Below are 66,430 nucleotides of genomic sequence, written 5' to 3'. Positions count from 1 at the left end.
AGTACCACAATTATATAATCACTCCAAGGTGGTTCACATTTAACATACATCCATATATCATTGGTATTTGGCATGAAAATCTTGGCATAAAGGATACCAAAGAAGTGAATGGCATCAACATAAAAAGGTAATGAGCATAAATCGAAACCACACCTCCCACATCTCAAAGGTATTTTGGGGTCAAAATGAAGTAGTAAGCAAGGGTCTAGGTCGAGGTTAGCCATTCCTTTTACTAGAAAATCATGCTCACAATTACTCAAAACAATCACCCTTAAGAGAAATCAAGAGTAAAGGGTTATGGTCTAAAAATCCCCTCCTAGGAACAAGCACACCTTTATTCACAAGTTTGCCAAACACATAATCATCATGAACAAGTCTAGTGGCACGGTTTTCATCACATAAGCTCAAGGAATCAAGTTCCATGTCATGATCAATATTATAAAAATGAGCACCAACTTGAGGATTTTTAATCACATCATTCACGTAGCCAAGAAGTGAACTATACGTAGAAGCACATTGATCATGGTACAAATTAAGAGAGATATTAAGAGAAGAAACATGCATCCGTGTATCACACAAACCCGAGACCAGCACACTAGAGGGTACATCACAATATTTCAAGCGCAAAGAAGGGTATGGAGTAGCCTTAAGAGTAAGTTGATCATTGTTCACAAATAATGAGCTGCTAAGGAAGGGAACATGTACTTCTACTTCAACCAAACTTGTGACCATTTCACAATAAATCATATAACAACAATTTAAGTTCAAGGTAATGTATGGGGTAGCAATGATACCTAGGTTTGGGCTAGGGCAGTCCACTCTTTTGGAGTTATCAGTCAAGGGTGCCTTTAGGTCATTTTTGTGCAAAACTCCTTGTTGATTCTTCATTAATAACTTAGGAACTTGAACCTGCAAATAAGAAGAATCAATGCTAAGCAAAGTGCTAGCATTTAAGTTAGTTAGTAACAATGGACATTTGCGGGCAAGTCCTACAAATAAAGTTTCCTTTCCCTTTGTTTTCTCACAATCCGAGGCCTCCCTTTCCCCTTCCCTCTTTTGTTTACATTTTTCTTGTACTTCTCCACCTATTTTCTCTCCATCTTGAGGCTTGGTCTCATTATCCTTGGACTTTAGCTCTCCCTCGTCTTCTACATGAATGGAGGGGTCTTGGTTTAGTGTAGTTTGAAGAGGAGGTATCATTGGTTAAGGATGGATTTGGGTTGGTGGCTTTATATTTGGGGAAATGTTGAATCTTTGGTTTTAAGGGATTTGAACTTGTGGAGGTTTTGGTGGACATAGTCTATCAACCCCCTCTTTTAGTTTAATCACGTCACTCCTCATTGATCCCATATAACTCTTCATATCTCCTATATGTCCCTTTATTTCTCCCAAATTCGAACCCATTCTTGCCATTTTTTGGTTCATGGCCTCAAGTTGAGCCATGATGAGCCCACCAATATCATTACCAATGGGTTGTACTTGAACCCATGGGTTCCATGCTCCTTGTACCTAACAAACAATCAAAAACAACAAAGAAAAATAATACCTACAAAACGAACAAACATGTTAGTTCAATGAAAACCTCACCACACTCTCACTCGGATCTCACCTCATACTTGGTCTCACAAGTGTTGAATACTTGGCAAGTGAATTGAGTGGTGAATATGCTTTGGTCCGGAATCGATTTTTGTTTGATATGACTCAAATAAAATGATGCACGGACTTGAACCAACAAACTACTACGAATTAAAAATGAGAAAAGGCACACAAAAACCAAAGACACGAAATAAACAAACTCTAGACTAATTACCAACCTAGTAGGTACTTACTAGTTTGCTAATTAGTGATAGAATTTAACACATAAGAAACTAGAATAAAAAAATTAAAAACTAGAAAATCTACTTAGGAACTCAATTTGGCCGATTCCACTTGATGATGTGGCAATCTTTGATTGGGCATGGTTTTCAAAATTTTCAATCCCAAATTTTCTTCAAGTCTCAGCCTACACCTTAAGGAAGAATAGAAAAATGCTTTGGGAGGGAAAAACAACAAGTTTGGAGCTCTTTTGAAGCTCCAATTTGAATTCAAAAGATTGGTCCCCCCCTTTGTACTTGGATTGTACTTGATTTGTACTTGGTTGTCTCCTTCGTTTTCTTCCTTCTTTTGGATGACAATGAATATACCAAGGAATATTCTTCCACAAACACCGAGTACACTCTCTTTCCTCTCCTTTTTTTGGATCAAACACCTTCCTTGAATATTCTTCTTCAACAAGATTGGATGAACATAGAAAAACAAGATGAATATTCAAGGGTTGACCAACGTTTGACCTTCACTAAAATGAACCCTAACCTTCAATTTTTTTTTATAGATCTAGGTTCCTTAGGCCAATATGAACTCAAATATAACAAAATCAGCAACAACCAATGTCCAAAACTACAACACTACCCGGATCTATCACCTTTAGAGCTTCAAGACGCCATATCCATGGTGGATCTAGCTCAAAATCGTCCAAATCTTGTTCCAAGAGTAGATCTAGACTTCTTAGGTGCTAGGGAGCAAGGATCTAGCACTTTAAATCAACAAATCATAATGAAATTTAGTAGATCTAACTTTCAACGCACAGATCTACTACCAACAACAAGACAAATAATTTTTTTGAGTTTTTCAGATTTTTGACTCTTTTTTGTTGAGATTTTCTTAATAAGGACACTAAAACCAAGGATTAGATTTGTGGGAACAACCCTAAGCAAGGCTCTGATACCAAATGATATAAAAATAAACCACTAAAATGAAATTAAGGCCTAAAGAAACAAAAACCAGCAACTAAAGAGAAAGAAAACAACACATAGAAGAAAGGAGATGAAGAAGAGAATGCATAAAATGAAATGGATAGTAATGTGACATACACCAACACCAAAGAATAGCACGAAAGTGTGTTTCAAACACCTAGACACACAACTCCAATGGTGGATAACACCACACTCTTAGGAGGACGCAAAGGGATTCACAATCTCAAGCACCCACCTTTCTTGCCAATTTGTCAACACAAGTGAAATCCATCAATTGTGCTAACCCTAATTTCGGTTTATCTCTCTTAAAGAGAAGAATAAGACTACAATTTAAAAGTCACTCAAATCATTCTCTCAAAAACTAAGGAAAATGCAAGCTAAAGGGTCTATTCAAACTTATTACAACCAAATAACAAAAATGCCCTTAATGAGGGCTTAGGAAAAGGGCGCCTATAGAGTGTTATTTTGGAGTGTAAAAAGTACATCTTGCCCTTTAATTGAGGTGACTCTTTGAGTGTAAGGACCCTCCTCCTTTCTTCACTTGGACAAGGCTTTGAAAGGCTCCAAAAAGATTTTCAATCACTTGTAAGATCCGAAACTTGAACCTTCCACAATACCTTATACTTTTTGTTCTCTTCATGCTTGTATCAAGGAAATAAAGATCCACCATTTCTTATCTCATGTAGATGATTGAATTATTTTAAGGTTTCATCCTTTCATAACATAAGCAAGGATGGCTTGTTCATTTTATGCCTTAGATACTTCCCAGTCATAGAAGGAGAACAATAAACCGTAGTTAGTTCTTATTTGGCTAAAATTCACTTTATGTAAAAGGACCAAACATGATCCTGCTTGGACACATGAGCATACTCTAATTTAGTCAAATCTACAACCTAGACAACCAACAACATTTCAAAGTAGGTACTAACTTTTTTCAGAATATATGAAGATTAGCATATTAAAGGACTGTGATTTTTTAATTGGATCAGTTGCTCCATGAATGAGTTTTCAAATTCAATGCAGATAATTCTCCAGAACAACAGCTCGATGGAGCAAATTACAACTATAGAGATGCACATGACCAGCATAAGTAAAAAAAAATACAAAAAAGCAATATACTTTACTTGTCAAAAAAAAAAAAAGCTAAAAGTCAAACCTGCAGGTAGGTCAACCCTATAACTGGGAATTAACATCTACTAACGATGTAAAACAAATTATATCACCAGTCACCTCCCAACAATAACAGGTACGTGACTCTATTCACTAAAGCTAAAACAAATAGAAAGAAATCAAATTGTATTTTTTCTTTTGCTAGAATTTGAAACTTGAGTTTAATTTTGACGAAGAGGTAGTCTCTTAGCTTAACATCAAATAACCCATCTGCAATCTATTCCCAATTTCTTTTAACATCCATCTGTTTAACTCATAGCCAATTCTATACCATATGATTAAAAAGAAAGTCCCGCCTTTTTTTTTGGTTGAAAAAAATTACTTTCTTCCATTAAAGTGTATAATTTTAAATGAGCAGATTGAAAGTTCATACCTAGACAAACAGAATAGCAAAAAAATTCTCAGTTTACTAAGAATATCTCCAAATATTACTTTCATTGACAGAATTTTGAAGTTAGGCACTTTATAAAAATTGCTAAACTATTGCAGCATTTTTTGTTTACAAAATTAATTACAAATTTAGTGAAGAAGAAAAGAAAAATAAGAGAGAAATCTGAGACCTCATAGTGCTCAACCCACGTCATTGAATCAGTAGGCCACACCCTTGAGTGCATTTTTGATAGTTAGTGGTGAATTATCTCTTTATTATATATGTGACCGTTATTATGCTTTAATGAATATCTAAGAATGTTACAAACATGAAAGGAATTTGGATGCTAAGATACTTAAAGTAGCTCAACACCTACAAAAAAAGATACTACTCTAAGCGTATACTTGTTATGCATCAAATGCTGCATGTTTGAGGCCACATATATTTTTCGAGAAGCAACTCAGTTGGTTCAGTTTAGATAAAAAGAGTTGTGACTTGTTACAGTTAAGAGAAAAATGAGCACACCTCTCTTTCTTTAAGCCATCATTAATTTCAATAGCCTAAATTCCATCTTCACTTTTGCTTCAAAAATGTCGATTTCAAAGAGTTCAAAAGTGCTTCAATACATCAATTTTCTTATGCGTGTTATCATCCAAGATGCTCGTTGTTGACACCTAATTTTTGCCTCCCACGACTAAATTTAACCGAGTTTCTTCAATTTTTAATAAAGTTGAGATACTTATTTCATCCGGATAAATGCACTCTAAAATATTTGTTTGGGTTAATTTTGTCATTTAATTGACGATTATATGTTTTCGTATTTATATATGCGAAATTGTATACATTTTATTACTTAAATGAACATTTTATCAAAATTGAACTTTTACTGATTAAGCTTAAAATTCATCTAAACAGATAAAATCTTGATTTAAATAAAATTTGTTCTCAAAATTAATTTATTTGGAGAAATATTTATTTGATTTTATTAAATCAAGAAGCTCAAGATTAAAGAAAATATTAATTCGTATTGAATTTTAATTTAATTTAGCCAATCTATTATATTTGGCCATAATTGAAATCAAGTTGGCTATAATTGCAATGCAATCGGCCAATTGATTTTCAATTTGGTAAAAATTACATAAAATTTGACTAAATTTTAAATTCCAATTGGGTTTATATTTTAAATAACCCTAAATTTCCAAAAACTCTCATAATTTTCATCCAATTCCCACCAAATCAAATTCAAATCCAAAAATTCAAATTTTGAAATTCAAAAATTGTACTACATTATACAATTCCTCCTCAACCTTGTCCTCTTTTTAAATTCAAATTTTGAAATTCAAAACTTGTACTACATTGTACAGTTCCCCCCAAACCTTGTCTTTTTTTTCAAATTTAAATTTTGAAATTCAAAAATTGTACTACATTGTACAATATCCCCTCAAACTTTTTCTTTTATCAATTTTGAAATTCAAAATTTTTACTACATTGTACCATTTTTACCACCTTATCTTCTACCTCACCTTATCTTCAATTTTTAAAATTTTAAAAGCATCCTTAAATACTTTCTCCCAAATTGGTGGATTAACAGAATTGAATTCCCGTCCTTTTCTATAAATACTACCACTATTTTGGTAGAAAAAACAAGTTTCAAAGAGGAGTAAAAAAGTCTCAAAGGGTGGGAAAATCTTTGAGCAAATAGTTAAATTTATTTTCTTTAGTAAAAAATTTCATGCAATAGTCTAATCAGGGTTCTCGAAAGATTGCTATGCGGTGGCGGTCAAGACTCCGAAGAAAGCTTGAAGTCTTGTTTTGCTGCCCCAAAAAAGGTAAACACACCTTTTTCTTTTTAATTTGATTAACGTTTTCTTCTTCATCTCCTTCTTCTTCGTAATTGCATTTGTTGGGATTGTTTGCTATAGACGGTCTTGAAGGCTATAGGACGTTGTGGTATCAATATTATGGTTATTTTTACGTTCATGGTATAAAAATGAGCTAGCAATCGTTGAACGTGTTTCTTTGGCTTTATTCTTTGATTATTATGGATAAAGTTTCAATGTTTGCTTAAAAAATGTGTTCATGCTTTATTTAAACTTATTGTTGGTGGATATGTTTGTTTTTAACATGTAAAGTTATTTCTTTTATGTTGAAAAGAATAATTAATATTGATTGTTTTTCATTTTGAATTTATTCTTTGATTATTATGTATAAAGTTTTGATCTTTGCTCAAAAAACGTACTCGTACCATGTTTAAATTAATTGTTGGCAGATATGTTTGTTTTAGCATGTGAAGTTGTTTCTTTTATGTTGGAAAAATAGTTACTATTGTTTGTTTCACCTTAATAAAAATAGTAATTGGTTAAGTCAAGAATTTTTCATTTACTTGCTAATTGTTTTAATGAATTTCAAAATCCTCATATAAGAGATGAAGTGCTAGTTTTATTTTCCATCCAAGATGTTTATTCCTCTTTTGTTCACATGTTGTCTTGTTAAAATGATGAGAAAGTTTGGACATTTGTGGCCAAAATAGAATTATTTAGATATTTTTGAGTCATGCATAGTATAATTTTTGAATAATATTTCACTTTTAGAGATGCTTTTATTCTAATTTTCTTACTTCGAATTATTATATGTGCTATTTGTGTGTGTAAAGACTTGATTCATGTCTCTCTTTGATTCATAATATCAAAAGAGAATTTACAATGTCTTAGAAATATAAACCATAGGTCGTTACATGTTTTTCCCTAAAATGTTGGTTGTAATTTAGATGTATGAATCTTCGTTAATGTCACCTTAATTGAAATTTAAAGATTTCCTTTCTTGAAAAGTTAGCCTTTATTTTCTTTTGTTAAATGGATTAGTGTCTATGTTTGTTCAATTTTAGAAGTCATGAGTATTTTTCTTATTGTCTCGTACCTTTACTTTCACAAGCTTACATTGTTTGTTCTCGCATTAATTCATTGATATGACCTTCTTCCTTTTACCTTTGTTCATTCTTAATATGAACATAAATCATGAGGCATGTAAGTGGGGGTCTTTGCTTTGCATTTTTATCTGTTGACTCTCATTCTTATTATACATGTACAAGTGTACTTATCATTGTCATTAAAAGATTGGTTCTTGATATTTTCTTTTGCTTTAAAATATATCACTTTTATGCCTTGAACGTATATTTATTTTCTTATCTTTTCTTTGCATGCAAAAAATTTCTCGAATCCAAATGGACTCCTCTCCTCTTGCATTTCGTAATGGGCTAATGAAGTCCACCTCTTCGAAGATTAATTCCAAAAGTAGATTATACAGCGGTGCGAGTGCAAGAAGATGGAAGAAGAAGGAAAATGGGTCAAAAACCCATTGTTAAAGTATCCAAGAGACTCGAAAAGTCTCATTTATTTATTATCGTTTTACTTGTCTTTATTTACTTCTTAATTCATTCATTTGGGGTCTTGAAGCCATAGTTGGAAACTAATACAGTTGAAGCAGATTTTGGGTCAAAAAGTCTCGAAAATATAGTTTTGGATAGGTTACGAGCCCAATGCTCAATATTTAGATTATGACAGGTGATGATGGGCCGAAAACCCAAAGTAGCTTAGGACAAATTTATTGATTTGGGCCTAATGGCCTAAGCCTTCTAGTTTCCTCCTTCCCCTTTTACGTGCTAGTTTTTATTAATTTGCTTAGACTTAGTTAAATTCTCTAGTTGCCAAAATTTATTTTATACATGTCTTTTTCCTAAAATCACTTTCTTTTCAAAAATCAACTTCTCTTTTTCAAAGTTAGTCAAAGGTGGTTTTCAAATAGTTTGGATAACCGTAAGTTAGCGGACATTTTAGGTGCCTTAAAAACCTTTCTAAGATATTAATAAGAACCTCTTACCCGATATTTTCTTAAAATCCTAAGTCTTTTTCCGTTTTAAGACTTAGGATTTTCCTTAAAAGTTTTCGGATTTTCCTTAAAAGTTTTCTTAATTTCTTTTCAAATAAATTAAGTGGCAACTCTGTTTTTTTCAAAATTTTCTATAAAGTTTCGAAATAATTTTAAAAGTCGACATCAATGTTTTCCAACCATTTGAGTTAAAAAGGGATAAAACAAAAAATGCCTACTCTGCTAGGCAATCTATCTTGGGTCTAACCAAATGTTTGAATTAGTCTATTTTGACCAACTATTATATTGTTTAAACTGTTTATGTGTTTAAATTATGCAAAATGTAACTGTTGCATTTCATGGCATAATCCTACATGATGATTATTAAACTATTTTGGGATTTCGTGGATGTCTCGACCCCTGTTGATCAACTCCAAATCAAGTGTTGGGAATACGACGGTTTACCGGCATGTTAGGCGGTCAGAGGCTGTTCGTATTTCCAAACCCAAGTTGTCCGCTTAGGAACCTGTGTCCAAACCCACTCTAAACAACTAGGATAAAGCTAAACTACAACCCTCTTTTTAGGCATAAGCCTAGGACGACCCAATACCCGAGAGGGTATTGAGCCCATTAGAATACCTGGCCTGCGTCTATTGGCCACGAGTCAATTAAAGACAAATCATATTTATTTGTTGAAGAAATATATGTTATTTAATCCAATCCATTATCCTTTGAGGGTAGAGGGAAGGCTTACTTGTTTTCTTCGTGTAAGGATGCCTCAATCATCCACCAATTAAGGAAAAAATTAAAGCGAAGCAAGCAAGAGGTTGATGATTGATCGATTTGGACGATTATATGATTTTCCAGACTAATATCCTATGAGTATAGAGCACAGTTATACTGGAATCAATTGATCATCAACAGATGTCGCATATGAAAAGAAGTGGACAAAGCAAAGAGGGCGAAGTCCGATGAAGGAAAATCTTGGAGCTACTATCCCCTGCGCGGGACATTGTTCTTTTTTCTCTTGTTATTTTTCCTTTTCCTAAATATTGTATCCCTTTTCTGCAACTTTTGTAAACATTTATTCCATTTATGTATACCTACAGAGGTTTTTGGGGATAATGGATTGGTTTTAAAAAACATATACTTCTTTCAAATACGTTAGGCCAACCCTTGGCTCAAAAGGGTCGCCCAATTAGGATGCACATTTATTACAATATGCTTCTGTGATATAATTGCTTTATGTGCTTATACGTGTTATGTTGATTCGAATCAAAGACGAATTCATCCAATCCCTTTTTTCAAAGAGCACCTCTAAGAAGTAATATTCCCACTATACCAACGTCCGACTAAACATACTATAGGTCTCCCAAGTCTCTCAGAAAGGTTTGCAATCATTCTTAAACTTCCTAAATACTCGCTACCATTTTAGGAAGGTTGACTATGGACTCGGAATAAACCATTATATGTTCGAACTACGCAGGGCTTGATTTCTCCTCCGTGAGATACGTAGGCAGCCTTTTGGCCCGGTCCCTATATTCAAAAACTCTGTTGTCGTCCACTTTCTTGAAAGAAGAAATAAGGTTAGAAAGAAAAAAATGAACCTTCCTGATAAATTTCACTTACCGTATCAATAGGCATAATCTTATTCATTTAAACTCTCGAGTCATCATTACTCCGTGGATTAATTAATATGAGATGAGAAACAACTTTATGTGTTTACTTCCTGCCTTATCATCTTCCTACGCTTATTTCTAACAGAATCTAACACATTAGCCTTTGAGTTATTTTTTATCTGCAGGTAATAGAAACTACTCTGTGTTGATGTTAAATGTCACGACCTAAAAATGAGAGTCATAATGACACTTATCGCGGCGTACCTTGACAAGTAAACCTATCACCCGCACTGATACAAAAAGAGGAAAAGACAAAAATATCCCAAGGTAAGGCTTCTAGAACGAAGTCGAACCATATAAGTAATCGTAATAATGCAGAAAGAACTATCCAAAATACCAATCATACCCAAAACCAGGTGTCAATAGTGTAAGAACTACTAATACAATCCACGAGTCAAATACATTAGAAAAATAACCACAAGGGAATAATATATTTCTCCAAATACTAATAAAGACATAACTACTATAGAAAGTTAGAGGTGAACTCAGGACACATAAATGTCCAACCGCTATCTTGGAAGCTCCAATAATTGCCCGAGTCAAACAAGATGAGGCGCAGTAGGCTCAGAGTACGGTCCACTTGTACTCAGTAGGTATCATAGGCCGATCAAGCAAAGTAGTAAATAAAGCATACAAAATATACACTAAGGGCACGTCACCTGCAATCAGAAAATGTCCCACAACAGTTCTAATATATCACACGCACACCAAGATAGAACACGGGTATGCATTATATCACATATAAGTAGAACAAAGGGAAACATGCATACACAAGATCATCAAATACAAGTAAAAGAAGATATGACAATTACACAGATGACAAGTCAATACAACAATACAATATAAACACAATAAAGTGCAATGTATATGATGATGATGATCATAATTATGATGATGTACGAGGTCGTCGCACAACCTCTGGGATTGTCGCACAATCCCTGTATACACCTACGAAGTTAAAGCTTCTCGAAGTAGGACCCATAGGGGGTTCGTTAACCCGTATACAATCCACATATATCATATCTTATTTCTGACACATCCCTCGAAAAGGGTTTTATAAGGTATTACAATATCTCCTCTTCGACACATTCCTAACGGAGGGTTTTTAAAAAGGTGTTGCCATGTTACTCAGGTGTTGCCATGGTGGTACTAATGTTTCATGAATGAGTATGCTATGAGGATGTAATGCTCACAACCAATCACAATGAGTATTTTCACTACCAGCCACATGATAGATATCCACAACCAACCACAATGATACATTTTCACAACCATGTGAACCAATATTCACTCATTATTTTCGTTCATCCATGAATTTCCACATGTCTCACATGCAAATAAAGTATAAATATAATCACAATACACCAATGGTACCACATTAAGCATTTTAACAATACAATACAATTATTCACATGTATTCAAAGCTATCAATATCACATAGAACCTCACACGGTCACACATATCACATAATATCTCAATTTCGACGATTACATCACATATAGTCCCCCACACGAGCCCAAAAAATAGATAGTCATTTTTCATGATTAGTTCTCACCCTTAACGTGTATTTTGTATCATCATTTACTACCCAGCCCAGTCTGAAAGAGTTCAGCCATAACCTACCTCAAAAGCCGAAATCGGTCCTCTACACTTTACACCCACGACCTTACTTTTCACGAAAAATCTCAAACTCCACTAAAACATCAAATATAAAATCTACGCGTCAAAACAAAATGAATGACACCCATATTGACTACTTTTGGTTCGGGGTCAGAACAGACCCCCGAAATGAATTTTCGAAAAAGAAGGAAAAAATCAAAACTTTACTTCAAAAATATGTTCCCCATATTTTTAGAAATCTACAGCTAAAAACTCATGTTAAATCGCGTCAAAAATGAGGTTCAAATCAAAGAAAAAATATTTTTGAGCTTTACCGAGTAAAATCTTTGAAATCTGAGTTAAAATCAAGAATCGAAGTTGTTTTTATGGTTAAATTGATGAAAAATTAGTAATTATAAGATACAAATATTATTCAAGTGAAAAAGAGTGGAATTGAAATTTAAAGTCAAGCCCTAAGATTTTTGGAGTTTTGAGAAATTAATCAAGAAATTACTAAGGAAAAGGTGAATTTTTACCTTAAATCGTAATGGAATCAAGAAATAGATGTTAATCTAGCTATTCAATCTCCTACAAGCTTCACTTTTAAGCTCCCGCACTATTTTAGGGTTTAACTCTCAAGAGGCAAGATGAAAATGTGGAAAAAAAGGCCCAAAACAGATTTAATGATGCAGAAAATCTGCACCACCAACAACAAAAAAAAGCTGCAGTTTTTTGTAAAAGTCCAAGTCGGACTTCGACGGGGTGCTTGGTATTTGTTCGGAGTCTGATATAAACAAACGAACTATCTAAACACACTAAATTTGACGTTCCAGATGCATTGGAGAAGTCAAATTTTAAAAAAAATATCATTTTCAAAAAGTTGACCTCCGAAATCACAATTTTCCAAATCGAGGGTCATAATAAGATTTAAAAGCCGTAAAATCACACTAACTATGCTAACACCCTAAAATTGACATTTTGGATCTGTTGGAGAAGTTAGATCTTCCCTCCGAGATCGTTTCGACTAAATATGGGTCCCACACCCATATTTCCAATTTTTCAATTTTCCAACCAATAGGTCGAAATGAGCTCAAGTGCACCGGGAACCGAACCAAAGGTCTACCTTGACTAAAATTGATATTTCAGATCTGTTACCGCAGTCCGTTTGCCATCCGTTGCACGAATCAAAAGATATCATAATAAGTCCAAAATAAGGCTCTCGAAGCCATCAAAAACCACAATATCGCATAAATGGTACCAAAATACATCGAAAACTGTGTCAATTACCCCCACACCCCATAAATATCATAATACAACTATGAGGAGGGGTAAAATGGTCAAATAACACAATAACACATATTCACATATTTTATCAAAAAGCTGATCGTTACATCACCCACCACTAAAAATCTTGTTCGTCCTCGAAATAAAGGCAAAAGAAATATCTGAAACAACAGAGAGCTGAGGATAAGAACTACACATATCAGACTCAACCTCTCAAGTAGCCTCATCTACAGGTCTATGTCGCCACTGAACCTTAACCATTAGGATAACTCTAGAGTACGACCGCCGCCTAACATCCCTAGCCAAAAAAATGAAGACTGACTCCTCAACAAAAGACAACTGCTCATCCAACTGAACTGACTCCCAATGCATGACATGAGACTCATCTAGAATATAGCGACGAAGCATAGAAACATGAAAAACTAGATGAACAACTGATAAATTAGGGGGCAAAGCCAACTCATAAGCCACATCACCAATAGTCCAAATAATCTCAAATGGACCAATAAACATGGGGCTAAGCTTGCCTCTCTTCCCAAACCTCATCACACCCTTCATGGGTAAAACTCAAAGGAAAACACGATCACTAACACCAAAACTCAAGGCACGAAGTCTACGAATAGCATAGTATTTCTGTCTACTCTGAGTCGCTGTAAGTCTATCCTGAATGACCCGAACTTTATCCCAAGACTCACGAAGCAAGTCCAAACCTCGAGGTCTCACCTCTAAAATATCAAACCAACCTACTGGGGAGCGACAATGCCTACCATGCATTTCCTCAAAACGAGCCATATCAATACTGAAATGGTAGCTATTATCATATGTAAACTCTGCTAAAGTCAAATGTTGCTGCCACTGGCCACCAAAATCCATCACGTATGCGTGGAGCATATCCTCCAAAACCTGGATAGTCCGCTCTGACTGGTCATTAGTATGGGGTAAAATATTGTTCTAAGATCAACCCGATTACCCAACTCATCCTGAAAAGTCTTCCAAAAGTGAGATCTGAATACAGAACCCCAATCTAAAATAATAGAACCAACACACCATACAGACGAACAATCTCACAAATATCGACACGAGCCAACCTCTCAGCACTGAACGAGACCTAAACCGAAATAAAATGAGCTGACTTGGTTGATCAATCCATGATAACTAAAAAACTTTTAGAACCATGAAATGTACGAGGCAAACCAGTCACAAAGTCCATGGTGATCCGTTCCTACTTCCACTTGGGAATGGGTAACCTTTGAAGAAACCACCAGGCCTCATATGTTCGGCCTTCACCTGCTGACAACATAGGCAACGAGCCACAAGATCCACCACATCTTACCTTGTACCACCCCACCAATAATGCTGCCTCAAATTATGATACATCTTAGTCACACTTGGATGGATAGAATATCTAGAATAGAGGGCTTGTTCTAAGATCAACCTAATCCAGTCACCCATGATGATAGGCGAAATTACGCGCCTATATCAATATATTTTGCCCATATTTTAGCCTAGTTTCGAGAACTAATTATCTATTTCGTACACTTTTAGTCCTTTTTCCTGTAAATGAGCTAACAAATGTGATTAGGAAAGTTTCAGGTATAAATGATGCAAAATACAGCAATTTATGGCTTACTTGACGCAAAAGAAAGCTCACAAACGAGATGGAAAGGAGCTGGACGCATAAAGGACTAAATCTGCTGCATGGAAAATCTGTCCCGGGCTAAAACAGCATTTCTGAAGACTTTGGGACTTACAGACACAAAGCTGGATTTTTGCCATAATACATTAACCTAGTGCAATTAGGTTATGTGTTTCATCATTCTATTTGGATTATAATTTTGTAACCTTACCCTAGTACAATTGGGTCAAGGATTTCATTAGTATATTAGGATTTGGTTATTTATTTTATTAGTTTAGTAGGAGTAGGATAGGAGTATTATAAATACCCTATCATGTTAGAGATTTTCAAGAAGGGAGACATTCTGACAATTCATTCATCTCCTTACAATTAAGACATCTTCCTACAACCCATTCTCAATTCTTCATTCTTCTACTCTTAAATTCCACAACAAGAGAATCGTTACTTGCTACGGAATCACTAAAACCACACGCCAAACACCTACTATTCACGCCATCCACCATGCAAAACGTGATATCCTTCGCATTCATGGGTAACTAAATCTCTTAGTTGGGGTTATGGAAGCCGAATGAGTTACTATCTATAGCTATGAGTTTGTGAGTTCAAGACAAGTATATTGCTTATATCATTATTCTCTTCATCTTAAATCTACATTCTTTGCGGTTCAAACACAAGAACACGCCATTCTAACATCTAACCTGTTCGAGAGAAAGGTTATTTGTCTAGAAAAGAAGACGCATAGACCAACGCCAGTCTAACATCTGACTTGTTCGAGAGAAAAGTTATTTGTCTGGAAAAGAGATAATGTCAAGGTAGTAGGACACCCTTTCCTATTAAAAAGCTAGTGCCGTACCTGGACTAACTTCTTGGAGAATTCGTACCGTTAGTCACGCTTTAAGCTCGAGAGAGTTAAAGTGAAATAGTCCTTGTTTAGGTCGAGAGACGCTTGGATTTACCATCGACTACAATTCTCTATAAGCAATTACATGTCAAGACTCTACACACTCATAGCCAATAGAGACGTATACCTCAGAAGGTGGACATAACCCCAACGCCTCAATTCTCATTGTTTACAACACACGTGACAATCTCTCTTTATTTTGCTATTTTCAGTTCTTACATTCTTGTTTTGGTTACATACTACAATCCCCCCTTTCCTACGAGACTTGCACTAAAAGTCTAGTAATTTCTCTTGCTTGTTGGCCAAGCTATTCTCTGTGGGATCGATACCCAACCCAGGTTGGGTTCTATATTTGCTAACGACCGCTTTACACTCCCACGAGAGCTGTAGATTGAGCGTTATCAACCCACTCTCGGCACACAAACTCGACCTCCAATCCGCAAAACTCCATCTGAATCAAGTGAGGCTTCCTTATCCTCCCCATTCAATACCTTGTCTTGAATCGACCTCAATCCAACATCATCAAACTGATGAGCTCAGATCTGCTCCATTATAGAAGATCTAGCCTTCATAAATGCCAAAACACGCCCAGGTGTTAAAATATCAAGTCTAACCATCTGGTTAGCTAAAGACTGAACCTCTAAGGCCACAAGCCTCTCCTGGGTCAAAAGATGTGCCAAGCTACCCATGCTAGTCGACTTTTAGCACAAGGCATCCGCAACCATATTAGCCTTGGCCAAATGATAGAGAATAGTCAAGTCATATCCTTAAGCAACTCAAGCCAACCGCGTTGCCTCATATTATGATCTCACTGGGTGAAGTACTGAAGGCTATGGTGATTTGAGAAGATCTCACAATGGACACCATACAAGTAGTGCCTCCACAACTTTAAGGCAAACACAACTGTGCACAACTCCAAATCATAGGTAGGTAATTCCTCTTATGAGGCTTTAATTGACAAGATGCATAAGCAATCACCTTGCCCTCCTACATCAACATATCACCTAACCCAACACCTGAAGCATCACAAAAGATGGTAAAACCCACGCCCTCCTTGGGCAAAGTCAAGATAGGAGCTGAAGTCAACAAATCCTCAAGCTTTTGAAAGCGCACCTCATAAGCGTCGAACCACTGAAAAAAAATCTTCTTCTGGGTCAACTTGGTCAATGGAGCTGCAATGGATGAAAAACCCTCCACAAAACGCCGATAATAACTTGCCAAGCCAACAAAAATCCAAATCTCGTTAGGCGAAGTAGGTCTAGCCCAATCACAAACCGCTGCAACCTTGGCTAGATCAACCATAATACCTTCCTTATTCACCACAGACCCAAGAAAGAAATATACTCCAACTAAAACTCACACTTAGAGAACTTAGCATACAACTTCTCATTTCTCAATCTCTGAAGCACAATCCACAAATGCTCTTCATGCTCAATCTCCCTTTCAGAATACACCAAGATATCATCTATAAATATAATAACAAAGAAGTTGAGATACGGTCAAAACACCTGGTTCATCAACTTCATGAATGCGGCAGGGGCATTGGTCGAAAGACATGACCGAGAACTCATAATGACCATATTGAGTTCGAAAAGCTATATTCGGAATATTCGAAGCTCTAATCCTCAACTGATGATAATTGAACATCAATTCAATTTTTAAAAATATCGCAATACCTTGAGCTGATCAAATAAATCATCAATTCAACGAAGATGATACTTATTCTTAATCGTCACCTTATTCAACTACTGATAATCAATACACATCTGCATAGACCCATTTTTTTTCTTCACAAACAAAACAGGTGCACCTCAAGGTGAAATACTAGGTTAGATAAATCCTTTATCCAATAACTCTTGCAACTGATCCTTTAATTCTTGTAACTCTATTGGGGCCATCCTATAAGGAGGAATAGAAATAGGCTTAGTGCCCGGCTCAGCATCAATAGCGAAATCAATATCTCAATTAGGAGGCATACCGGGCAAGTCCGTAGGGAACACATCTATAAACTCACGGATAATACAGACAGAATCTAAGAAAATAAGCAAAACAACACTGGAGTCATGAATATGATCCAAGTAAGATAAGAATCCCATCTCAAGCAATTTACGAGCCTAAACATAAGATATAATCCTCTTAGGATCCGAATGAAGTGCACCCTTCCAAGCTATCCTTGGCATACCCGGCGAAGCTAAAGTCACGGCCTTGGAATAACAATCTACGATGGAATGATAAGGAGCCAACCAATCCATGCTCAAATTAGCATAAAAATCGACCATATTTAATACAAGAAAATCTACCAAAATCTCACGCCTATCAAAAGTCACAACATAATATCGGTATGCCCGATCCATTACTAAAGAATCACCTACCGAGGTAGATACACGAATAGGCATAACAAGAGTCTCACTAACCGAATCAAAACTCAAAGTAAAATATACAGACACATAGGAGAAAGTTGATCCGGAATCAATTAATATAGATGCAGGTTTGAAACAAACGGGGATGATACCTGTAGTCATAGCATCAGAAGCCTCTGTCTTAGGACTGGCTGGAATAGCACAACACTAACCACAACCACCAACTGCCTGGGTGGCCCCAGGACCACCTTCATAGGCTCCACCATATTTACCTCTCGCACCTCTAGTAGAACCCCTACCTCTCACAGCTAAAATAGAAGTAGCCCAAATCACCCAATGGAGATAGTCCCTGGCCACATAGCCAATATCATCACACATATAGTAACCTCTATGACCAGCCTCAATAGAAAAAGGTACAACTGGGCCCGAACGACCACCCTAAACTGATGAACTAAAAGATCCACCACCAGAGCTCTGTAAAGACACCACTGGCCTACCATGGTATTCATGAGAACCTCTAAAATATCTGCCTCGAGAGGTCAGACTCCTAAACTTACCAAAATGTCGCACCTTTCTAGTGACTCTCTGAGATGCACTAAGAATACCGTCTGTCATCTTAGCATGATCCACTACACTTTGGAAAAAAAACCCCAAACACAACCATCTAAGATAGATCCAACTAAAGAAAAACTTCCAAACCCTTTATGAAATTTCAAATCTTCATAGACTAAGTGGAAATGCTATCATAGGAATATCTGGATAAGGTATGAAAGAGTGCCTCATACTCATCAACTGTGGAGCCCTGCTCTAAATGATAAAAATCGTCATGCATACGACCCCTCAAACTGTAAGGCATAAATCTCTCCAGAAAGGCATCAGTAAACTGATCCCATGACAACTCAGAAGCATCAACAGGCCTACAACCGATAAATAATCTCTACCAATCTCTCGCAGCATCTCTCAACTGATAGTAGTAGAAGCTACACCATCCGCGCAGAAAGAGCAAGACACAACTTAGAACACAAGGTATGAAAAAACTTTACACGATAAAGAATAAAATGAGGAAAGTTTCCTAAAGACGTCCTATAGCCTCTCGATGATAGATACAAATGTCTACGTACCAATTTACGAGACTCTATTAGAAATCTTATTTTTAAACCATTGAGACCAATGAAACTTGGCTGCTCTGATACCAATTTGTCATGATGCAAAAATGAGGGTCACAATGGCACATGTTGCGGCATACCTTGATAAGTGAGTCTACCACCCAAACTAATACAAACAGAGAAAAAGATAGAAATATCCCAAGGTAAGGCTTCTAGAATGAAGCTGAACCACATAACTAATCATAATAATGCAGAAAGAACTTATTCAAAATACCAATCATGCCCAAAATAAGGTGTCACTAGTGTAAGAACTACAAATATAATCCAGGAGTCAAATACATCAAAAAAATAACCACAAGGGAATAAATTTCTCTCCAAATACTAATAAATACATAAATACTATAGAAATATAGAGGTGAACTCTGGATGCATAAATGTCCAACCGCTACCTTGAAAACTCCAACAATCGGCCGAGATAAATAAGATGAGGCACACTCGAGCTAGGACCTGCACCGAAAGGGCGCAGTAGGCATGAGTATGGTCCAGTTGTACTCAGTAGGTATCATAGGCCGAGTAAAGAAAGTAGTAAATAAGGCATACAAAATATACACTAAAGGCACGTCACCTATAATAAGAAAATATCCCACAACGGTAGACCACACCGCTTTTACTAACAGTTCTAATATATCACATACACACCAAGATAGAATATGAGTATGCATTATATCATATATAAGTAGATCAAAGGGGAACATGCATACACAATATCATCAAATACAAGTAAAAGAATATAAGAAAACTACACAAATGGCAAGTCAATACAACAATACAACATAATATAAGCTCAATAAAGTAAGTGCAATGTATATTATGATGATGACGCACGAGGTCGTCGCACAACCTCTGGGATTGTCGCACAATCCCCGTATACACCTACGGAGCTAAAGCTTCCTAACGTAAGACCCATAGGGGGTTCGTTAACTCGTATACAATCCATATATATCATATCTTATTTTCGTCACATTCCTCGAAAAGGGTTTTATAAGGTGTTACAATATCTCCTCCCCGACACATCCCTGACGGAGGGTTTTTAAAAAGGTTTTGCCAATATTACTCAGGGGTTGCCACGGTGGTACCAATGTTTCATGAATGAGTATGCTATGAGGATGTAATGCTCACAACCAATCACAATGAGTATTTTCACAACAAACCATATGATATATATCTATAACCAACCACAATGATACATTTTCACAACCATGTGAGCCAATATTTAGTCATTATTTACGTTCATCCATGAATTTCCACATGTCTTATATGCTAATAAAATATGAATATAATCAAAATACCCCGATGGTACCACATTAGCATTTTAACAACACAATACATTTAATAATATTATTCAAGGCTATCAATATCACATAGGACCCCATACGATCACACATATTACATGATTACTTAATTTCAACGATTACATCACATATAGGCCCCCACACGGGTACAACAAATAGATAGCCATTTTTCATTATTAGTTTCCACCCTTAACATGCATTTTGTATCATCAATTACTACTCATCCCAGTTTGAAAGAGTTAACTCATAACCTACCTCAAAAGCCGAAATCGGTTCGCTACACTTTGAACCCACGATCTTAATTTTCATGAACAATCTCAAACTCCACTAAAAACATCAAATATGAAATCTAGGCATTAAAATAAAACCAATGACACCCATATTGACTACTTTTGATTCGGGGTCAAAATAGACCTCCGGAATAGGTCTTCAAAAAAGAAAGGTAAAATCAAAACTTTACTTCAAAAATATGTTCCCCATATTTTTAGGAATCTGCAGCTGAAAACCCAAGTTAAATAGAGAAAAATGAGGTTCAAATCGAAGAAAAATTATTTTCAGGTTTACCGGATAATATCTTTGAAATCAGGGTTAAAATCAAGAATAGAAGTTGTTTTGATGGTTAAATTAATGAAAAACTAATAATTATAAGATAAAAATATTATTCAAGTGAAAAAGAGTAAAATTAGAGTTTAAAATCAAGTCCTAAGATTTTTGAGATTTTAAAAATTAATCAAGAAATTACTAAGAAAAGAGTGAATTCTTTCCTTAAATCCTTAATAAAATCAAGAAATAGATGTTAATCTAGCTATCCAAGCTTCTACAAGCTTCACTTTTAAGCTCCCACACAATTTTAGAGTTTAACTCTTAAGAAGCAAAATGGAAAATGAGAAAAAAAAAAAAAAGAGCCAAAACTGATTTAATGGTGCAGAAAAATCTGGACCAGCAAAGAAAAAGAAAAGCTACATATTTTTTTAAAAGTCCGAGTGAGATTTCGACGAGGTGTCTGAAATTCGTTCGGAGTCTGATATAAATAAAAACTATGCAACCACATTAAATTTGACTTTACGGACGCATTGGTGAAGTCGAATTTTCAAAAAAAACATCTTTTTCAAAAAGTTGACCCCTGAAATCAGAAATCACAATTTTGCAAATTAAGGGTTGAAATGAGATTTAAAAGCCGTAAAATCACACCAAATATGCGAACACCCTAAAATCAACATTCCAGATCTGTTGGAGAAGTTAACTTTTTCAACCGAGATTGTTTTGACCAAATGTGGGTCCCATACCCATATTTCCAATTTTTTAACTTTTCGACCAATAGGTCGAAATGAGCTTGGGTGTACTGGGACCCAGATCAAAGGTCTACCTAGCCTAAAATTGATATTATGGAGCTGCTGACGCAATCCGTTCAGCCCTCCATCGCACGAAACAAAAGATATCTTCATAAGTCCAAAATAAGGCTCTCGAAGCCATCAAAAAACACAATATCACATAAAGGGTACCAAAATGCATCAAAAACTGTGTCAATCATTCCCACACCCTAGGAATACCATAATGCAACCACGAGGAGGGATAAAATAGTCAAATAACAAAAAAATACATATTTTATATATTTTATCAAAAAGTTGATCGTTACATTAAATGACCCTACTTCACTAGATTAAAGTGAATAAGAGATTCCTCTCTTTACTATAGATTTGTTACAGGAAAGGAAAAAAGATTAGTAGTAAAATTGGACTCTACCAGTCATTCTTTTCAAAACCTATAAGCGATAGTCTAAAGGATGGAATAGGAAAAATATGATGCTACCATGGAAGAATTTTCCAGGATAACCGGAATCAAAGAGAATGAATTAGAGGAAATGTTATTGAACTAGACTTCCACTTCACTTATTACTCCCCGATCAATAGGTAACAATAATTTAAAATCTACCAATTTCATGTCATGTCAAGGGCTAGATGAACAAAGCGAGGTAAATGATGATGAATGAAAAGATTGTGATGAGGAGCGGTTAGTGGAAGACATAGAAGAACGTGAAAATTGGGAGAAGCCCAACCTGGAGAAAACTGAAGAGAACTCATCCACTTCTTACAAGGAATACATTGATATATTTACTTGGTCCTACGATGATATGTTGGGGTTAAGCACCAACATTGTGTCACTAAGCAATCAATTAATCTCGAGTTTGATCTAGTAAAGCAAAAATGCAGAAATTTAAGTTGGACTTAAGTTTGAAGATTACGGAAGAAGAGACGAAGCAAATTCAATCAAAGGTTGTGGAAGTCACAAGATATCTAACATAGCTAGCCAATATTATTTTAGTTCTAAAAATTTCACGCCATATGAGGCTCGCTATATACTTATATAAAGGGCGTGTTGTGCTTTAACCTGGGTCGCACAAAAATTAAGGCATTATCTATCCCCATACACAACGTATCTTATTTCTAGAATAAATCCATTAAAGTACATATTTCATAAAGCCATGATCACGGTAAATTTAGCCAAGTGGAAAATGTTGCTGAGTGAGTTCGACATTGTATATGCGACTCAAAAGAAAATCAAGGGGAAAGCCTTAGCAGATTATTTAGTTGAGAATCCAATTGATAATGAGTACGAGCCACTTCGAACTTACTTCCCAGATGAGGAGATTTTATTCGTGGGAGAAGATATTGCAGAGATGTATCCCAGATGGAAATTGCTCTTTGATAGAGTAGTCAACTTCAAAGGCTCAGGAATCAGAGCAGTTTTGGTGTTAGAAATAGGCCAGCACTATCCAACAATCACTAAATTATGTTTACCATGTACCAATAACATGACTGAATATGAGGATTGCATCCTAGGTCTCAAGTTGGTACTTGATATGGGCGTTCGTCAATTGCTAGTCATCGGAGACTTAGATTTGCTGATTCACCAGGTACTGGGGGAATGGGCAGTAAAGAACTCCAAGATTACTCCTTATGTAGAGCTGGTGCTGTATTTGTGTGAAAGATTCAAGGAAGTTGATTTAAGACATATCTTGAGGGTACATAATGAGTTTGTTGATGCTTTGTTTACTATATCCTTCATGATTCAACACCCGGATCAGAGTTACGTTGATCCTTTAGAAATAAGCTTAAAAGAACAACCCAGATATTGTGCGCGCATCGAAGAGGATCCTGACGAAAAAGTCATGGTACTATGATATCGAAAGGTATTTAGAATCTGAAATATATCCTAAAAAGGCTAACAACAATTAGAAGAAGACAATCATCCATTTGGCAAGGAATTTTTTTCTAAGTGGGGAAATCGTTTTTAGGGGGACTCCAAACTTAGGATTCTTAAGATGTCTTGATGCCACAAAAGCCATGAAATTAACAAAGGAAGTACATGCCAGAGTCTGCGGCCCCATATGAACGGGCTTACCCTTGCTAGAAAGATCCTGAGATCTAGTTACTTCTGGATAACTATGGAAAATGATTGTAGCAAGTATGTGCAAAAGTGACCAAAATGCCAGATACAAAGAGATCTGATTTGAATTCCTTCACATGATCTTTATGCGATGAGTTCTCCTTGGCTTTTCATAGTTTGGGGTATGGATATTATCGAAACAATAGAGCCACCAGTGTCAAATAGGCATAGATTCATTTTTGTTGCCATTGATTACTTCACTAAGTGGGTTGAAGCTGCTTTATATAGAGTCATCACCAAGAAGGTGGTTCCAGATGTTGTCAAGAATAGCTTGATTTGCTGATTTGGAGTGCCAGAATCAATCATTACTGACAATGGGGCTAACTTGAACAGTCACTTGCTGAATGAGATTTTTGATCAGTTCAAGATTGTTCGTTACAACTCGACTGCATACCGTCCACAGATGAATGGAGCCGTGGAAGCCATCAATAAGAATATCAAGAAGATCTTGAAGAAAATGATCAAAAATAATAGATCATGGCATGAGATGTTGCCCTACACCCTACTAGGGTATCGTCTAATAGTTCGAACCTCCACTGGGGCGACCCCTTATCTATATGTTTATGTGAATGAAGTTGTGATACCTGTCGAGGTTGAATACCTTCCTTAAGGATTATTCAAGAAGTCGAATTAAGTAATAAAGAATGGGTTCGCGCTCGCTATAAACAACTCATGTTGATTGATGAGAAGATAATAGTTGTTGTATTTCATGGTCAGTTGTATCAACACAGGATGATCCGTGCCTTCAACAAGAAAGGAAGAACTCAAACGTTTGAAGTTGGGCAATTGGTTCTCAAACGCATATTCCCGCACCAAAAAGAGTACAAAGGCAAGTTCGCTCCAAATTGGCAAGGACCATACATAGTTTGCAAGGTACTATTCGGAGGAGCTCTGATTTCCTCTAAGATAGATGGTCAAGAGTGAACCAAACCAATCAATTCTGATGCGGTAAAGAGATACTATGTTTGAAAGATGTTCTAGTCTTTGTTTCTTTGGTTTATTTGTAATCGTTTTTATGATAGTATTTGTTTTATGACGTGTATTTGCCTTGAATCCCTTTTCTTTTATGTACGGACTATGTTTGGCCTGAATTCGCACGAAAGGGATATGTAGGTGGCCTATATCGGCTTCAGTCAACCCCTTAGGAGAATTTACTTTTTCCTTTTAGGTATGAACTACGTGATGACTTGAATTCCCAAGAAAGGAATACGTAGGCAGCCTATGTCGGCGTCAGTCAACCTATTAGATTTTTCTATATTCCCCCTAGCGTAGTCCTGAACACATTTGAATTCCTAATTCAACGGGATATGTAGGCGCCTCAACGGCTCGGTTATATAACCCCATGAAATGAAAACTGGGGCAGAATTTTCGAGAAGAAATCTCAAACACAAGAGGAAGATCATCATCCAACAAAGAGAATGAAGATCTGTGAAGACTTCAGATCCTCTCAAGCCAAGATCATCTCCAATAGTATTAAACTGGGGAAGAAATTTTGAAGAGGCCCTCAAAATTTCCACTAATATATTGAAACATATTTCAAATTCCCCAACACCAGAAGTCAAAGTCAAGCTTTAGAAATCACCAACTAGGACAAAGTCTAGGCAGACTGAATCTCCGGCTATGACAGAACTTCTAATAGAAATCCTCAACAATGATGAATCCCTGAATATCCATCATAAATTATTAGATATAGTCAGAACCAAGAGGAAGACGTTCGTTGAGCTTGTACATGAAATGACTGGCAGAGATTTTCTAAAGCTTTTACAGAATTTTTGAAACTAGTTTTTAAAAAAAAATTAATACTTTCGAACATCTATACAAATATTTTATTTAGTGATTGCCAAGGCATCTACTGGAACGGGGAGTCAGGGTGGAAGTCCCAATATAACGGAGCACCCGAAAGATGGCGAAGAGCAAACCACGGATCAAAAGAGGTCAACACAGAGTAGTTTCACTCAAAACTAATCATTTTTCTATGGATGCAGGGATCAATACAGAAAATGAGTCTTTTTCAAAAATCCCCAAGCAAGTTGGGAGCCACACCAAAGCATATAATTCTCAAGAATGGTATTTTTGATTATCCCCAAGGATGAGTTTGATACCCATTTATTGAAGACCTTTTGAATTGTCTATCTCATTTCTTGAAACCATGAAAGACAAACAAAGGCGCCTTATCTTCTTTATAAATATTGTATTTAGAACTATTCTAAAATAGTCGCTAGTAATAGAAACTTTGTGTCTACTAAATATTTACCTTGAGCACAGGTACGATCAAAGGAGACGGCCCTATAAAGCCACAGTCAAAGAATTTCTCAAGCGAAGGAATAGCAAAAAAGGTCATCCCCAAATTCGCCATGTGGTGACGCAAATGGTACAAGTATAAAGTAAAAATGCAGACAAACGGACTCAGGTGAAACTATTTTCATTGCCAAGAGGGACATTGCATATCATTTCTTCGCCAAGAGGGCCATTGCATAAAATATCTGATGACACGCGAGATAGCATACGCTAGCGTTAAGGATATCATCAAAAATAAGTATCTGATGATGTGTGAGATAGCATACACTGGCGTCGAGGATAGCATCCGCATTTAATATCTGATAACATGTGAGATAGTATATGCTTGAGTCGAGGATATCATCAGCATTAAGTATTTGATGACACTTGAGATAACATATGTTGGCATCGAGGATATCATCCGCATTTAATATTTGATGACACGCGAGATAGCATATGCTGACATTGAAGATATCATCCGCATAAAATATAGGATGACACGCGAGATAGCACACGCTGGCTCTAAGGATATTATCAACATTAAATATCTAATGACACGCGAGATAACATACGCTGGCATCGAAGATATCATCAGCATTTAATATTTGATGACACGCGAGATAGCATATATTGGCATTGAGGATATCATCAACATTTAGTATCTAATAACACTCGAGATAGCTTACACTTTCATAGAGGATATAATCAGCATTTAATATCTGTTGACATATGAGATAGTATATGCTGGCATCAAGGATATCATAACATTTAATATCTATTGACACACGAGATAGCATACGCTAGCATCGATAATATCATCAACATTTAATATTTGTTGACACGTGAGATAGCATACGCTGGCATCGAGGATATTTTCATCAATTAATATTTGTTAACACATGAGATAGAATATGATGGCGTCAAGGATATCATAAAATTTAATATTTGTTGACACGCGAGATAGCATACGTTGGCGTCGAGGATATCATCAGCATTTAATATCTATTGACATGAGAGATAGCATACACTGGCATCGAGGTTATCTCATCATGAATAAGCATCTGAGTGCATCAAAGGCACGTGATTCGAAGGAACATCTTTAAGTCGTTATCTGAAGATGGATGACATATGAGATTTTCTAGAAATTGATAATTTGAAGATCATCTATAAGTCATATTATTTGAAATAGGATAGTGTGAAAGATTACATATGAGTTGATAGTCCATAGTCCATTTGTAAGTCATGAAAACACCCTAACCGGATAGTGTTCAAGGTTACCCAAAGATCGATAGTTTGAAGGTTATCCATAAAATGTAACAAAATCCTTATCGAAGAATATGCGAGATTATCAAATTTATAAGTCCAAGGGTTCTCTATAAGACATGTCATATCCAAGATTGATTATGTCCAAGGGTTCTCTATATCCAAGGTCGGATAATGTGAAGGAATACCTAAGAACTAGCGATTGGAGGGATATCTGTAAGTTATCTCTTATCCAAGGTCGGATAATGAGCGCTATCACCTAAAAGCTACCAATTCAAAGTATATCTATAAGTCGCCTCGTATCCAACATCAAATAATGTGCAAGATTATCCAAAGATTGATAATTCAAGGGAAATCTATAAATCGTACTGATGCAAAAGATACGCAAGACTTACACAAGGTCACATGCAAAGATCATTGTCAATACCTAAAGAGGTTATCATTCCACATATAACAATCATTATAGGTGACCAAAAGGGTTGCCTCATCATCATAAGATTACACAGTTGCAAGGACCGTTCGGCATAAAGTGTCATCGGTGGCCAAAAGGGCCACCCCAATTTGAAGACATATTCAATCGATAAATGAGCTAATTATACAACAAATAAGAGGGTTATTATATCTGTTATTGCAAGTTATTTCCTTCTAAATAGGTACATGAGAGGATGACTTCATTTTTTAAGCAACAACTCACGTGAAGATATGGTAAAAAACTATACACCCCTTTCATGAATTGTATTTATTACTAATAATTTTTATTTGAGACATTGTCAGAGCATCCGAGAGGATGAAAATCTCAAATCAAAACCACAAGTGCGAACGACTCCAAAAAGGATGCAGCACAACGTGGAACTCTTTCTTAGCAGCAAAATAGGACATAGTCTAGAGAGGGACATCAAACTCTTTGGACGTGAGCTAAAGGATGATCACCACCACCATCTAACCACACCCCTATAATACATATGGGTATTCTTGGATATTCTAGTTTCAAATTTACCTTTGGGACATTTCTAAACTCATACTGAGGGTAATTTTCTCCTTCTTTTAAATTCGGGTGACAACATACTTAGAGTTTTAGAAATTATGTCCAGTTAAGTTCTTGCCTATGGATGTTAAGGATCTCACATTTATGGTTAAGAGGTTACAAGCCTCTTTTCTGCAACTCAATCAACTTGTCACTCATCCCGAGTTGAAGATCGTCTAAAATAAAAGAGTATATTTTCTACTGATTGAGTCAAACTACAAGAAATCTGATTCCCTGAGTCTCATGGATATGTAGGCTGGCTCTTTGTTGAAAACTTGACTGCATTCTAACCACCCCCCAATCTCCTTATTCCTCAATTTTTGGTTTTATAAAAAACATAAAAACTGAAATAGCTTGTGAATTTCTTGAAAATCCCGCTTTAAATCAAGCTTTATGAACTAAAAGTAGCCTGAATTCTCATGTAACCTGAGATATGTAGAAAACCTGATATCGAGGTCCGGCCATAACTCCATGAAACTCGTACGAAAACCAATCTCTTTCAGAAAATGAATTTGTGGTCGTACAAAAATTAAGAATGTCAAACTGTCTTTGCCCAGGTTTACTTGCATCCACCCTACCCAAAGGGAGGGGCAGTTGTTGACACCTAATTTTTGCCCTCCACGACTAAATTTAACCCTGAGTTTCATCAATTTTTAATAAATTTGAAATATTTATTTCATTCAGATAAACGCGCTCTAAAATATTTGTTTGGGTTAATTTCATTATACATTTTCATATTTACATATGTGAAATTATATAAATTTTATTACTTAAATGAACATTTTTATCAAAATTGAACTTTTACTAATTAAGCTTGAAAATTAATCTAAACATATAAAGTCTTAATTTAAATAAAATTTATTCACAAAATTTATTTATTTGGAGGAATATTTATTTGATTTTATTAAATCAAGAAACTCGGGATTAAAGAAAATATTATAATTCGTATTGAATTTTAATTCAATTTAGCCAATCTATTAGATTGTGCCATAATTGAAATCAACTTAGCCATAATTGCAATGCAATCGGCCAATTGATTTTGAATTTGGTTAAAATAAAATAAAATTTGACTAAATTTTAAATTTTAATTGGGGTTATATTTTAAATAACCCTAAATTCTCAAAAACTCTCATAATTTCTACCCAATTACCACCAAATCAAATTCAAAATTTGAACTACATTGTATAATTCCCTCTCAACCCTGTCCTTTTCCAATTTTAAATTCAAAAATTGTACTACATTGTACAATTTCCCCTTAACCTTGCCCTTTTTCTAATTTTGAAATTTAAAAATTATATTACATTGTACAATTCGCCCTCAACCTTGTCCTTTTTTCAATTTTGAAATTAAAAAATTATACTACTGTAACGATCTAAAAATTCGATGAAATTTGTGATTTTGTATGATTTAACAGTTTTACCCCTCCCCTTAGTTGCATTATGGTATATCTGGTGTGTGGGAGTGATTGACATGATTTTTTTGTATCATTTATGCAATATTGTGATTTTTTATGGCTTCAATAGCCTTATTTTTGGACTTATATGGATATCTTTTGATCTATGCAATGGATAGACAAACGGATTGTGCCAACAGCTCCAAAATATCAATTTTAGGATAGGTAGACCTTTGGTTTGATTCTCGGTGCACCCGAGCTCATTTTAACCTATTGATCGGAAAGTTGGAAAATTGGAAATATAGGTGTGGGAGCCACATTTGATCTAAACAACCTCGGAAGGAAAATCTACCTTCAGAAGCAGATCTGGAATGTTAATTTTAGGGTGTTAGCATATTTGGTATGATTTTATGGCTTTTAAATCTCATTTCGACCCTCAGTTTGAAAAATTATAATTTCGAATTTCGGAGTCAACTTTGTGAAAATAATATTTTTAAAAAAATTTGATATCGCCAATGCGTCCATAATGTCAAATTTAGTATGGTTGCATAGTTTTTTGGCATGTATCGGACTCCAAATGAAACTCGGGCACCCCATCGAAGTTCGGAGTGGACTTTAAAAAAAAACAGCAGCTATTACAGAAAAACAGCAGCTATTGCAGATTTTTATCCCCTTTTTGACCCATTTTGCTCATTTTCATCTTTTCCTCTTGAGAGTTAAACCCTAAAATATTGTGGGAGCTTAAAAGCAAAGTTTGTGAGAGCTTGAAAAGCTAGATTAATACATTTTTCTTGGTTTTATTACTGATTAAAGGTAATTCACCATTTTCTTAGTAATTTCTTGATTAATTTCTCAAAATCCCAAAAATCTTAGTGCTTGATTTTAAAACCTCATTTTCACTCCTTTTCACTTGAATAATATTTTTATCTTATAATTACTAGTTTTTCATCAATTTAACCTTCAAAACAACTCTGATTCTTGATTTTAACCCGGAATTCAAAGATTTTACCTGATAAAGCTCAAAAATAGTTTTTCTTCAATTTGAACCTCGTTTGTGACTCGATTTAACTTGGGTTCTTAGCTGTAGGTTTCTAAAAATATGGATAGCATATTTTGAAGTAAAGTTTCAATTTTTTCCTTCTTTTTCGAAAATCCATTTTGGGGTCCGTTTTGATTCCGAACCAAAAGTATTCAATATGTATGTCGTTGTTTTGTTTTGACGCATAGATTTTATAGTTAATATTTTTAGTGGAGTTCGGGATTTTATGTTGTGTTGTATTGCCTATTGACTTGTCATGTATGTATTTGTCTTACCTTCCTTTACTTGTATTTGATGATCTTGTATCTACATATTCTCTCTCTTGTTCTATTTATATGTGACATAATGTATACTTGTGTTCTATATCTTGGTGTGTTGTTGTAATATATGTGAGATATATTAGAACTGTTAGTGCAAGCGGTGTGGGCTACCGTTGTGGGATATTTTCTGATTGTAGGTGACGTGCCCTTAGTGTATATTTTGTTTGCTTTATTTACTACTTTTCTTGGTCGGCCTATGATACCTACTGAGTACAAGTGGACCATACTCATGCCTATTGCGCCCTTTCGGTGCAGGTCCTAACTCGAGTGCGCCAGCTTGATTGACTCAAGAGATTGTTGGAGCTTCCAAGGTAGCGGTTAGACATTCATGCATCCGAAGTTCACCTCTATCTTTCTATTGTAGTTATGTCTTTATTAGTATTCAGAGATAGTTATTATTACTTTATGGTTATTTTTTTGATGTATTTGACTCTTGGATTGTATTAGTAGTTCTTACACTATTAACACTTGGTTTTGGATATGATTGGTATTTTGGATAAGTTCTTTCTGCATTGCTATGATTATTTATATGGTTCGTCTTCATTCTAGAAGCCTTACCTTGGGATATTTCTATCTTTTTTTCCTTTTGTATCAGTTTGGGTGATAGGCTTACTTGTCAAAGTACGCCACGACAAGTTCATTCATAACCCTGGTTTTTGGGTCATGAAAATTTGGTATTAGAGCTGCCAGGTTTCATTAGTCTCAACGGTGTAAGAACGAGATATCTAATAGAGTCTCGTAGATCGGTACGTAGATATCCGTATCTATCTTCAAGAGGCTATAGGATGTCTTTAGGAAACCTCTCTTATTTTATTCCTTATTGTGCGAATTCTTTTATATCTCGTGTTCTGAGTTTTGTTTCACTCTTTCTGCGCGGATGGTGTGGTTTACACTACATATCAATTGAGAGAAGCGAAGTGAGATTAGAGGAGGTCGCTTGTCAGTGGTAGACCCCGAGATTCTCCTGAGATAACTTGGAATCAGTTTGTCGAGGCTTTTCTAGAGAGATTTGTGCTTTTTATTTTGAGAAGATCATATGCGGGACGAATTTGATCATTTGGAGTAGGGATCCACGATAGTTGCTGAGTATGAGGCATGCTTTCATACCCTTTCCAGATATTTATAAAATAGCATTTCCATCGAGTTTGAGAAGATTCAAAAGTTTATAAAGGTTTTGATTGTCTCCTTTCAGTTAGCGACGTCTCATATGGTTGTGCTTGGATCTACTCTTTAGAGTATTGTGGATTACACTAAGATGATAGAGGGTACTATTTATGAATCTTAGGGAGGCGCTAGAGTTTGTGTCATTTTGGTAAGTTCAGTAGCCAGACCTATCAAGGTAGAGATTTTAGAGGTTCTCATGGATACCATGGTAGGCCAGTGTAGGTGATTTTATAGAGTTCAGCTAGTGGATCTTCTAGTTTAGCAGTTCAGGGTGGCCGTTTAGGCTCAGTTGTACTTTATCTTGTTGAGACTGGTTGAAGAGGTTGCTATGTGTGTGATGAGAATGGCCAAGTGTCCAAGGACTGTTCACGCTGTGTGTTTAGAGCTACTCCTATTTCAGCTGTGAGAGGTAGGGCTTCTACCAAAGGTGCAAAAGGTAGAGATGGTAGAGCCCGTGTTGGTGTTCGTGGGGCTACAGCCAGTTGGTAGTTGTGGATAGTGCTATGCTATACCAGCCATACCTGAGGCAGAGGCTTCTGGTGTTGTGATTATAGGTATCTTCCTTGTTTATTTCAGACCTGCATTTGTGTTATTTGATCTCGGATGGACTTTCTCCTATGTATTTGTATATTTTGCTTTGGGTTTTAATTCTGTTAGTGAGCCTCTTGCCATGCCTATTTGTATATCTACCCCAGTAGGTGATTCTTTAGTGGTGGATCGGGCGTACCGATCTTGTGTTGTGACTTTTGTCGAGCGTGAAATTTTGGTAAATTTGTTATATTAGATATGGTCGACTTTGATTTTATTTTAGGCATGAATTACTTGGCTCCTTATTATGTTTTCTTAGATTGTTTTGCCAAGATTGTGACTTTATCTTCGTCGGGTGTGTCAAGGATAGCGAGGGTACACTTAATTCGGGTCCTAAGAGGATTATATCTTATGTTTAGGCTTGTAAATTGGTTGAGAAGGGATGTCTATCATTCTTGACTCATATTCATGATACAAATGTTGTTTCGCCTCCTTCCTTGGATTTTGTCCGTGTTATCCGTGAGTTTTTGGAGGTGTTCCCTATGGACTTGCCTAGTGTGCCTTCGGATCGAGATATTGACTTTATTATTGACGTTGAGCCGGGCACCAAACCTATTTTTATTCCTCCCTATAGGATGGCCCCATGTAAGACCCCACAAAATTTCTAAGCTTAATTCATCCTTTTAGGCTTGTCAAGGGGTCTCGGACTTAAAAAATTCTAGCAAAGTTCCCAGACTTAGTTTATTTTTAGCCTTCAAAATTTGGCAATCTCATTTCATGACCTTAATTTCCCCTAATGGTCCATATTTTTATTGATTCATGATGAGAGAGGTTGATAGGTGTTCCCAAATAAGTTTCAAATTTTTCAAAACTCGTTTAGACCACGTTTGGTGTCCTAAAATAGTAGACCAATGCGATCTTAGTGCGCCGCATCGCCTATCGCGTTGCTTAACATTATTGTAGGGACTACCAGTAAAAATAATAGAGGCTTGGCGTGACGCATCGAGTATCGCGTTGATGCCATCACCGCGTTGCCAATCGCGTCGATGCCTAATTTTCAGTCATTAAATGTCCACATCTTTAAGGGAAAAGGGGTCAATTTCCCACCCCTATATAAGCCTAGAACACACGATTCAGCTAGGTTTTCTCCAAAAAATAGTTGTTTCTCTCAAATCCCCTTAAGAACAAGTCTAAGGTTTTCAATTGAAGGTTCTAATCCAGAAGATTCCACCGTTAATATTCAAGAAACTTTCATCTATGATATGTAAAGTGTTGATTCATGGGTTCCTTTCACCCATGAAGCTCAAGAAACTCATTTAAAAATATAAATTTTGAATTCCATGTTATGAATTGAATCATATCTATGTTTATGTTGTTGTATGATTACCAAGTTGAAATCTTCAATACATATAATGAAATTATGTTAGCATATGGTTGGAATTCTTGTATTTGAAGTGAAAAGTGTTGTCATGATTTATTATTTTAATGTTCATGCCTAAGCCTCAATTTATGCATGCAAGGTGTTTGCTAAAATTTCTAAGAGAATAAGAGTTATGCTTTATGACTCAATTGTGACCAAATTGATGAATCCATACTTTACCCTTATATTCATAATGACCTTCATGTTATTGTTATGCATTGTAATGGTTTGGTAGAATGCTCATGAGATTAGACTTACGAAATTATGACATGTTTATATGTATTCCTATTCATGTGTAAGCTTATGACATATAAATACTTCATGAAAATCCCCAACATTTGTATTATGAATTGTTGACTATGGTCATGTGTTCAAGAAGTGTCATGTCTTGTCAGTATCATGCTATCGAGTCCTGGGGGTACTTGTACCCGACAATTTAGCTATGTGCCTAGAGCCAGTGTCAGTTTTAAGATAATATCAGTCACGCCATGATCAGTAGTATTCTCAGTCAGTTTCAGAACTCAGTAGAATTCAGCCAGTTACATAACTCAGGAAAACTTAGTAATCTCATTAACTCAGCCAGTTAACAGAATTCAGTAACATTCCATAAGTCCATAAAACTCAGTGAACTCACTCCAGTTTATCTCAGTATAATTAGTTCAGTATCTATTCAGTTGGGAGTAAGATTCAGCACCGAGCGAACCCAAGGATGAAGGCACACACTGAAAGTAGAGGGTGTGACCCTTAAAAGCAATCCTTGCGTTCCAAAACTATGTAGCCAGTATAGGTTGAGACATCAACACTGACAGTTAAGGGTTGATGAGGTAGATTAACACTACCAGTTGAGGGTCCCACCGTTCTCCTTTGGAGATACTACCAGATAAGGGTCACTCATAGCTTGTCCTTACCAGTGGCGCGATATTGACACCCTTCCAATTGGAGTTACAGATTGGACCCCAACTCTATACAGAAAAAGGGCATGTCGAACAGATGACTACTTCCTACAGTCTCAGCCTTAGTCTCAGTGAAAGAACTCGAATAGTTCTTCAAATTCAGGACTGTTAGATACAGTCACTCAGTTCAGTACGAAACTCAGCTAGTTCTATCAGACTCAAGATTGTTAGACACAGTCACTCAGATAATAGTATATCAGTTATACGAAACTCATATTATTAGTATTCAAATTTAGTAGTCAGTATTATCACGATCTCATTTATAATTACGTATTCACGTATGTATTTTCACGTTTATGTTATTTAGTCAGTTAGTATTGTTCATGCATATGAACCCCATGCATTTAGCCTACCTCACTTTGCATACCAGTATATTTAGACGTACTGACGCATACTTTGCTTCTACGTTATAGCGTTTTATACCATAGGTTTGGACGCTCAAGTTCCCGATTACATTTAGCTTCAGATTCAGCCAACAGCAATAGATTTGTAGTGAGTCCTTATACCATACATTTTATACTACATTTTTCAGATAGTTTAGAGGCTTTCAGACTATCATGTTTAGACAGTTTATTTTAATTTTGGTATTGATATACCATATTTTCAAATATTATATTTTATCAGATATTTGAATCTTGTGGCCTTTCAGCCCTTTTATCCGTATTTATACAGTATATTATACAGTGCTCAGTTATAGATATCAGTCACGGGTTAGCTTGCGTTCCTTTGGGATTACTAGCACCATGTAGTATTTTGGGTATTAGATTCGGGGCATTAAAAACTTGGTATCAGATCCTAAGGTTCAACAGTGTCCTAGGAAGTCTGAAAAGCCTCATCTAGTAGAGTCTTGTGCATGGGTGTATTGCGCGCCACATTTATGTGTAGGAGGCTATAAGATATTTTAGGAACAGTTTCCTTTTTTCAGTATTCATGTTGTGCGAGTGAGCATGAGCTTCAATTTAACTCTCAGTCTAATCTGTTTCTCCCTTTTTGCTTTTAGAATATGCCTCCCAAATGAAGAAAGAGAAATCAATCAGCCCCCCACCAGCCCGTCCAAACAGATCCCTTGGATAAATATGTTTCTCATGCAGAGTTCAGAGTTGCATTCGCTACACTTGCTAATTCAGTTGCTGCTCAGAATGAATGACCAGCTGTCATTCCAGCCAACCCAGTGACCAATTCAGCTATAGCCAGGATTCAGGACTTTACTTGAATAATCCTCCATCCTTCTTCGGGTCTAAGTCAGATGAGGACCCTCAGGAATTCTTTGATCAAGTTTAGAAGGTTACAAATATCATGGGGTTAACGCTTGTGAGAGTGCTGAGCTAGCTGCATAATAGTTGCAGGATGTGGCTCACATATAGTTCAAATAGTGGAAGGCAGAGAGGGTTAAAGATGTAGGGCCTATTGAGTGGGAGAAGTTTTCCACTGTATTTCTAGATAGATTCTTTCCCATAGAGCTAAGAGAAGCTAAGGTGTTAGAATTTATCAACCTCAGGCAAGGAAATATGACAGTGAAAGAGTATTTTCTTAAATTTACTTAATTAGCTAGATACGCTCCTCATGTAGAGGCAGACAGCAGGGCTAAGATGAGTAAGTTTGTTTTTGGAGTGAATGATAGTGTGGTCAATGAGTTCAGGTCCGCGATGTTGATTAGTGATATGGACATAGTCAGGCTTATGATCCATGCTCAACAGATAGAAAATCAGAAGATTAAGATGAGAGAGAAGCAGAATAAGAGAGCAAGGATAGGTAGTTTCAACTTTACTCAACCTAAGTCAGAGGGTGGGAATCATTCTCAGTTTCGCCCAAAATCATCTGTTCCAGCTCCTTCCTCAGCCAGTGCTTCAGTTTCTAAGTTCAAGAATGGTAACAAAGATAGGGTGCTAGGCTTTAAGTCTCATGGCAGTGTTAGCAGTGCCTGCGCTCATTTTCTTTGTCGGACTTGTGGCAAGAACCATCAGGGTATTTCTAGAGTTAGCAGCGATATTTGTTTTGGATATGGCAAGCTAGGCCATAGAGTCAGAGATTGTCCCCAGTCAAGTTTCTAGGATCAGCATAATTATTTCTCAGCTCAATTTAATTGCCCGAACCAGCAGGGTACCACTTCCAACGTCACCAGTGGGCAACGCCTAAACAAACTAAATGCTCTTCAGTCTCGACAAAATCAGGAAAATTCTCCTAATGTGGTCACGGGTACATTACAGATCTTTCATATACATGTTTACGCTTTGCTAGATCCAGGAGCTTCTTTGTCTTTTGTTACTCCTTATATAGAAGTTTATTTCAAAGTCAGTCTTAAAATTCTAGCAGAGCCCTTCTCAGTCTCTACCCCAGTGGGTAAAACTATCATAGCCCGGCGGGTATACAGGAACTGTCTGGTTATGGTGTCTCAAAAAGTTACATCAGCAGACTTAGTCGAATTAGAGATGACTGATTTTGATATCATTCTCAGCATGGATTGGCTTCATTCCTTCTATGCCACAGTCTACTACAGAAATAGAATTGTTCAATTTCAGTTTTCAAATAAACCAATCTTAGAGTGGAGGGGTAGTACTTCAACCTTCAGGGGTCAGCTTGTTTCCTACCTACGGGCAAGGAAAATGATATCTAAGAGATGTATCTATAATCTTGTTCGAGTGAAGGACTCTAGTTCCGAAACTCCCAATTTTGAATCAATCCTAGTAGTTAATGATATTCAGATGTCTTTCCCAAAGATCTTCCAAGAATTTCTCCCAAAAGGGAAATAGACTTCGGCATAGACCTTCTCCCAGATACTCATCCCATATCTATTCCTCAATATAGAATGGCACTAGTAGAACTTAGAGAAATAAAAGAATAGTTGAAGGATCTCCTAGATAAGGGATTCACCAGACCTAGTGTGTCCTCATAGGGCGCATCAGTCTTATTCATGCGAAAGAAAGATGGTTCTCTCAGAATATGCATTGATTACTGTCAGCTCAATAAAGTAATGGTCAAGAACAAGTATCCACTTAGCAGAATTGATGACTTGTTTGACCAACTTTAGGGCGCCAGTTATTTCTCTAAGATAGACCTCAGATCAGGTTATCATCAGCTCAGAGTCAGAGAATGTGACATTTCAAAAATAGTTTTCCAAACTCGGTATGGTCACTTCAAATTCTTAGTCATGTTCTTTGGTTTGATCAGTACTTAGACATGTTTGTTATAGTTTTTATAGAAAACATCCTTGTTTACTCCCGCAGTGAGTGTAATCATGCAGAACATCTCAAAATAGTATTGCAGACTCTCATAAATCATCAGTTGTTCGCTAAATTTAGTAAGTGAGAATTTTGGCTAAGGTCAGTAGCCTTTATTGGTCATATCATTTCTGGTGATGGCATTAGAGTTGATCCTCAAAAGACCAAAGCAGTAATAAACTAGCTCCGCCCTGTCTCTCCATTAGATATCAGGAGATTTTTGGGTTTGGCTGGCTATTACATACGGTTTTTTGAGGGATTTTATTCAATTGCATCCCTTATGTCTAGACTAATTCATAAGAAATTCAAGTTTCAGTGGTCAGATCCTTGCGAGAAGAATTTCTAGGAATTGAAAACTCGACTCACCTCAGCTCCAATTTTGGATCTTCCAGATGGTTCAGATGGGTTCATTGTGTACTATGATGCGTTCAGAGTGGTTTTGGGTTGTGTCCTCATGTATCATGGTAAGGTCATAGACTACGCCTCCAGACATCTTAAACCCTATGAGAAGAATTATTCAACTCATGATCTTGAGTTAGCAGCCGTAGTTTTTTCCTTAAGGATTTGGAGGCATTACTTGTATGGGGTGCATATAGATGTGTTCATAGATCACAAAAGCCTTCAGTATGTATTCTCTCATAAATATCTTAACCTCCATCAAATAAGGTGGTTAGAGCTTTTGAAAGACTACAACATGAGTGTCCTTTACCATTCGGGCAAGCCCGATGCTCTCAGTAGACTGTCTATGGGTAGTATTGCTCATGTAGGGGACAGTAAGAAGAAGTTAGCTCAGGAAGTCCATCAGCTTACCCGACTAGGTGTTCACTTAGTCGATTTAGTGAAAGGTAGTATATGGGTTCAGAACAGCTCAAAATCATCTCTAGTTTCCAAAGTAAAAGAAAAATAGGATAGAGATTCCAGTATAGTCAAGTTGAAAGAGTCAGGCAGAGATCAGAAGGTTGAGGTTTTCTCCCAAGGGGGAGATGGTGTATTGCGTTGTCAGGGTCGTCTGTGTATGCCAAATGTAGATAACTTGAGGCAAAGAATTCTTACAGAAGCGCATGGTGCGCGATACTCTATTCATCCAGGGGCCACTAAGATGTACCACAACTTATGGGAGATCTATTGATAGAGTGGTATAAAGAGAGATATTGCAGATTTTGTGGCTAAGTGCTCTACATATAAGCAGGTTAAAATACAGAATCAAAAGCCTAGTGGGTCCATGTAAGAGTTCAATATTCCCACTTGGAAGTGGGAAGAAGTGAATATGGATTTTGTGATGGGTTTTTCCCATACTCGTCATCAGCATGATTCAGTTTGGGTCATTATAGACAGGATGACCAAATCAACTCATTTTCTTCTAATCTATACCTCTTATTTAGCCGAGGATTATGTCAAACTCTATATCAGGGAGTTGGTCAGATTACATGGTGTCCCATTATCTATTGTCTCGGATAGAGGTACCTAGTTCACCTCTCAATTCTGGAAGGCATTCAAAAAGGGTCTAGGTACCCTAGTTCATCTCAGTACAGCCTTCCTTCCCCAGACAGATGGTCAAGAAGAAAGGACCATCCAGACTTTAAAAGATATGTTACGAGCGTCTGTAATTAATTTCAAGGGTATTTAGGATGACCACTTGTCTTTGATTATGTTTGAATACAACAACAATTATCATTCTAGTATTAAGATGGCTTAATTCGAAGCTCTCTACGGTAGGAGATGTAGATCTCCAATCGGTTGGTTTGAAGTGGGTGAGGCCGTAGTAGTAGGGCCTAACTTGTTATTCGAATACCTTAGAGAAAGTCCAGTTGATCAGAGAAAGGCTCAAGATAGCTCAGAGCCAACAAAAATCATACACAGATGTGCGCAGGAAAGATCTCGAGTTTGAGATTGGTGATCATGCTTATTTGAAAATCTCCCCCATGAAGGGAGTGAAGCGGTTCGGAAAGAAGGGAAAGCTCAGTCCCCGATATGTCTGTCCCTTAAAAATTCTTAGTCACTTTGGAAAGGTAGCTTATGAGCTTGAATTGCCATCAGATCTAGCCTCAATCCATCCAGTGTTTCAAGTCTCCTTGCCTAAGAAGTGCATAGGTGACCCATCAATTGTAGTACCTATAGAGGTCATAGTCATTCAGAACAAACTCTCTTATGAAGAGATTCCAGTCGAAATCCTTAACTACCAGACTCGCAGACTGAGGAACAAGTAAGTTCCTCTAGTCAAAGTTCTTTGGTGGAATCAGTCTGTTGAGGGAGCTACTTGGGAAGTAGAAGCAGACATGCGGACCAAGTACCCTCACCTTTTCTCTGCAAACTCAGACTCAGCCAAAGGTAATAGCTTTCCTTAAAGTTTATTCATTTTTATGTTCAAATTTTAGTTACAACTTTGTATTCAGTTTCATGCTCAGATTCCCATATAAACTTGGTATCAACTACCATTGCATATTAAGTCATGTGTTTATGTATTATGTCAGTCATGTATTCATGCATCAGATATACATGAACAAGTGAATCAGTACTCCCACCCATGCATCCATGTATCAGCTTAGTCATAAAATCATGCATCAGATATGCATACTCAGTATGAATCTTAGTAAATCAGTAATATCAGTCATGTACTCATGTTTCAGTTGCTCATGATTAGTAAATACTTTAGCTTATCATTTCTCCCATCTCAATTAGTCTCATTCGAGGATGAATATTCCCAAGAGGGAGATATTGTAAGACCCCGCAAAATTTCTAAGCTTAATTCATCCTTTTAGGCTTGTCAAGGGGTCTCAAACTTAGAAAATTCTATCTAAGTTCCCAGACTTAGTTTTTTATGGCTTCAAAAGTTGGTAATCTCATTTTGTAACCTTAATATCCCTTAATGGTCCATATTTATGTTGATTCATGATCAGAGAGATCGATAAGTATTTCAGGATAAGTTTTAGATTTTTTAAAACTCATTTAGACCATGTTTGGTGTCCTAAAATAGTGGACCAACGCGATCTTAGCGTGCCACATCACCTATAATGTTGGTTAACATTGTTATAGATACTTCCAGTAAAAACAACTAAGGCTTGGTGCAATCATGGTGCGACACGTTGGGTATCGCGTCGATGCCATCAACGCGCAGCATCACCAATTGCGTCGATGCCAGTTTTTAATCATTAAATATTCATATATTTAAGGGTAAAAGGGTCAATTTCCCACCCTTATATAACCCTATAACACGAGATTCATCTAGATTTTCACCAAAATATAGTTAATTCTCTCAAATTCCCTCAAGAACATGTCCAGGGTTTTCAATTGAAGAATCTATTCCAGGAGATTCAACCATTAATCTTCAAGAACATTCCATCTAAGGTATGTAAATTGTTGATTCATGGGTTCCTTTCACCCATGAAGCTTAAGAAACCTTTTCAAAAAGATAAATTTTGAATTTCATGTTATGAATTGAATCATATCCATGTTTATATTGTTGTATGATTACCAAGTTGAAATCTTTAATACATATAATGAAATTATGTTAGCATGTGGTTGGAATTCTTGTATTTGAAGTGAAAAATGTTGCCATGATGTATTATTTTAATGTTCATGCCTAAGCCTCAAGTTATGCACGCAAGGTGTTTGCTAAAATGCCTAAGAGAATAAGAATTATGCTTTATGACTTAATTGTGACCAAATTGATAAATCTATGCTTTACCCTTATGTTCACAATGCCCTCCATGTTATTGTTATGGATTGTAATGGTTTGGTAGAATTCTCATGAGATTAGACTTACGAAATTATGACATGTTTATATGTATGCCTATTCATATGTAAGCTTATGATATACAAATACTTCATGAAAATCCCCAATATTTGTATTATGAATTGTTGACTATGGTCTTGTGTTCAAGAAGTATCATATCTTGTTAGTATCATGCTATCGAGTTCTGCGGGTACTTGTACCCGACAATTTAGCTGTGTGCCTAGAGCTAGTGTCAATTTTAAGATAATCTCAGTCATGCCATGATCAGCTGTATTCTCTCTCAATTTCAGAACTCAGTCGAATTCAGTTAGTTACATGATCAGTAAAACTCTGTAATCTCATAAACTCAGTCAGTTAACAGAACTCAGTAACATTTCGTCAGTCCACAAAACTCAGTGAACTCAGTCCACTTCATCTCAGTATAATTAATTCAGTGTCTATTCAGTTGGGAGTAGGATAAAGCACCAAGTAAACCCAAGGATGAGGGCACACACTAATAGTAGAGGGTGTGATCCTTAGAAGCAATCCTTGTATTCCAGAACTATATAGCCAGCATAGGTTGAGACATCAACACTGATAGTTGAGGGTTGATGAGGTGGATTAACACTGCCAGTTGAGGGTCACACCATTTTTCTTTGGGGACACTGCCAGATGAGGGTCACTCATAGCTTGTCCTTACTAGTGGTGCAGTATTGACACCCTTCCAATTGGGGTTACAGATTGGACCCCAACACTATACAAAAAAGGGTTATGTCGGTTAGATGACTACTTCCCATAGTTTCAGTCTTAGTCTCAGTAAAAGAACTCAGATAGTTCTTCAGATTTAGGACTATCAGATACAGTCACTCAGTTCAGTATGAAACTCAGCTAGTTCCATCAGAATTAGGACTATCAGATACAGTCACTCAGTTAACAGTATATCAGTTATACGAAAATTATGTTATCGGTATTCAGACTCAGTAGTCAGTATTATCACAAATTTATAGTTACGTATTCATGCATGTATTTTTCACATTCATGTTATTCAGTCAGTTAGTACTATTCATGCATATGAACCTCATGCATTCAACCTACCTCACTTTGCATACCAGTACATTCAGACGTTCTGATATAATTTTTTTCTGCACTATGGTATTTTATACCATAGGTTCGGACGGTCAAGTTCTCGATCGCACTTAGCTCTAGATTCAGCTAGCAGCAGTAGATTTGCAGTGAGTCCTCATCATTCAAGGATTGCATAATTATTTTATTACTTAATTATTTTAGTTTTAGTAGACGGAGTTAGTTAGGGACATGTCCCATCAACTCCACAGTTTTTAGACTATTTAGAGGCTTTAAAACTAGTATGTTCAGATAGTTTATTTCAATTTTGGTATTGATATACCGTATTTTCTGATGTTATGTTTTATTAGATATTTGAACCGTATGGCCTTTTAGCCCTTTTATTCCATATTTATACAGTATATTATGCAGTACTCAGTTATAGATATCAATCATGGATTAGCCTATGGTTCTTCGGGAATGCTAACACCGTGTAGCATTTTGAATATCAGATTTTGGGCGTTACACCCCAGCAGAGTTGAAGGAACTGAAGGATCAGTTGTAGGAGTTGTTAAGATGCACCTGTCTTGTTTGTGAAGAAAAATGATGGATCTATGCTGATGTATATTAATTATCGGTAGTTGAATATGACGGTTAAGAATAAGTACCCTCTTTCTCATATCGATGATTTGTTTGATCAGGTTTAGGGTGCTACAGTGTTTTTAAGATTGATTTATGGTTTGGTTATCACCAATTAAGGATTAGAGCTTCGGATATTCCAAGACAGATTTTCAAACTCGATAAGGTCATTATGAGTTATTGGTCATGTCTCTTGGGTTGACCCATGCCCCTGCCGCGTTCATAGAGTTGATAAACTAGGTGTTTCAACCGTATCTTAACTCCTTTGTTATGGTATTTATAGATGATATCTTTATTTATTCTAAGAGTGAGGTTAAGCATAAAGAGTATTTGTGGATTGTGCTTTAGAGATTAAGGGATGAGAAGTTGTATGCCAAGTTCTCTAAGTGTGAGTTTTGGTTGGATTCTATTTCGTTCTTGGGTTATTTGGTGACTAAGTAAGGTATTATGGTTGATCCAGCTAAGGTTGCAGCGGTTTGTGATTTGGCTAGACCTACTTCGCCTACCGAGATTTGGAGTTTTATTGGCTTGGGTGGGTATTATTAGTGTTTTGTTGAGGGTTTTTCTTCCATTGTAGCTCCGTTGACTAAGTTGACTCAGAAGAAGATTTTCTTCCAGTGGTACGATATTGTGAGGTGAGTTTTCAAAAGCTCAAGGATTTATTGACTGCAGCTCCTATATTGGCTTTGCCCAAGAAGGGCGTGGGCTTTATTATCTTTTGTGATGCTTTAGGTGTTTGGTTAGGTGTTGTGTTAGTGCAGGAGGGCAAGGTAATTGCGCATGTGTCTCATCAAGATTGAAGCCTCATAAGAGGATTTATCCTACCTATGATTTGGAGCTATGCGCAGTTGTGTTTGCCTTGAAGTTTTGAAGGCACTACTTGTATGGACTCTGTTGTGAGGTCTTTTCTGATTATCGTAGCCTTCAGTACTTCTTTACCAGCAAGATCTTTATATGAGGCAGCGCTATTGGCTTGAGTTGCTTAAGGATTATGACTTGAGTATTCTCTACCATCAGGGCAAGGCTAATGCGATTGCGGATGACTTAAGCCAGAAGTCGACTAGCATGGGTAGCTTGGTACATCTTTTGACTCAGGAGAGGCCGTTGGCCTTAGAGATTCAGTATTTGGATAACCCGATGGTTAGACTTGATATTTTGACACCTGGGCATGTTTTGAAATTTATGGAGGCTAGATCTTCTTTGATAGAGCAGATTTGATCTCATCAGTTTGATGATGTTGGACTGAGGTTGATTCGAGATAAGGTGTTGAGTTGGAAGGCTAAGGAAGCCTCACTTAATTCAGATGGAGTTTTGAGGATTGGAGGCTGAGTTTGTGTGCTGAGAGTGATGATTGGATTAGGTTGATCTTGGAGAAGCCCATTATTCCAGATATTCTATCTATCCGGATGTGACTAAGATATATAGTGATTTAAGGCAGCACTACTGGTGGACTGGTATGAGGTGAGATATAGCGGATTTTGTAGCTCATTGCCTATGTTGTCAATAGGTAAAGGCCAAGCATATGAGGCCTGGTGGATTGCTTCAGAGGTTACCCATTCCTAGTGGAAGTGAGAATGGATCACCATGGACTTTGTGACTGGTTCGTCTCGTACATCTCATGGTTCTAATAGCTCTTGTGTCATCGTGTATCGATTGACCAAGTCAATTTATTTTATTTTGTTTCGAGCCTCATTCAGTGATAAGAGGTTAGCTCATATCTTCATTCATGAGATTTTGCGTCTGTATGGTGCGTCGGTGTCCATTATTTCAGATCGAGGTTTTGTGTTCACATTTCACTTTTGAAAGACTTTTCAGGATGAGTTAGGTACTCAGGTTGATCTTAGCATAGCATTTCACCCCAGACTAATGGCCAGTCAGAGCAGACTATCCAGGTTTTGGAGGATATGTTTCACGCATGCGCGATGGATTTTGGTCACTAGTGGGAGTAGTATTTGACTTTAGTAGAGTTTGCATAGAGTAATAGTCACCATTCCAGTATTGATATGGCTCCTTTTGAGGCGTTGTATGGTAGGCGTTGTCACTCCCAGTAGGTTGGTTTGATGTTTCAAAGGTGAGACCACGAGATACGGACTTGCTTCGTGAGTCTTTGGATAGAGTTTGGGTCTTTCAAGATAGACTTAGAGTGAGTCAAAGTATACAGAAATGTTATGATGTCATAGATTTCGTTCCTTGAGATTTGGTGTTGGTGATCGTGTTTTCCTTCGAGTTTCACCCATGAAGGGTGTGATGAGGTTTGGGAAGAGGGGCAAGCTTAGCCCCAGGAATATTGGTCCATTTGAGATTCTTCGGACTGTTGGTGATATGGATTATAAGTTGGCTTTGCCCCTTGATCTATCAGCTGCTCATCCAGTTTTTCATGTTTTTATACTTCAACGTTATATTCCAGATGATTCTCATGTCATTCATTGGAAGTCGGTTCAGTTAGATGAGCGATTGTCCTTTGTTGAGGAGCCAGTTTCCATTTTGGCTAGGGATGTTAGGCAGTTGCACTCTAGAGTGATCCCTGTGTTTAAGGTCCAGTGGCGACATCGACCTGTAGATGAGGCTACTTGGGAGATTGAGTCTAATATGCATAGTTCTTATCCTCAGCTCTTTATTGATTCAGATATTTCTTTGTCTTAGTTTGAGGACGAACTAGATTTTTAGTGGTGAATGATATAACGACCTAAAAATTTGATTAAATATGTGAAATTTTGTGATTTTGTGTGATTTGACTATTTTATCCCTCCTCGTAATTGCATTATGATATATCTGGGGTGTGGGAGTGATTGGCATAATTTTTTATGTATTTTGGTATCATTTATGCAATATTGTGATTTTGATGGCTTAGAGAGCCTTATTTTTGGACTTATATGGATATCTTTTGTTCCGTGCGATGAATGGGCAAACGGACTGCTCCAGCAGCTTCAAAATATTAATTTAGGCTAGGTAGACCTTTGGTTCGGGTCCCCGTGCACCCAAGCTCATTTCGACCAATTGATCGGAAAGTTGGAAAATTAAAAATAAGGATGTGGGACCCACATTTGATCGAAACGACCTCAGATGGAAAATATGACTTCGTCAGCAGATCTGAAATGTCAATTTTAGGATGTTAGCATGTTTGGTATGATTTTATGGCTTTTTGGTATGATTTTATGGCTTTTAAATCTCATTTTGACCCTCGGTTTGAAAAATTATAATTTTGGGTTTCGGGGGTCAACTTTGTGAAAATAATATTTTTTTGAAAATGTGATATCGCCAATGTGTTCGAAACGTCAAATTTAGTATGGCTGCATAGTTAGTTTGCATGTATCGGACTCCAAACGAATCCCGGACACCCCGTCGAAGTTCGGAGTGGACTTTAAAATTTAAAAAACAGCAACTATTGCAGATTTTCACCCCTTTTTTGACCCATTTTGCTCATTTTCATCTTGCCCTCTTGTGAGTTAAACCCTAAAATATTGTTGAAGCTTAAAAGCAAAGTTTGTGAGAGCTTGAAAAGCTAAATTAACACATTTTTCTTGGTTTTATTACGGATTAAAGATAAGAATTCACCCTTTTCTTAGTAATTTCTGGATTAATTTCTCAAAACTCCAAAAATCTTAGTGCTTGATTTTAAAACCCCATTTTCACTCCTTTTCACTTGAATAATATTTTTATTTTATAATTACTAGTTTTTCATCAATTTAACCTTCAAAATAACTCTGATTCTTGATTTTTACCCGGATTTTAAAGATTTTATCCGGTAAAGCCCAAAAATAATTTTTTTTATTTAAACCTCATTTTTTACCCGATTTAACTTGGGTTTTCAGCTGTAGGTTCCTAAAACAATGAGGAACATGTTTTGAAGTAAAGTTTTGATTTTGCCCTTCTTTTTCGAAAACTCGTTTTGGGGGTCCGTTTTGACCCCATTTTGGAGGTCCGTTTTGGGGGTTGATGGTTTTTTTTTATGCATAGATTTCATATTTGATGTTTTTAGTGGAGTTCGAGATTCTTCGTGGAAAGTAAGGTCGCGGGTTCAAGTGTAGCGGACCAGTTTTGGCTTTCGAGGTAAGTTATGGCTTAACTCTTTCAGAATGGGCTAGGTAGTAAATGATGATACAAAATGTATGTTAAGGGTGGGAACTAATCATTAAAATGGCTACCTATGTGTTGCGCCCGTGTGGGGGCTTATATGTGATGTAATTATCGAAATTGAGATATTATGTGATATGTGTGACTGGGTGGGGTCCTAAGTGATATTGATAGCCTTGAATACATATGAATAACCGTATTGTGTTGTTAAAATGCTAATGTGGTACCATTAGTGTATTGTGATTATATTCATACTTTATTGACAAATGAGACATGTGAAAATTCATAGATGATACAAAAATAATGAGCGGATATTGACGCACGTGGTTATGGAAATGTATCATTGTGATTGGTTGTGGAAAAATATCATGTGCTTGTTTGTGGAAATACTCATTGTTATAGGTTATGAGCATTATATATTCATATCATACTCATTCATAAAACATTGGTACCACCGTGACAACATCTGAGAAACACTGGCAACACCTTTTTTAAAAGATATTGCAACACCTTATAAAACCCTTTCTCAGGGATGTGATGGAAAGGAGATATTAGATATATGGATTGTATACGGGTTGACGAACCCCCCATTGGTCCTGCGTTGGGAGGCTTGCCTCCGTAGATATATACGGGGATTGTGCGACGACCTCTTGCATCATCATCATCATCATCATATATATATTGCACTTAATTTATTGTGTTTATGTTGTGTTGTATTGACTATTGACTTGTCATGTATGTATTTGTCTTACCTTCTTTTATTTGTATTTGATGATCTTGTATCTATATATTCTCTCTCTTGTTCTATTTATATGTGACATAATGTATACTTGTGTTCTATATCTTGGTCTGTTGTTGTAATATATGTGAGATTTATTAGAACTGTTAGTGCAAGCGGTGTGGGCTACCGTTGTGGGATATTTTCTGATTGTAGGTGACGTGCCCTTAGTGTATATTTTGTTTGGTTTATTTACTACTTTGCTTGGTTGGCCTATGATACCTACTGAATACAAGTGGACCATACTCATGCCTACTGCGCCCTTTCGATGTAGGTCCTAGCTCGAGTGCGCTTCAGCTTGATTGACTCGGGTGATTGTTGGAGCTTCCAAGGTAGTCGCTGGACATTCATGCATCCGAAGTTCACCTCTATCTTTCTATAGTATTTATGTCTTTATTAGTATTCAGAGACAATTATTATTCCTTTATGGATTTTTTTGATGTATTTGACTCTTGGATTGTATTAGTAGTTCTTACACTATTGACAGTTGGTTTTGGGCATGATGGGTATTTTGGATAACTTCTTTCCGCATTGTTATGATTATTTATATGGTTCGACTTCTTTTTCTCTTTTCGTATCAGTTTGGATGATAGGCTTACTTGTCAAGGTACGCCGAGACAAGTGCCATCATGTCCCTGGTTTTTTAGGTCATGACAACTACATTGTACAATTCCCCCTCAAACTTGTCCTTTTTCCAACTTCATATTTTGAAATTCAAAATTTTTACTACATTATACAATTCACCCAACCTTGTTCTTTTTCTAAATTCAAATTCTGAAATTCAAAAATTGTACTACATTGTACAATTTTCCCCTCAACCTTGTTCTTTTTTCAATTTTGAAATTCAAAAATTATACTACATTATATAATTTTCCCCTCCTTATCTTCCACCTCACCTTATCTTCAATTTCTAAAATTCCAAAAACACTCCTAAATACTTTCTCTCATATTGGTGAATTAATAGAATTGGATCCCCATCCTTTTCTATAAATACTACCACTATTTTGATGGAAAAAGCAAGTTTCAAAGAGGAAAAAAAAGTCTCAAAGAGTGGAAAAACTTTTGAGCAAATAATTAAATTTCTTTTCTTTAGTACAAAAATTCAAGCGGTAGTCTAATCGGGGTTCTTGAAAAATTGCTTTCCGGTGGTGATCAAGACTCTAAAGAAAGCTTGAAGTCCCGTTTTACTGCCCAAAAAAGGTAAACACACCTTTTTCTTTTTAGTTTTACTATTGTTTTCTTCTTCATCTCCTTTTCTTCGTATTTCGTAGTTGTAATTGTGTTTGTTGAGATTGTTTGTTGTAGACAGCCTTAAAGGCCATAGAATGTTATGGTATCAATATTATGGTTATTTTTACATTCATAGAATAAAAATGATCTAACCATCGTTGAACGTATTTCTTTGAATTTATTCTTTGATTATTATGGATAAAGTTTTAATCTTTGCTTAAAAAACGTCTCATTGTTAATGGATATGTTTGTTTTTAGCATGTAAAGTTATTTCTTTTATGTTGAAAAGAATAGTTAATATTAATTATTTTGCCTTTTGAATTTATTCTTTGATTATTATGTATAAAGTTTTGATCTTTGCTCAAAAGACGTACTCATGTCATGTTTAAATTCATTGTTAGTAGATACGTTTGTTTTAGCTTGTAAAGTTATTTCTTTTATGTTGGAAAATAGTTACTATTGTTTGTTTCACCTTAATAAAAATATTAATTGGTTAAGTCAAGAATTTGTCATTTGCTTGCTAATTATTTTATTGGATTTCAAAATCCTCATATAAGAGATGAAGTGCTAGCTTTATTTTCCATCCAAGATGTTTATTCCTCTTTTGTTCGCATATTGTCTTGTCAAAATGATGAGAAATTTTGGACTTTTGTGGCTAAATAGAATTATTTAGATATTTTCAAGTCATGCATAGTATGATTGTTGAACGATATTTCACTTTTAGATATGCTAATTTCACTTTTAGAGATGCTAAACTTTTATTCAAATTTTCTTACTCCAAATTGTTATATGTTCTCTTTGGGTGTGTAAAAACTTGATTCATGTCTGTCTTTGATTCATAATATCAAAAGCGAATCAACGATGTCTTAAAAATATAAACCATAGGTCGTTACATATTTTTCCCTAAAATATTGGTTGTAATTTAGATGGATGAATCTTCGTTAATGTCACCTTAATTGAAATTTAAAGATTTTCTTTCTTGAAAAGTTAGCCTTTATTTTCTTTTATTATATGGATTAGTGTCTATGTTTGTTTAATTTTAGAATTCTTGGGTATTTTTCTTATTGTCTCATACATTTACTTTTGCAAGCTTACGTTGTTTGTTCTCGCATTAATTTATTGAATATGGCCTTCTTACTTTTACCTTTGTTCATTCTTAATATGAACATAAATCATGAGACATGTAAGTGGGAGTCTTTGCTTTGCATTTTTATCTGTTGACTCTCATTCTTGTTATACATGTGCAAGTGTGTTTATCATTGTCATTCAAAGATTGGTTCTTGATATTTTCTTTTGCTTTGAAATATATCACCTTTATGCCTTGAACGTATATTAATTTTCTTATCTTTTCTTTGCATGCAAAAGATATCTCGACTCCAAATGAACTCCTCTCCTTTTGCATTTCACAATGGGCCAATGAGGCCCACCTTTTCAAAGATTAAGTCCAAAACTAGATTATATGGCGTGCGGGTGCAAGAAAATGGAAGAAGAAGGAAAATGGGAAAAAAACTCATTGTTAAAGTAGCCAAGAGACTCGAAAAGTCTCATTTGTTTATTATCGTTTTACTTGTCTTCATTTACTTATTTACTTCTTAATTCATTCATTTGGGGCCTCGAAGCCACAATTGTAAACTAACATAGGTGAAGCAGATTTTGGGTCAAAAGAGCTCGAAAATATAGTTTGGGACAGGTAACGGGCCCAATGCCTAATATTTAAATTAGGATAGGTAATGATAGGCCGAAAGCCTAAATTAGCTTAGGACAGATTTATTGATTTGGGCCTAATGACCTAAGTTTTCTAGTTTTCCCCTTCCCCTTTTTTGTGCTAGTTGTTATTAATTTACTTAGATTTAGTTAAATTCCCTACTAAGTCGCCAAAATTTATTTTATACAAGTCTTTTTCATAAAATCACTTTCTTTTCAAAAATTAACTTCTCGTTTTCAGAGTTAGTCAAAGGTGGTTTTCAAATAGTCCAGATAATCGCAAGTTAGCGGATATTTTAGGTGCCTTAAAAACCTTCCTAAGACGTTAATAAGAACGTCTTATCCGGGATTTTCTTAAAAGCCTAAGTCTTTTTCTGTTTTAAGACTTAGGATTTTCCTTAAAAAATTTCTTAATTTCTTTTCCAATAAATTGAGTAGCAACTCTATTTGTTTCGAAATTTTCTTTAAAGTTTCAAAATAGTTTTAAAAATCGAAATCAATGTTTTCCAACTCTTCGAGTTAAAAAGGGATAAAACACTTGTCAACTGATTGAAAAATTCATGGCTTTCAACCAACACATGAACCTCGTTCTCGAAGAGCAAAATACACAATACAAATAAAATTTTCTAAAAACATATGCTGAAATTAAATTTTAATTATCCATTCTACCAAAAAAAAACATATTTACTAAGAAAACATAAAAAAAAATTATAGCTTGTTGAAGGAATAAATAAATATTTAAAAAAAAAAATGAATGAGAAGGTAGAGAAACTTACATACAGATGTGTGAGAATTGAGAATTGATGAGAGTAGATTATTGTGTAATATAAAACACTTTTGCCTATTTATTTAAGTCGTCTATTTTATTGTAGAAATGTCAATTCTAGAAGCTATAATCATTAGTTTATTATTTTATTATTCTAGAACCATCATCTTGTAATGTCATTTAATGTCCATGTAGTGAAAACAATAACCACATGAATAGATATTTGTATGGTAAAGCAATAACTCCTCCGTCCTACTCCCTCCCTTTCATTTTACTTAGCCCTCTTTCTAAAAATATTTATTTCAAGTTGTCTCTTTAATGAATTCAAGAGGATTTTAATATGTTCATTCAATAATATCCTTATTAATAAATGACTAAACAAATTGTATATACTCAAATTATATTTTTGCAAAGCATAATTAACAAGGCTAATTTGATAAAATAAATCCCTAATAAATATTTTCTTAATGGGTGTGTCAAGTCCACAGGGGCCAACAAATACGAATGGGGGAATATTTTATTTATTGCCATTTTATCGGGCACAAATTTTAAGAAAAGAATAATGAATTCATAAGATTTACAAAATTGTTAAAATCACATTAATGTTTACTTTTTAATTGTCTTTTCTTATTAAGCGGGACAAATAAAAAAATAAAAATAATGACATAAAATAGTTGTCAAATAAGAAAAGTTGACTTTTTTTTGGGACTGATTTAAAAGAAAATGGCCGACTAGTAAAATAAAACGAAGAAAATATAAATTTTGACGGATTTTTTTGACATTTATACATACAATGAAATAGATATAAAATATATTACAATGTGCATGTGGTTCAACTATAGCCACATGAATAGATATTCACATGTGGTAGAGAAGTAGAAGCATGAAAAGATATTTTTGTACAATTATTATAATAATAAAATAGATATGAAATATCAAAAATATCCTTAATTATTAAAATAGATTTGAAATTTCAAAACTACTCTTGGTCGTCCTCAACTCTCCTTTATATATATATATATATATATATATATATATTAGATAAAAATTTAAATAGGTTAACAACTTTAAATTTTAACCCATCAAGTTCATGCGTGGTAGTATTTTTTGAGCAAAAAAATTAAAATATTAAAAGTTTAGAGTATTAAAAATTTTAGCTGAGTCAGAACTTTTACTTAGAAAGTTTAAAATATAAGAAAATAAATATATGAAGAAAACAAATTCAATATTGCCACATAAAAATAAAAAAATAATTTTAATTCTATCTAAACAATCTAATATTTCGTGTTAACTAATTTAAATTTTAACCCGTCAAGTTCATTTGTCCATGTGTGATAGTATTTTTTTTTTTTAGCAAAAAGCTAAAATGTTAAAAGTTTGAAGTATTGAAAATTTTAGCGGAGTCAAAATTTTTACTTAGAAAATTTGAAGAAAAAAATTCAACATTTTCGCATAAAAATAAAAATAATTTTAATTCTATATAAACAATCTAATATTTCGTGAAAGGAGATTCAAATTATAAATTTAAATTTATTTAAAATATTACTTCATAAATAATGTGATTGAATAAGTTGGACTTGAAAGAAAAATGTTATTAGCCACATAATGAGTCTACTTAGAAAATGTAGATACATAAGCGTCTACTTAGAAAATGTAGATACATAAGCTAGAAAAAAAATGGTTAATGGGGTTCTTTGTTGATATTACTATTGACAAATGATTGTAGCATTAGATGTGAAATTACAAATATATCCTTGATCGTCCTCCACCTCACTCTTCTATATAATAATACTAAATAGTGATGGCACAGGCCCAACGTTAAAATATTTTTGTCAGCTTAGACATATATGTTATTTACATATAAATATTATAGAATTGATAAACGTTCATTTACGTATTGTTTACATTACATACATATTTACAATCCTTACTATTTACAAAGTGGGAAGGTATTTAGTCTTCTTTGTAGTGTGGAGCAGCAACAGACGACAAATAGGAATATTCAAAGTGTAAACCTGTAAGAAAAACAAAGCGGAAAATGGAGGAACAGTTAGATAGTAAACACAAGCAATGTAGAAGTTTGAAACACAAGCACATAAGTTGCTAGCATTATTTAAGTCACTCAAGATAAAAGTTGTTTTTTATACATTTTTCTTGTACCCTTATTCTAGAGATGTGCATGTTCAATTAGATGATAAGAGACTGCTACTGTAATAATATAACACAATCTATATTTAGCGTTCAACTTACAGGTTTTTGTAGTCAGAAACTGATTGTTTGGAAAACGAAGTTAACGCGCAATAATGTCCAATCTCTACAAATATTGAAAATAAAAACTAGGAAGAGTAACTACAAAAGCAAAGTAAAAATGAATATATAATCAAGTGGACATTGGCATGAGGTAGTTGTAAGTATAAAATGGTGGATAAAGAAAGGAACAATGCACTCACATATTTCCTCGATGGACTACAGTCAATTGCATTAAACAAGCCAAACAATTAGCTATTCAGTTAACACGGCTAACAAGAACATAGTAGTGAAGGATGAAATAAATGAGATAACTCTAAAATAAGCCTAACCCTAAGATCCAAAGCAAGTTGCTCGTTTGCACATATCCAACCTTTACAAAGTAGTGACAGTTATGTATTTCCTGTACTCCTCAACAGTTTAGGTCTGAAAATAGTACAACCACAAAAAGCATATCTTACCGTCCAAATGGGAGAAGACTCTTAATATATTGGAATAGTGCATTAAATTTAGATTTTACCTCAAAAGTACTTGAGACCAAACTTCCATTAGAATACATGGGTCATTTGGTTAGAATACGTATCCCGGGATTAGTTATCCCAGCCTTAAAAAGGGATAAAAATAACACTACAATCCAGGATAACTAATCCCGAATGAGTTATCCCATACATCTTGTCCCAACCAAACATCTCATATGAATTGACGTTGTAGATTTTTCAGGTGATACTTGCAATATAAGGTCCTCTTTTAGCAATTGAAAGGGAAATGTAGAGCAACAGGAAAAAAGAATTTCCACATTTGAAGACATTGATTGTCAAATCTGATTCTGCTTGTAAAATTTTGAGTACAGTTCTCACCTTAATTGTTCATTTAGTTTTGAGAATGTGTTTTCTAACTTATTATAATCTTCCTTCTTTTTGAGAAGGTGAATTTGTAAGGTGCAATCCTTTATTTTCCCTTTTTATGGTTAATACTTTGTACAATATGTGATTCATATAAATGACACGTGCTATTAGAGAACTATAATGAATCCAAGATATTTGATTTTATGTCTAAAGCAGCTACACAATTATTTTTGTTGTTTCCTTTCTCCACAGGTGTTCTATGAGCTACTCTTCAACATGTTTGCATCAGCTCCTCTTGTACCTAAGAGAAAGTGCAAGAGATGCACTTGTTCTCCTCTGAAAATAATGCTTTACCAGGAGCACGAGGACTCCCAACTAATGGACAACTTTAGAATCCAACTTAAAACACTATGATCAGTCTTCAGATGGATATATATAATATGTTACAAGTAAAAAGTTCCAATTTTCCTTATGGCAGAAAAAAAGTGAACACCACAGATGCCAAAAGGTTCCATGTCTTGTTGAAAGGATCCTAATAAAATATGGGTGTAAAACCAAAAAGGTTCCACGTCTTGTTGAAAGGATCCTAATAAAATATGGGTATTTTCTTTATCGTAGAAAAAAGTGAACAACATATATACCAAAAGGTTCCATGTCCTGTTGAAAGGATCCTAATAAAATATGGGTGTAAAACCAAAAAGGTTCGATGTCTTATTGAAAGGATCGTAATAAAATATAGGTGTAAAACCAATGTATCAAACTTGCATCAAAACTATAATTCATACCTGATTCAGAGTCCAGAGCCAATAAATCATAATTAGAAACAAGACCAACCTGCACCAGAAGAGAACTTCAAGTTTCTAAGTGAAATATCATAATACTTGACAAGCATATTATTATGAAATATTTTTGGACTTAATATCTGAAACTAATGTAAAAGATTATATCCATATGATACACACAAGCATGAATAGGGGTCTCAGGAGCTAATGCAATAGTTTACTTGTAATATTACTATTTAATATAAATACTATAAAGAAATACTCATAAGCACTCTTAGTTTCATTTTAATGTACTGCAGCTACATGTTCTATTAACTATAATTTTCTTAATTTTCAGGAGTAACCAAAGTACTAGAGTCCAGTAAGTAAGTGTAATATATCAAAAACTGAGTCTCTAGAAAGTAAAATTACTAAAAGTGAGAGATGAAGATGTTCCTATTCATGTGCCGTCCAAATAATTTAGAAATCAACCATGAAGAATAAAAGAGTGCAAAATTCTACTGCTTCTACTGCCAGGAGAATATTACTACTTTATACTTCATGTTTGTTGACAACAACATACCCATTGTATTTCCACCAAGTGGGGTCTGGAGAGGGTGAAGTGTACACAGTCCATACCACAACCTCAAATGAAGTAGAGATATACGAAAAAAAAATTGGATATTAATTTGGTTTACTTCCTAAAATCAACAACTTCTTTCAAAATCAAGAAGAAACCAACCAATAAATAGCTAATGCAAATTTGGTCTGTACTTTGACAATGATAAACAGTTGCCCTGCCTGAGGCTGGGTTCATGGCAAATGATTGTTACAAGAAACATGAAGTAGATTCTATACTACTTATAATCCCATATGCCATTAAATAACTTACTCAGTTGATGCAACTACCTATTATTTATAAAAGCGCAAAGTCGAATACCCTTTTTTTTCCAATCAGTAACCATACTTTTAACATCTCTTGACTCTTTGTACCCTTTTTCGTCGAACTTTGGTTGAAAGATTTTCTTACCAGACTATTTTTTAGTATCTAACAATTGAATTGAAAAATAGAAAATGGCTTGGGAAGAAACGGGCCACACATGTAGAGTGCCACGATTCTGGTTACTTCCTAGAAGAAATATACGTTGCACATAATTGGCAAAGACTAAAGATATCTTTATATGTAGAAAGTACCTTGTCCAACTCCATTTTCAGGTGTTTAATTGTTATGGTACACAAATGAGAGCAGCCCGGTGCACTAAAGCTACCAAGACATGAACTTGTGACCTCCTGGTCACATGGCAGCAACTTTACCAGTTACAGTATAGTATCGTACATATATAGGCAATACAAAAATGAGTCATTTAGTATAAACTCATTATTCCAAATCCTTTGAAGTGGTTAAAGTGATTCTATCTACCACCATGTTTTCTAGATAGAAAAATCTGTTAGCAGCCATGTAGGATAATTACCATGTCGGATTCTCGCCTGTTCAAATTTCAAAATTTTGACACGGACTACACCACTAATAAAGACCAATGCGCCAATCTCCAATTTCTTAACCTGCGCAACATAGTGAAGATCTTGAGAGTATTGAAACTCATCCAGCCTATAGGTGACATTCAATTATGACAAAATATCATTTGCTAGCCTAGCCTTGAAGCAAAGTAAGATACAATTTTCATATGCTTCTCTTGATGTCTGAGAATCAATATCGCATTTGAAGCATCTTAGACTATCTCAAATCTTCAAATGGATACATCAAAAGAATAGGCTGAAATCCTCAAAGAAATAAGTCGCTGATAAGGAATACGGCAAGAAAAAGCTCAATTTAAATAGGCATTTGAAGATTTTGATGATATGACACGATATTCAGCGAATTATTGTTAAGTATTACCTTTCCTGAAGCATTCCGTACAGGTGAAATGTGAAGCCAAAATGAGGTTCCATCTTTTCTGAAACAAATTAACAACAAGAGACTTGAATCTAGAGAAGTAACACTGTGTCTAAATAAATAACTTGCAGGGCCAGGAGCCAACCTGTAATACATGCGTACTGTACGTGGTAGCTCGTTCTGGATGCATTCTTTCATCTGCAAAGAGAGAAATCAAAAGTTGGAATTAGATCACATGGAACCATACTTGGGCAAATAAGAGCTAATTATAAGAGAAAATTACACAAAATTGTGAGCTTGAATCTGTGTTTATCACACTTAAAGATCTACAGTTATAGCCCAAAACTTCATCTTTGGAAAAGCCTATCAAGAATGGGATGAAAAGAAACATTCCAGTTAACAACTATCAGTTAAACAAGGATGAATACCTCTCATTTAACAAAAAAAAATTCATTATAAATTAACATCATCTTAAATACCTGTTAATTTAAGAAAGGTATCACTTGCAAAGACAATTGGCATGTCAGGTAAGTTGGCATCGATTATACAAGTTATAGAAAGACCATGCCAAAAGTGTCAAAACTATCTAGAACCGAAAATTGTATCAATTGTAAAAATGAAAAAGTGAAGAATTACAAAAGAAAAACTCACAATATAAAGCTTTGTTTGATTATACAAAGAGATATATTTAAGGATGGTCCGAGCAGACCCATCCCAGATGGAGAGATTCTCTTCCCACCGACCAGTCCGCCTGTTGATTCACCGTTGTGTCACAGCACAGTCAATATGTTTTTTACAACAACAGTGGCTTTTCTCTTCTCAAGATCACTTGCAACACAAGGCCCCTCTACATCGACTCCTGTGAAAGACAGGTTTGTGGAAAACGTCAATCATTTTTAGAATAAGCAATAAGAATAGGATGAATATACATAAGTATTGGGAAAGAGTTAGGTATTGTCTTATCTCACAACACTCTCGTGATACTCCTCTGTTTCGTCCATCCTATTCGAATCCTATATGAAAGCACTTTGCCTAGAATCTCAAGTTGCCTCCCCTCTCCTCTGAGGCCGATCGCATCCACTTTTGGAGCCCCTCGCCTTTGAGTACGGCAGCAGCTCAGACATAGACCGAATTAGGGGCCTAAACTCTTGAGTAGATTGCCCATGGAAAGGAGCTTACTCCAAGATCTGACTCCCCCCGTGTAGGAGTTCGGGAAGGCCAGAAGTAAGCAAAGAGCGGTAGAAGAGAATAAAGTGTTGCGCCCATTCTTTTCTTTCATAGCTGGAGCAAATGGAAGGAGACGTCGTGCAAGCCGAAATGTTACATCTTCATCGATCATCCTATTCTCCTGAAATTGAATCTGCATATCTGAATTCCTTTTATTTAGGCACCACAGCCCCATTTAATCTTATTCAAATCCATTCTTCTTACGAGGGCTAAATTAACTGTTCATGAATATATTATGTTTTCATTATTTTGACAACACAAAATAAGCTTCAACGAAGAACAAAGATAGCCAAGTCTAGATAAGCCTAAATTATAGTTTTCCAATGACAAGAAAATATCCCTACAATCACATGAGCTTATCGAGCCTCTTTTTATAGAGTGTGTAGCTATTCTGCTTATGTAGTACGAATTGTACAGTTGGCACAATACGAGTATTTGGGTACTATAACCACACAGCCTGTATGAAAAAACAGAGTTTGCAAAACCATTTCACATAATCGATCATGGTGAAGAGAGGGAAAATGACAAAAGCTTACATATATCTACAAGAAGATATATTTCAATCAAAATGTACCTGTGAATTCCAAGCTTGAACCCAATGTAACAGGCAGCTCCCGTTCCATGCTCATGGAGTAGACTTCCCTTCTATAACACCTAAGCACAGACTCTCTACAGCCAGCTCCATCTTGGCATAAATTTAGTCCAACTCTGGATGGCTAAAACAAATTCACAATGCTCACTCTCCTCAAACGACAAAATGTGCAGTCAAATCAATCAATGTGTGAAGTAATTCTATCTCCTATTTTCTTTATATATACTTGCATGGACAAAACAGATTATAAGGACTTGTGTTCTTGATCAGTTGCTTAAAAAAAGGACTTACCTTTTTGATATGGTTGGACTATGCAACAGATATAGAGTTCAGCTAAATTGAAATAACAACATGAATAAATTAATCACCTCAATGGGGACCGTACGGAAGCCAGCAACCTTTCTAAGGTAATTCATGTCATTCCACTTATTCTTAGCAGGCCATTGATCCATGGAATCTCTGATGACCATTGGGGATCCTGATAAATAATGGTCTTTCGGGAATGCCTCCAACAATAAGCCTGGCCTTTTCCCTACTAACTTACAAGACAGTGACTTCCTAGGTAACAACTGCTGCACCTGCAAAGTCAAAAGAAATAAATAACCACACATATCATCTCACTACATTGTTAGCACTCAAGTAAATGCTAGACCACCTCAACTATTTGAAAGCTTAGAGGATCTCACTTATAAGCTCGTCTAGAAAACATGTATTCACTGATTTAATTCGTAAGCTGCATTCAAATTTTTCAATAGAAAAAACAACTGGGAAAAATAAACCAAAATGCTATAAATGAAAATTTAAAGAGGTACTCAAACCGAATAGACAAAAATGGTGTATAACTTAAGATTTGGATCACACTCCTTCATCAGGGCATTCCATGAATAACCTAAACCCATTAATTACATAATGCAAATAGGATTGCGAAAATGGGGGTTTTATATTACAATATGCATCTCTCCATATGGGTACAACTGAATTCCATGGACCTGAATGTAACGGTTCCCATGCCATCTCTTTTGATGCTTTCGCAGAACGCCACTCGCGACTTCTCTGGTGATTTTTCCGATGACAGATGTTGCTGATGTGGAATGGTGGAAACTCAAAAAATCGAATAGTTCAGGTTGAGATACGAAGCTCAGAAAAATCCAGGTAGTTGAGGTACGAAACTCGGAATGTCACCGGCGGTGCAATCGACGCCATTATAAATAAATAATGTCCTAATAGCATGTTCAGTGCAACCCAGAATTAGCAATAACCATCAATAACTTTTTCATAGTAGAAAATTTTATGAGAAGAATGTTAGAGATGTGGAGAAAAACGGTGGAAGAGATTAATTGAAGTTGAAACAGACACGTAAGTAAATAATGAAGCTTTAAGAAGGTGAAACTAACCTTAAATTTTAAATAAATTAGGAAAATAAATCTACTGCTCATTCAAAAATTTTCCTCCCAACCTTCTTCTTATAAAATAATCTTGACTCATCAACAAAGATTTTCCAAAATCAGGCCACTACCTCTCCCATACACTAAGCTTTCCACTGCTTCCCATAAAACAAATTTTTTTTCACTGTAGCAGTAGAAGAAAGTGCCTCTCTTTCACCAAAGATTCTATTTATCTTTTTTTTTTTTTTGGGGGGAATTTTTCTTTCATTTTCTTCAATTATTTTATTTTAAAAATTATTTTCATAACAAACATCTCTCTATATTCATAATAAATTACACTCTTAATTAATATTAATAAAATTCATAACTTTAAAACCTTTTATATTCATAACCTCCAATTATTTAATTTTGTATTAAAAAATCGAATAACAATTTTTTCTTTAAATAGTGTGAAACAATGGTTTCTTGAAAAAATCTAATCACAATTATTTCTTAAAAGGTACGTGCATTTTGAAAATCACTCCTTTAAGCTTTATTTATTTTTTTAGAGTAGATTTCTTTTATTCTGTGCATCGTCTATTAACAAACTTCGTACATTTTTATATTTTTGTAAAGAGTTATGTATTACTTTATTAGAACAATTTTCTTTTATGTTATGTGCCCATTAATTAATTTTTGGCAATCTTGTATTTCTTTTAATCTTAATCTTATTAAAATTTTAATTGTAGATGAAAAGAAGATTACTATCATAACTGTTTTTCTTGTCCTTATCTCACCGTGGGTATGAGACATAGCATATAGCAACAAAAGAAAAGTCTCACCGGCCAAGATATAGTTCAAAGTGCAATATTTTTTATATTTTTGATTTATTAAACTTCATCTCCAACTGCTCTTAACATTTTTAATTAACAATTTAGTTGTCCTTTTTCGTTTCATGCTACACTTAGTTTGTTTTTTTCTGACTCTTTTAAGGCTTGATTGACATACAAATGAAGTAGGATATTGAGATGACAAGAATCTAATTATTATTGTTTAACATTCTTTTGAGAGAAATTATATTTATATGAGTGATAGTTCTTCTTTCCTCTTCAATTCACAATATAACATCTCCAACTGCTCTTAGCACTTTTAGTTAACAATTTAGTTGTCCTTTTTCGTTTCATGCTACACTTAGTTTATTTTTTTATGACTCTTTTAAGGCTCGATTGATATACAAATGATAGGATATTGAGATGACAAGAATCTAACTATTACTGTTTAAAATTCTTTTGAGAGAAATTATATTTATATGTGTGTTAGTTCTTCTTGCCTCTTCAATTCACAATATACCATTTTCAAAAGTTTATATTAATTTAGTTAACTATTTTTCTGATTTTTTTCATTGGTGATGTCAATTTTTTATGTACGTGTCTAGACCAGAGTGTTTATTTTTTAAAGTAAAAGCAAAGGAAGAAGGCAAACGTATATGTGTGCTACTTACGAAAGTATCTATGGATCCTTCCGCAATTATGTACATCGATTTTAGTAAATCTTTTGATAAAATATGAGAATGTAACATTAGTTTAGAATTTTTAAATGACATTTAATTCATAAGAAAGTTGTTTATTGATTCATGAAATTGTAGTTTTTGATTTTTCACATTTTATAGTTTAAAGAGAAATGAAAAGGATAAAATAAGATAAAAAATATGAGATTCATATAATTAGATTTGTGTTATATATATAAATGATAAACAAGTATAAAACTTACTAAAACTAGGCATGAAAATAAATTCAATTTCATGGAATCTTTTCTTTTTCTCTACTTTCTTTTAAGAAAAATGAAATTATTGTTTCACTTATAGAATATATTATATAAAAATCAAAATTTTAGAAGACTGAAAATACGTAATTGATGAAAATTCACATAAAAATATTTATATACTTAAGAGTGTATACATTCAATTAATAAATTCTACTCTTAAATATTAGTAATGTCTATAACTCTTAAACCTTTTATATTCATAACCTTCAATTAGTTAAGTTCAAGAAGTCCATTTTTTTTCTCTCTCAATTTTTTTAAAATTTTCAAACTCTAAATATTTTGTTAATTGTCTTTATCTTCCTTTCTAATTAATATAATTGATTTGTATTAAGTAAAATTTATATCTCTATATAATTACAAAAAAAAATCTACTCTTAATAATATCACTAACTTCATGACTTTTAAATTTTCATATTCATAACCTTCATTTATTTAATTATAAAATTTAAGATGACCTATGATGTTCCTCCATTTTCATCTATATAAAGTCATAATATTTTGTTTCACAAAATCCATACTCAAGAATATTCTTTTTGTTTTATATCTAAAATAGTGTTCTTTATATTATTATTTATAGTATTAAATTCAAGCTTATTAAGAAGACATTTGAAGGTTGATTGTTTGTCAGAGAGGCTATCTAACAAGAACTTAAAAAAATTATACACTAATTTTGTATTTTTTTTCGTGTATTTTCTTATGGTTAATATAAAAAAATTAGGTGTGTGTGCGTGTCAGTGTTCATAAGTATATTCTATATATGTAACTTCTATAATATGAAATTTTATGATTTTTTGATTATTGTAAATTTTATAGACTTTTGAAGGTTGATCGCTTGTCAAAAAGGCTATCAAACAATAGCTTAAAAAGTTATACACTAATTTTATATTTATTTTTTCATCCACTTTCTTATGGTTAACGTAAAAGCAATAGGTATGTGCGTGTGTGAGTGTTCATGGCTATGTTCTCTATATGTAACTTCTATAATATGAATTTCATGATTTTTTTTTATTGTAAATTTTATAGACTTTTGAAGGTTGATCGTTTGTCAAAGAGGCTACCGAACAAGAGCTTAAAAACTTGTATACTAATTTTTTATTTCTTTTTTCGTCTATTTCCTTACAATTAACGTAGAAAAAATAAGTGTATGTGTGTGAGTGTTCATGTGTATGTTCTTTATATGTAACTTCTATAATATGAACTTTCAGGATTTTTTTATGATGCGAATCGCAATATGCATATTAAGGTAGTTGTAATATGAAGTTAATCTGTATATAGTGCTGACGACTTAAAGAGATTTATGCTATTGAAATATATGTATATATATATAATGAGAAGAAAATTATCTTACCATCTTAGTATATTTATAAACACACATAAGTACATTGTTTCAAATTAAAATCTCAACTTTATTGAATACGCAATAGAAATGAAATAAAATTGTTATTAGAAAATATATTTTAATTTATTGATAAAGAATATATTATCCATCATTTAAAAAATGTTAATTAAAAAAAAATTCTTTTATGGAACAAAACATTCTTCATAACATAATTATAACAGGTTATAATATTACGATTAGATAATAAATCTAAAGTGAATATAAAATTGATCAAATAAAATAATTAATTTTTAACACCGCGCGAAGCGTGACTAATTTCACTAGTGAAAGTATAATGGAGGTTTACAGAATGATGTTGAGGGTAGTAGATATTTTATTGATATTAATATTTTCCATGCATATTGAGCTTAATAACGGATTTGCCATTGGTCGCTCCAACACTCCCTTTTCTATATAGTAGAAAAAAAAGTAAAAGCTACCTATATAACGACATCTTTACAGATATTTACCTAAATCCCAACATTTTATCTAGTTTAAGAAAATCCCACCTTTTAGCCGTTGAAGATACATATAACTAACGTGAGATACATCCTACAAATATATTTAATAATTAAACTAATTTGCATAATTTAAGGGCTGTAATGGTTAAAGTTTCTTTAATTTAGCAATAAACCTAACTAATGGTAGTAAAAACTGAATAGAGTCTCACGAAAATAGGTAATTTAGTTGTTATTCCACATTTTTAAACAAAATTTCTTTTCATATTTTGTTTTCAGTTATAAACGATTCCTACGACCTTCTTATCATTTTTTCTTGATTTTGTTTGAAGTAATTGCAATGAATATTTTAGTGTCGCTACGTCATTCCGGTGTTTGGATTAACGATATGACATATGAGGGCTATAAAGTGATGGAATCGTTGTCAGTGAACATGTAACACATGATACATTAATTTCAACCATTGTTGTAGAACTCAAAATTGACGAAAGTGGGACAAAAATTAAGGCCATTACATAGTTGATGGTAATGCGGCACCATTGTTGATTCGTAATGAGATGGGTGTGAAGCTTTATATTGAAGTTAAGAAAAGTGAGTCTGGTTTGGGGATGTATCCACTTATCATCACTACAGTAGATAAATTTGATAGTGAGATGTTGTTTGATGGGAAAGTTAGTACAGTAATATATTTGAAAAATCTGTGTGAAGATGTTGCAGAATTAATTAGTTATAATTCAAATTGTTTTATTCCGTTGCCGTTGTTCGATATGAAGGGCAACAAAAACATTGCAGAATTACAAGAATAGTGAAGTTAAATTGTATCTATTGTTTTACAGAATATGTACCTTTGGTATAAATAATTGAATTCAAAAAAAAGCAAGATACATATAACATACCCTCATACACTATATGTATCTTTAAATTTACTAACATGTATCTTTAATATGTTGATAGCACTAAAACTTAAAAATAAGAGATACATATAAAACTTAAACATATAACAATAGATACAAGATATTAAAAAAAGTATCATGTATGTGTAAATATGTATCTAAGCCTGAAATTATCCAGATCTGAAATAACAAGAGATACATAAATCCACAATAACACAAAATCAGATATACCAAAAGCTTAAAATGTATCTGTTATTTTACAGAATATATATCTTTGATATAAATAATTGAATCAAAACAAAAAATAGTGTTAGATACATACAAAACAACCTCGTACGCAATATGTTCTTTAAGCTTACTAACATGTATCTTTGATATGTTTATTTCACTAAAGCTTAAAAAACAAGAGATACATATAACAACAAAAATAGAGAACAAGAGATACAAAGAATTGAAAAAAAGTATCTTTAATGTCTAAATATGTATCTCGATCTAAAATTGCCCAAATCTAAACATGCAAAAACCTCTGGAAGCACATCTCTTGAAGTAATTTCAACAACATTTCTTCTTTTAGCAGGAACTTGACCTCCAAAACTATTAGATTCTTTTTTTTTTTAGAAACATGCACTTCTTTTTTCTTTGACTTTTTTTGCATGCTTTTCCCACAATTTTTTTATCGTAGATGGATCGTTTCTGTGCTTGGATCTATTTTCATCATAACCATCAGAACCTTGCTTAAAAATACCTGGAACAAAGTTTACAACTTCTTCATATTATTTGATATTGTCTAATTGAGAGATCCCAAGATTAAAAGATGGTCCCA

General features: G+C 34.8%; 1 protein-coding gene across 15 annotated transcripts; it reads right to left on the bottom strand.

The window, feature by feature from the left end:
- Positions 1–53,873: 53,873 nt before the first annotated feature.
- LOC107870589 (protein TWIN LOV 1) lies at positions 53,874–61,280 on the bottom strand. 15 transcript variants are annotated; one of them, XR_007055950.1, is made up of 10 exons: positions 61,085–61,277; positions 60,680–60,910; positions 60,059–60,268; positions 59,673–59,814; positions 58,523–59,239; positions 58,017–58,069; positions 57,875–57,932; positions 57,450–57,540; positions 56,002–56,050; positions 54,446–54,797 (listed from the first exon to the last, which is right to left on the bottom strand). XR_007055950.1 is itself a non-coding variant. In XM_016717160.2 (7 exons), the coding sequence occupies exons 1-7, from the start codon at positions 58,391–58,393 to the stop codon at positions 54,127–54,129; spliced, it is 360 nt and encodes a 119-aa protein (XP_016572646.1). In that variant the 5' UTR covers positions 58,394–58,516; the 3' UTR covers positions 53,874–54,126. The 15 variants fall into 15 exon arrangements, 3 of the variants coding, with proteins under 3 accessions (XP_016572646.1, XP_016572649.1, XP_016572647.1); XR_007055949.1 differs by lacking the exons at positions 54,446–54,797; positions 58,523–59,239; positions 59,673–59,814; ... (1 more) ...; positions 60,680–60,910; positions 61,085–61,277 and adding exons at positions 53,973–54,139; positions 54,375–54,438; positions 58,155–58,234; positions 58,351–58,512; XM_016717160.2 differs by lacking the exons at positions 54,446–54,797; positions 57,450–57,540; positions 58,523–59,239; ... (2 more) ...; positions 60,680–60,910; positions 61,085–61,277 and adding exons at positions 53,874–54,139; positions 54,375–54,438; positions 58,155–58,234; positions 58,351–58,516.
- Positions 61,281–66,430: the final 5,150 nt, after the last annotated feature.

This window comes from Capsicum annuum, chromosome 5 (assembly GCF_002878395.1).
Source record: "Capsicum annuum cultivar UCD-10X-F1 chromosome 5, UCD10Xv1.1, whole genome shotgun sequence".
NCBI lineage: Eukaryota > Viridiplantae > Streptophyta > Magnoliopsida > Solanales > Solanaceae > Capsicum > Capsicum annuum.
This window is presented reverse-complemented; position numbering and strand designations above follow the sequence as displayed.

Coding starts and splice junctions, on each gene's coding strand:
- LOC107870589 (XM_016717160.2), bottom strand. CDS start 58,393: ATGCCAATTGTCTTTGCAAGTGATACCTTTCTTAAATTAACAG. Junction 57,933..58,016: donor ACAGTACGCATGTATTACAG/GTTGGCTCCTGG, acceptor AATTTGTTTCAG/AAAAGATGGAACCTCATTTT. Junction 54,439..56,001: donor GGCTCTGGACTCTGAATCAG/GTATGAATTATA, acceptor CAATATTTGTAG/AGATTGGACATTATTGCGCG.